General features: G+C 40.8%; 5 protein-coding genes across 6 annotated transcripts in view; 1 reads left to right on the forward strand and 4 right to left on the reverse strand.

The window, feature by feature from the left end:
• LOC115672305 (soluble inorganic pyrophosphatase 4) overlaps positions 1–118 on the reverse strand; it is a 4,379-nt gene extending 4,261 nt beyond the window's left edge. The window contains exon 1 of the mRNA XM_030594084.2: positions 1–118. This exon is cut by the window's left edge and continues 29 nt beyond it. The gene's annotated coding sequence lies outside the window, so the exon portion shown is untranslated.
• Positions 119–27,131: 27,013 nt separating this feature from the next.
• Positions 27,132–28,060, reverse strand: LOC115667127 (uncharacterized). Its single transcript, XM_030588742.2, has 2 exons — positions 27,393–28,060; positions 27,132–27,282 (listed from the first exon to the last, which is right to left on the reverse strand). Exons 1-2 carry the CDS (start codon positions 28,058–28,060, stop codon positions 27,132–27,134), a joined length of 819 nt encoding a protein of 272 aa, XP_030444602.2.
• A 2,811-nt stretch (positions 28,061–30,871) lies between these two features.
• On the forward strand, positions 30,872–34,987 carry LOC115672341 (ras-related protein RABE1c-like). Of its 2 annotated transcripts, none has more exons than XM_056316791.1 (9): positions 30,872–31,032; positions 31,183–31,308; positions 32,399–32,471; positions 32,557–32,657; positions 33,187–33,288; positions 33,431–33,528; positions 33,637–33,699; positions 33,784–33,876; positions 34,614–34,987. In XM_056316791.1, the coding sequence occupies exons 2-9, from the start codon at positions 31,236–31,238 to the stop codon at positions 34,698–34,700; spliced, it is 690 nt and encodes a 229-aa protein (XP_056172766.1). In that variant the 5' UTR covers positions 30,872–31,032; positions 31,183–31,235; the 3' UTR covers positions 34,701–34,987. The 2 variants fall into 2 exon arrangements, with proteins under 2 accessions (XP_056172766.1, XP_030449993.1); XM_030594133.2 differs by having other exon boundaries at positions 33,187–33,252.
• A 10,543-nt stretch (positions 34,988–45,530) lies between these two features.
• On the reverse strand, positions 45,531–51,107 carry LOC115672223 (type I inositol polyphosphate 5-phosphatase 8). The gene is made up of 6 exons (XM_030593998.2): positions 51,004–51,107; positions 48,712–49,156; positions 47,989–48,185; positions 47,789–47,897; positions 47,501–47,649; positions 45,531–46,630 (listed from the first exon to the last, which is right to left on the reverse strand). The coding sequence occupies exons 1-6, from the start codon at positions 51,105–51,107 to the stop codon at positions 46,366–46,368; spliced, it is 1,269 nt and encodes a 422-aa protein (XP_030449858.2). The 3' UTR covers positions 45,531–46,365.
• A 276-nt stretch (positions 51,108–51,383) lies between these two features.
• LOC130139428 (type I inositol polyphosphate 5-phosphatase 8-like) lies at positions 51,384–53,943 on the reverse strand. The gene is made up of 5 exons (XM_056316381.1): positions 53,619–53,943; positions 52,404–52,473; positions 52,216–52,300; positions 52,063–52,134; positions 51,384–51,487 (listed from the first exon to the last, which is right to left on the reverse strand). Exons 2-5 carry the CDS (start codon positions 52,431–52,433, stop codon positions 51,384–51,386), a joined length of 291 nt encoding a protein of 96 aa, XP_056172356.1. The 5' UTR covers positions 52,434–52,473; positions 53,619–53,943.
• Positions 53,944–71,109: the final 17,166 nt, after the last annotated feature.

Genomic DNA, 71,109 nt, shown 5'->3' on the forward strand with positions numbered 1-71,109 from the left:
CTCCCTCCGGAGAGCAGAAACCGCGCAGATCTCGGACGAAGGAGAAGGCGAAGGAGGGAAGGAGCGAGCGCACAACCCTAAGAAGCTCGGGACCTTGGTCGCGCAGAGCAGAAGAGCGGAACGAGACTCGGCGTGGTGTTCCCGCTCTCTCTCTCCTCTCCTCTCCTCCGCCACTTTAAGGGAAGCAGGGAGGACGAGGAGGAGCGGAAAACGTAAACGGACAAAAAAAAAAAAGAGGAAAAGAAAAAGTACGAAAAAAACAAAAAAAAATAAAAGAAGATGGTGGGGGAGAAAATTCTTGCGTTCGAGAAATGAAAGGAGGGGTGGAAAAAAGAAAAAGGGGAAAAGGAGAAAAAGGGGAGGAGGAAAAAATTTGCGTATATTCCGTGATGCGAATATTGAGATGGTGGCTCCCAGCCGGGCAAAAAGACTGCGGTCCGCGTCGGATTGCCGTTAAGGTGGGTCGGGAAGTGTGTACGTGAACGTGACTCCGTCCTCTTGGCTTGGACGTCGCTCCGTTTAAACTAGATCGAGTCAAATTGTACATCGACCGATGCTGATGTTAGGCGACGGTGCGAGCCGGGATCTCCGAACTTAGCGTCGCGAGCTCTGACTTGCTTGCCGAAGAAGTGCATGTATATATGTATATATATATCTGGTATATGCGTTTCGTGCTTTTAGCCCCCTCGCGATGGAATGACGATGGATCTCGCCTGCTTACTTTGAAATCGATGGGTCGTGAGCCGGTACTGAGTGAGGACGTGTCTACGGTTTTTTCGATTCTGGATGTTTCGTTGGAGGTTTTGAACGAAAATCGGGACATTGTTGACTCCTTCCTACCGGTTTTGATTGGCCGAGTTGGTTACGACTTTACTTCAAGGTGGTTAGGAAGTGATCTGGTCACAATTCGAATCCCATATATAATCGTTCGGTCAGAAGAAATGTTGACTCGTTTGGGAGGTTGGTCATGTGACACTTTTAGATTAACTCACTCGAGATGTTGTTCGCTTTGGCCCGTCGCATATCGAGCCTCCCGATTTTGTCTTTTGGCGTACAGGTGGGCATTAGCCTAAGAGGTTGCCTGGGCGATTATCTTGTTTTCTATCAAACATATGACCAATCTCAAATTACAATCTCTTCCTCTCACAACAATATAAATGTTTTTACGACATGAACATCTTGTCTTCGCTAATCGTATATCTGATTTTAGTCTATGCAACTTCGATAAGTCGATTAGCATTTCGAAAATTAAAAGTCAATACGAACGAGTGTAGATTATTTACCAACCGTCACATGTTTGGGCACTTGAACCGCGATTTGTTTTGGATCTTGTATCTGTAGAATGAGTTTACACAAAACTTGATTATTGTTTTATCATTATCATTGAGTATATCTCTAGAAAAATTATCTTTCCATTCCACGTTTTTGGCTTGCCGGTTACCTTTCTTTTGTCTTTTCCATTTCTCCATTTTCATCTATATATGCCTCTCTTTGTTTGGAAGGGATCTCGAGTTGACTATGTTTATTATTGTGTCGTGTGTAACTTTGTCCTCTAGAAATTCTAATTTTATGATATGAAAAAGAGGGCCTAATGCCCTAACTCAAGTCCCAATTTTACCCTAAACATTTTTTGTCTCGTAAAAAAGCCCAAAACTTTAGGTCCAGTCCCAATTCTACCCTAAAATTTTTCCGTCTCATAAAAAAATCTCCAGCTTTAGGGACGGTTCCAATTTTACCCTAAATTTTTCATTTCTCGGCTGCCAACAAGAAATTTTGGACGGAGGGTTAACGGGGCAGATCTGTGACTTGGGTAAAAGTTGGTAGTTTTTTTTTAAGACTAAAATAATTCGGGTTTATACCACAAAAAGTCATAAACTGACAAATTTACCCCGAACTAATTTTTTGACCACAAAAAACCCCAAACTGGTACACCTAAAGTTGGGGGTTTTTAACGGTCGTGCGGTGCGGGGTTGTGTCCCGGGGGGGAGGCGGGCGTAACTGTGGACGGCGAGGGGGTCAGTCTCGGCGGTCGGCTGCGGATTCCCTTTTCTCTTTTTGGGGACGGAGCGAATATCCCTATCCCCACCCCAAATGCCAATCTCGAACGACTCTCTCTCCAAAACCTATCCAAAGCAAAAAAGCAAAGGAGTTGCGAATCACGGAAGGTGGTCTGTTCGTTCGTCGAGAGCGGGTGACGTGCAGGGTCAATTCTCTCTTAGGGCGGTTACCCAAGAAGAAGTTGCGTGAACCTCCTCCCATGGAGGAGGAGGAGGATGATGATGATGAGCATTTCCCTTTTACCTCCAATTTCTGTCCTCCCTCCCCTCCCTCCCTCCCTTCCTGGTTCTCCTCGCGCTTTCTGGCGACGAGAGAAAGTGGGCGAGCCCCGGCTCCGTGAAATATCCCTACAACCTTCGCGGACCACATAATATGGAGTCCAGATCCGGATGGGCGATCCGAACACGGAATACGGGGTTTAGCGTTCGCCGGTGATGCCAGCTGTCAAGAGGGTTTCTTCGTGAAGGGTGCTCCGAGCTTTTTCGTGGGCGATGTGCTTTTTATTCCGAGATGAAAAATCGCAAATTGAGAGTTTTAGAAGTTTGATGATGCAAAGTGGCGAGCGAAATGTGAGTTTATATCTCTCTTATTTCCATCGCATTGGGAAGACCATACTTGGTCGATACGTTACCTTTATTAGATAGAAGTACTCCGTATTTACTTTTTTGTGAGTCTGTTGGCTTTCGAGCAATAAATTGAATTTGACTCTCTTATCCTATCAAAGATAGGCCATCCATCCATGTTGGAATTACTACTTTTACGTTTCTCGATCTCGGGAGACTAAATCGGGCCGTGAAGATCTATTCATCATCTCGACCCATAAGATCGAGAGCGGTAATATCACTAGGTAGCGAAACGGTAAAAAGTACATAGATCGCGAGACGTATCAACGGACTATGGCTAAACAAAAAAAAATCCTAGTCGAGCGATGCGTCCAAATCGCACGGGGATCGAAAATAAGCCGACCACATCGTACGCGGGTCCCGCGTTATGAACACCTCCATTAAAAAAAGGCTATTATTATTATTATTATTATACGGTATGGTGGGAGGGGGTCGATGCAGATACCCACGACGATGGAAATGGCTGGAGCTAGTCGCGGGGCATGGATGCTCTTGCTCTCCAATCTCATCCCACCTAAAAAGGAGGAGAGAAACACAAAAGAGAGTAAAGGACGAGATGGGATTTGAGGTCGAGATGAGACGCGTGTGGAATCTTGCGTGAAAGCAGGGTGGGCGGGGGGCGGGGCGGGTCGGGTCGGGTCCATCCGATGTGGACGCGCGGCGAGCACTCCCGCATTTTCCACTATGGAATTAAAATTCGCGTAATTCGAATTAGTTTAAACATCTCCTGTGCCATGCACATTATAGAAATGCTGGACCTTCTTGGACACTGCAAATTATATAAGGGGTCTGGTTGTCATGTCTATTTCGAGCACTGTAGTCACTTTCTCTTCGACCCTTCCCAATGACAAGTCTTTTTCTTTTTCTTTTTTTTTTTATTAAAGTTATGCAACGACCGTGACGAGGCCGCCGGAGAGGTGCAACCACCGCGCGGTGGTCGCGAGCGACACCAACAACCGGGGGTTCCCAGGGCATAAGGAATTCTTCGTCTGTTTCAATTTTTTTGTTGAAGTTTTTTTTTATTTTTGTCCAGGTGCTTATCGCATCCCTAGGGTCCGGATAAGTTATCTGGGATTATGTCCGGACTTATATGGGCTTAATTATCCCGACCTTGAAGGTGTCTCTAAATGCTATATACGACTATTTTTATCCTACTCGATATTTTATCGGGGCGATTATCCAATCGCTTAAATTAAATCTCGATGAGAAAAGAGGGCGACGCTCAAGAAGAAGAGGGCACGCACGTTTGGTGCACCTCATCTTGGGTAAGCAATGATGTGGAGGAGAGGGGATCGAGAAGGAATGGTCATCCATGACTTCATTTGTTTGATGAAACAATGTATTTTGACTTGGCCAACGACCAGTCTTCTGGACATCCTAAGCCGTCTTCGATGCTTTTTTTTTTTTTTTGCTTCAGAATGCTTGTTCCCAAAGAAACGAGCACCAAACGAACTCCAACTTTACTTCTCCTTCGATTTGTGCACGAGTGTCGGTCATATTAAAATCGTTTCGTGGACAAACATGTTTATATAGTATCCCGCTTCACGCGGAATTTATGCTTCATCGCTTATAACTTTCCTAGGAACAGCCTTGTGTATAGCAATCTTTAACGAGCATTAATTTAAATAAGCGAGTCATATTCAATATCGACGTTCTTCAAGTATTTATGGCACGCCATTTTTGTGTTTTTTTTTTTTTGGGTAATCTTTGGGGGGGGGGGGGGGGGGAGGGGGTTTTTCAAGGACTACAATCCTCGCATGTTGGAAGACTCTCGTTGGACAAAGGAAGAGCCACGACGTGTGCCAAGACGACTCGTTCAAATCCTTTGACTTTGCGATCGTCGAGAGTTTGACTTGGCCTCCCTCCTGAGCAGTTATTGGGTACAGTTAGGCCCAACGCACATCGCCCGTCGGATCGTGCGGGTCCCGCGCGGGGGTCGTAGTGGGATGCACGCGATCCGACGGATCGCGTGCGCCGAGCGCACGTGTTACTCGCGCAGCGAATGATTGTCCCCGCCTCCTCGTGGTTTGACCGTTCTGTTGGTGGGAATAAGACATCTCCGAGGTTTAGAAAAGCATCAAGTCTAAAGCCGGTTTCAAGAATCGCTTAATTGGTAGGATCCAATGTCTTTTTTAAAGTCCTTTCAAAGAGCATTTTTGGCCCAACACACTATCAAATTAAGTTGTGGAAAATTTTTTCACCCGGACAAACACACCCGAAGTGTTGCTTCTGCTTCGATACTAGGTAGCGTATCCATCAAGGTAGTGTATCCATCAAGACTCTGCTAAGATCACAAGTGCTTGGGAAAGTGCTTCGGATCAAGAGGCACGCTTTCGTTAGGACCGAGTTCGTCCGCTGTCGACCCCGCTCCGAGCGTAAATACATGTTTTCCTATTTTTGGGAACGGTTGAACTAGAGAAACGACATCAAGCTCCGGGGCTCAACCACGTCATTTGAATTGGGCAACATCTGCACCCGGCAAACTGCGCCGCGGATATAAACAAGGGCTGAGTTTGGACTGAAGTGATGCAAAAGTCTATTTGGGCATTGGGTTAGTAAATATGTCAAGGCAACGCATTGAGTAATCTTTCGCGGGAAAATTACCTAATCGATGTTAAACTTATTGCACGGGTACTGATTTGGTTGCAAACTTTTCAATTTTGTTAATTTAATCGTAAACCTTTGCACGGATTCTAATATAATTCTTTTAGTCAATTTTTGTTGGAAATCCTTGACGTGGCGGAGTGTCACGTAGGACGGTCGGCGTCGACTAGATTGTCATGTTAGTGATTTTGGACAAAAATTAGTTGAAGGAATTACGGTGGAATTTCGTGCAAAGTTTTAGGATTATATTTGTGAAATTGGAAAGTTTATAACTGAATTGGCATCTATACAACAAGTTTATGACTGATCGGAAAATTTCCTCCTTTTTCACGAACCTAATGATAATCTACTTCAACATGCTTAGTTCCAACATGAAACATGAGATCGAAGCTTAGTCTTGACATAGAAAAATTATGACAAAACAAAATTGGTGGCTTCTAAGGTGGCTACCAATAACCCACAAAATATAAGGTAGCCACACAATCTTGACTGTAGTGGATTGGAGCTCGAAATTCAGCTTCCGTACTAGACTATGCTACCGTATGTTTTCTTCTTGGCACTCCATGAAATGCAATTGTTACTGGTGGTCGAACACCAAGTAAGCAGACAGCCCGCCGAATTAGTATCGGTAAATCCATACAATTTCAATGGATAGAGGAAGAGAAAAGGAGATACTGCGGTCTAATGGGCCACCTATGTCAGGTAGGATTGTATTCAAAATCTGACAGAAATTTGGTAGGATTCTGCAGGAACTGAGATACACCCTCTTTCAGAAGCTGAAAGAGAAGTAGACAGCTCGCCGAGTCAACATGGGTAAATCCATACAATTTCAAAGGATAGACGAAGAGAATAAAGAGATACTACAGTCCAATGTCCCTCCTATATCATGCAGGATTGTCTTCAGAAGCTGAAAGAGAAATTTGGTAGGGTTTTGCGGGAATTGAGATACATCCTAGAAGAAGACAGCCCGCCGGATCAGTATCGGTAAATCCATACAATTTCAATGGATAGAGGAAGAGAATAAAGAGATACCGCAGTCCAATGTCCCACTTATGTCATGCGGGATTGTCTTCAGAAGCCGAAAGAGAAAATTTGGTAGGGCTCTGCAGGAACTGAGATACACCATATAGATAAATATCTGGACGTGTAAAAGTCAAGCATTGAAGGGTGAAGCCCACACCGACAAGCCGTGTGGTTTACGCACCATTGGAGTGCTCACCGGCTTAGAATTCGTCGTTTCTGCACGCTGGAGCAGATCGTATGCGTACTTGACTCGACTTAGAAAGAGCACATCAGAAAACCTCTTTGCCGACGATGACTGAGAAAAAAAAATGTGGGTGTTATGATTGTTGATCCATTTGATTAAGAATGCTCTAGACTGTGTAGACCTCCAAAAAGCACATGGTTCTTTGTCTGCTTAGCCAACAAAAAAATCACGGATAATGTCAAAAAGTCTACGGTTGAACTTGAGTACATGTATTCGACCAAAAAAATAAAATAAAATTGAGTACAAGTATCATTGTCAGGTGGTGTATGTCGGTTAAAATGAGCCTATAAATTGACAAAGGGCGTTCGGTCTTGAGAAGTGCAGACCAATTAGAGAAGCCCATCATGTACTCTACCATTTGTACAATACACAAATTACTTTATGAAAATATCTTTAACTTGTCCCATTGTTGCTAAAAGCCCACGCATACACACTTCCACATCAAAATCTAAACCAACTGCTAACGCCAAAATCTAATGGAAGTATCGGAACCTCGTCCGGTAGGTATTGGGCGTTTGTCCTATTCACCTGTTTCTAAAATCACATACCTCAATATCCGGCACCAAAGCTATGGCCAACTTCACCCCACACTCACCACCATTTACATTTTTCAGCTGACATAATTATGATTACTGGAGCATGAAAATGACTACCCTCTTGATAGCCAGGAGATTTATGGGACATAAGGATCCGTGATATGCGGCTCAAAAAGAAGGTGCAAGCGTTCCAATAGAGCAATTCCACAAGATGCAACAGCTCTGTGTGTCATCCATTTGGGCCTCATCAAGCCTAATAGGGCTTAGTCCCGACAGAAACGGGCTTTGCTAGATATATATATATATATATTTACTTTGAGGGCACTAAATCAGGGTTTCCACGTGAGCTCTTGAAACTTTGTTGATTTGTTCCCTAAGCGCACACTGGATTGATCGCGCTTTGTTGAATTTACGATTATTCTCGAGTGCATGAAAATGCGAAGGAATGCAATACTTAGAAAAAATTAGCTGCGAATTGAACCTTGCGAATTTCAATCACGATTTTCAAATGATAAGGTAGGAGATCCACATGTGACAATTTGGATGTCAACAAAGTTGGAGCGGTCACATATTTTTTGATTGCCACAAGGTCGTCACATATTCCTTTAAATATGCTGATGTATTCATTCATGGTGTAAGTACATTTCTCATGCATATCGAGGTCATCGAGGAGATAGTACTTTCAATCTTGAGATTATTTGGTGGGCAGAGTTAATCAAGGTATTCCACATGTTAGCGGTAGTCTCAAGCCCGACAACCATGTGAAGAACACCTTCAGATAAGGCTCCAGTGATCCATTCTCGTAGGAGACAATCAGTTCGCTTCCACGCGATATGATTTGGATTTATCGTAGAGGTTGCACTTGCCATTGCAAATTGCTTAAGACGAAAAAACGGTTTTCTTTTCTATAGCTCTGATACCGTAAAGTCCAATGAGAGCACTCTCCCATATGCAATGTAACATGAAGCTGCTGTCAAAATACAAGAAAAATACTGAAAGTTACAAAGATCAGATGCAACAATCACAACAATAAAAAACGGTCCAATTTAATGGAACCGATCACGTTTTTTTTCCCGCTACTTGATGCCATTTGTTCAGAGACTGGAATTTGTTGGTTATGTCTTAAGGACCATTTTCGGTCATTTTTTGTTCTGGTCTGTTAGCTGGTTGTTTTTTGGTTTTACTTAGTCAACAAGATAGTAGGAGTTTGTTGTTTTCAGTTCCTATTTTGTTGCTAGTTAGCGGTGTAGTGGTTTTTGTCAGTTACTAAGTTAGTGCAATTCAGTTTTCGTTGTTTTAAAAGAGCTATGTACTCTTCTCGTTTTTGAGAATGTAAAAGGTGCATTTCCAGATCAATCTTCTCTTGTTCTTCTACATTTGAGAGCACATTCTCTGTAACAACAGAGAGCACATTCTGTGCAACAAAACTGGTATCAGAGCACTATTGATCTTAAGGGACTTGTGAGAGAGTGCTAAATTCGAAGTAGAGCAAGAAAGATGGAACAAACTGGTGTACCTGCTGCCTCATTCTCAACCATCACAGCTCCAATCTTCGATGGAGACAACTACTAGACATGGGCAGTGAAGATGCAAGCTTTCATGGAGGGTGCAGACCTATGGGAAGCTGTGGAAGAGGACTACGAGGTTGCTGATCTACCCAACAACCCAACTATCAATCAAATCGGGTACCATAAAGAGAGGGTAACCCGAAAAGCAAAGGCAAAATCTTGCTTGTTTTCTCATTGTCTCCTCGACCATATTTACTAGAATCATGAAAAAGATTCAGCACATGATATATGGAATTATTTAAAGGAAGAATATGAAGGGGATGAGAGAGTGAAAGGAATGAAGGTGCTGAACTTGTTAAGAGAGTTTGAAAGGCAGCAAATGAAGGAGAATGAGTCTGTGAAAGAGTTTGTTGATAGGCTAGTTGATATAGCCAATAAGATAAGGGTGCTAGGGACGGATGTAGATGATAAAAGGCTGGTTCAGAAGGTTTTGGTTGCAATGCCTGAAAGGTTTGAAGCAACCATTGCTTCCCTTGAGAACACTAAGGACATTTCGGACATCAAACTTGTCAAGTCCTAAGTGCTCTACAGCTCGTGGAGCAAAGAAGGCTTATGAGGAAAAATGAGCCTATCGAAAGTGCTCTGCAAGCCAAGCTGAAGCTGCATAGTGCAGAAAAGGGAAGAGGATGGAACCAAAATAGAAGACATGTTGAGGCCAATCATAGTCATAGTCAGGGAGGTTCAGGCAGTGGTGGATATGACAGGAAGTGGAATGCAGTTCCATGCAAGCATTGCGGAAAGAAAAATCATCCTCATTTCAAGTGTTGGAAGAGACCAAATGTGAAGCACAGGAGGTGTCACAAGATGGGCCATGTTGAGGCCATTTGCAGGGAGAAGCATCAGCAACAGCAAGCTGAAGGTCAAACTGCAGTAGCCAGTGAAGTGAAGCACCTGTTTGTTGCCTCCTGCTTCATCTCAAATGCATCTAGAGATGGATGGCTCGTGGACAGTGGATGCACCAACCATATGACAGGTAATGAAGGATTATTTAGCAATTTAGACAAATATGTGAAGTCTAAAGTCAGGATTGGCAATGGAGAACGCATAGAAGTAGAAGGCAAAGGTGATGTAGTGCTTGAAGGTCCTGGTGGTGTTAAGCTTATCACAGAGGTTATGTTTGTGCCAAAGATAGATCAAAACCTGCTGAGTGTGGGTCAATTAGTAGAGAAGGGGTTGAAGGTCGTGTTTGAGAAGAGTGAGTGTGCCATAGGAGATGAGAATGGTCACATCCTTTTCAGGATTCCTATGAGAAATAAGTGTTTTACATTTGATCCAGTTGATGAGAATTTTGAAGCCATGAAAAGTATACAAGATGAGGAGGAGTTATGGCATAGAAGACTGGGTCATTTCCATAGCAAGGGGCTGCAATACTTGCGGCAAAATGAAATGGCAGTGGGGCTACCTATGTTGCGGAAGGAAGTAAGCGGTGTAGAGCATGTTTACAAGGCAAGCAAGTGAGGATTCCTTTCAAGAGGTCAAATTGGAGGGCCAGTGAAAAGCTGCAACTAATCCACACAGATGTGTGTGGTCCAATGCCAGAAGAATCACTGAACGGCAGCAAATACCTCATCACTTTCATAGATGACTGCACTAGAATGTGTTGGGTGTATTTCATGAAGAATAAGGCTGAAGTTAATGAGATTTTTTTGAGGTTCAAAAGAGAAGTAGAGAAGGAGAGTGGCTGTAATATCAAGACAATTAGGTCAGACAATGGAGGAGAATACACCTCAGGCAGTTTCAGGGCTATATGTGATGATGCAGGGATCAAACACCAGCTCACTGTGCCATACACTCCACAGCAAAATGGAGTGAGTGAAAGGAAGAACAGAAGTATCATGGAGATGGCCAGATGCATGCTACACGAGAAAGAACTCCCTAAGAAGTTCTGGGCTGAGGCTGCCAACACTGCAGTCTTCCTTCTGAACAGACTGCCCACTAAAGCTCTCAACAAACAGACACCATTTGAAGCATGGCATGGATATAAGCCTAAGGTGAGTAACCTGAAAGTGTTTGGCTGCATTTGCTATTCACTGGTTCCTTCTGTTAAGAGAGATAAGCTTGATCCAAGAGGAAAAGCATGTATCTTTGTGGGGTATAGTTTGCAATCTAAGGCTTATAGAGTTTATCATCCTGCTAGCAACCAGGTTGTGGTTGTTAGTGGTCTGCCCTAAGAATCAATCAAGGTTGATACTCTAATATTAGTTGTGGATTAGGTTGTGTCGGAAAACCGATCTTCACTATACTTAGGTAGTCATAATGTATTGCTAGAGACCGCTTATGACTTGTGGGCCAAAAGAGTTTTGGGCACACTTGCTAATGTTTAGTGAACCTACGGGGTCGCACACAATAGCGAACGGACTTAATATTGTCTATGCGCCTTGATCTACTTAAGAAGTAGATTTTAATTTATTCTCCTATTTAAATTATCTATGCGGTCGTGCGCGTTATGAGATAACGATTAAACGTACGATTGAAGGTGGACGGTTTGGCGGGCCCAAATAGCCCGGCCCACTTCTTTTAATTCCGCTAGATAATGAGGCTGTATAAATAGATAGAGAATCGTTCTCTGTCTAGGGTTTTTCGATAGAGTATCGAAAAGCGAAAGGCGTTCAAGAAAAAGGAACTTCAAGATCTTTCGCTAGCATGTGGATCGTTGGAGAATTCCGTTCGTGTGTATGGATACCGGTAGAGGCGCAACACTTGGGGCGCTCATCCGACACAATCGATTCTTGATTTATCTTTGATCCGCAAAGGTACGCATCGAAATTCCTTTTCGATTTCAATATACGCATGGATCCTGTCTAGGGTTCTATATTCCGCTGCGTTGTTTTTCGTTGATGAACCCTACAGTGGTGTGTAGAGATGTGAGTTTTATGGAAGATAAGAAGTGGGACTGGTCTGTGGAAGGTGGCAAGGCTGAAGAGGAGGTAGTGCCATTGCAGGTTGAACCAAATGAAGTGGAAGTCGAGGATCTAATTGATCATGTTCCCGCGAGAGGCACTGGATCTCTTGCTGAAATCTATGAGAGATGCAATACAGCTATGCTTGAACCAGCTAGCTATAAGGAAGCAAGTGAAGATGTGAAGTGGTGTGCTGCAATGGAAGAAGAAATCAGAATGATTGAAAAAAACCAGACATGGGATCTAGTTGAGAGGCCCAGAAGCAGAAAGGTGATTGGAATGAAGTGGGTATTCAGGACAAAGTTGAATCCTGATGGCTCAATACATAAGTACAAAGCAAGACTTATTGTCAAAGGCTATGCGCAAGTATGAGGGGTAGACTACTATGAAACCTTTGCTCCAGTGGCAAGGTTGGATACCATAAGAATGTTGCTAGCAGTTGCTGCACAAAAGGACTGGCAAGTATTTCAGCTGGATGTGAAGTCAGCCTTCCTGAATGGAGAGCTAGTGGAGGAGATATATGTTGAGCAGCCTGATGGCTTTGTAGTTAGAGGCAAGGAAGTTTACGTGTACAAGTTGAGGAAAGCCTTGTATGGCTTGAAGCAGGCTCCAAGAGCCTGGTATAGTAAAATTGATAAGCATCTGCAAGAACTTGGGTTTAAAAAAAGTTTGAGTGAAGTGACTCTATATGTGAAGAAGGGTGTGGAAGGTGTAACTATTGTCTCTCTTTATGTTGATGATCTTTTGGTTACTGGTGATTGTGAAGAGCAGATTGCAGAACTAAACAGAGGGCTGATGAAGCAGTTTGAAATGACTGATCTTGGACTAATGTCCTTCTTTTTGGGAATGGAGGTGCAGCAGAGGAAAGGCGAGGTATTCATCTGTCAAAGAAGATACCTAAGAGAGATCTTAAAGAGGTTTGAGATGGAGGAATGTAGAAGTGTGAACACTCCTATGAATCTAAAGGAGAAGCTGCAGAAGACCGAAGGAGCTGAGCCTGCTGATGAAGGTTTTTACAGAAGTTTAGTCGGTTGCTTGATGTATCTAACTGCAACAAGACCAGATATCCTGTATGCAGTAGGTGTGCTTTCAAGATTCCTAAGTTGTGCTGGTGAAGAACACTTGGTAGCTGCAAAAAGAGTGATTAGATACTTAAAAGGCACTCAGTCATTTGGTGTCAAGTTTACTAAAGTAGACAATTGCAGGTTGCAAGGCTTTGCTCACAGTGATTGGGCTGGTTCAGTCGAGGATATGAGGAGTACAAGTGGTTTTTGTTTTACTTTGGGATCTAGATGTTTCACTTGGAGCTCAAAGAAACAAGAAGTGGTTGCTCGATCCCTACTGAAGCTAAGTTTCTAGCAGCTCTTGCAGCTGACCAATCATGCAATATGGCCGAGAAAGGCGATGCGGGATCCGGAAATGGAAGTTGAAGGACCAACCGAGATACTTGTGGACAACCAAGCTGCACTAGCCATATCTCAAAACCCTGTCTTTCACGGGAGAACCAAGCATTTCAAGATCAAGTTCTCCTGAGGGAAGTGCAACAAGAAGGTGAAGTGAAGCTACTCTATTGCAAGACAAAAGATCAGGTGGCTGATGTGTTTACTAAGCCACTGCAAGCAAGCAGACTTGAGTTACTGAAGAAGAAGGCTGGAATGTGTTCTGCTCCTTAAGCCAAAGAGGAGTATGTTGGTTATGTCTTAAGGACCATTTTCGGTCATTTTTTGTTCTAGTCTGTTAGCTGGTTGTTTTTTGGTTTTACTTAGTCAACAAGATAGTAGGAGTTTGTTGTTTTCAGTTCCTATTTTGTTGCTAGTTAGTGGTGTAGTGGTTTTTGTCAGTTACTAAGTTAGTGCAATTCAGTTTTCGTTGTTTTAAAAGAGCTATGTACTCTTCTCATTTTTGAGAATGTAAAAGGTGCATTTCCAGATCAATCTTCTCTTGTTCTTCTACATTTGAGAGCACATTCTCTGTAACAACAGAGAGCACATTCTGTGCAACAGAATTGTCCGTTGCCTTTGAACTCTCATCATCATGAAGTAAGGGCTCCTCCAAATTACTGTTTGATCACAGTAAACTCACAGATTAATTTCATAGATCCCAAGTGTCAAAAGCTACCGTATTACGAAAAATAAAGAGCTGGAATAATCAAATGGCACTACACTGTACAACCATGCATTTGATCTATATATATTCACAACCCAACAGGAAATATACTCGATGAAATAGATTACTTCGAAATTGAAGAATTGTCAGGAGTGATATAATTACTCCCATTGTTGGCAGGTTTCAGGACATCTAGAGATGGGGAGAAGAACAGCATAAGTGTCAAAAGTTATGTACGGCGTTCACTTTAGTGCTAAAAATTTTGAAAAACGATCATTTCAATGCTAACTCCGATTTGTTTGGCCGAAAATCTAACGTGACCATTTTTTATTAGTTTCTTAAGCCGACGTGGCTCGCCGAAGAGTCCAGTCAGCAACTAATCCCTAAAATGACGCCATCTAGTACTCTTTTCCTTAAATAAGAACCCTAAATCCTCAAATTGAAAAAGAATCCCCCAATTTGCAACCCTAATCGGCTATTGAACCCCCAATTGAAACCCTATTTAGATTCGCCCCCAAAGTTACGAGCTCAATCTTGCAGATGGAGAGTAGGAGCTTCAGCAGTGACTCAAATTCATTTCAACAAAGCGAACAAGAGGGAGAATGTTACTGTTTTTGCTGGTTACCAAGTCCAATAAGAACATCTTGGACTCGGTTGAATCCCGGAAGAAGATTTAATGGTTGCGCCAAATAGAGAGAAAACTCGAAGTGCAAATATTTGAAATGGGTCGATGCAAAATTCTCCGATTGAGCGACAAAGGTGATCTTGGAGCTACTTGAAGGACACCATCAACCTCCACCTACATTAATGGATGAATTGGAGGATGTCGACTAAATGCAAGCTGAAATGAAAACTTTAGCATCTTGGGTCAACCATTTGAAGAAGGTAGTTTCAAGGCTGAAAATTGAAAGGAAATGTTATTGAGCATTGATTGTGTTGTTGTTTTGCTGTGTAGCCTATTTTATGGTCAAATGTAAAGCGAGTGATGAGAAGAAGTTTTTCAGTTTGCCATAGTTGAAGATGAGTGGATTATGTACTTATATTGGGTAATTTGCAAGTATAGTTGTATTATGCTATTTTTGTATGGAACAAAAGTTTATTGCAATTTATGGTGGAAATGGAAGGTTGAAATTAATTGGTTGTGAGCACTTACAAGTTCTCTTGCTTAGTTGTGTATTCTCAATGTTGATTTGCTTAGTTTTTCTTGAGATGTTTGGATTGCTTCAATGGTTTGCTGGTAAATGTTTGTTGTAGTGTTTGTTGGTAATGGGATGCTGGTTTGCTGCAATTGTTGCTGCAAACGCTTGTCAAATGAAGGAGTGATAACAAGTTCACAAGTCATTATTTCAGTGTCATATGCTGTAAATAGCAATTGTTTGAGTGTCAAGTTTTGTTGAAATTGATTACTTAAGTGTTAGTCGTGGTGAAAAGTGATCACCTAAGTGCCAATCGTTGTTAAAAAGTGATTACGTAAGTGCTAGTTGTTGATCTGTTCGTTTCACTTATACTGCACCAACAGCCAACACATAGCTAATGTGCTTGCTTGCACCAGCTATGTGTTGGTATAGAGTGTGCATCTTGTGCTTGCACCAATACATAGCTGGTGCAAGCATAAGATGGTGCAGCCTATGTGCTGCATTGACACATAATTGGTGGACTAGCACTAGCAGCTTGCACCTTGCACTAGCACATATAACTACTGGTGTAAGCCCTGTACCAGCATCAAGTACCACCAGAACCAAGCCTTACATTAGTCAAGCACGAGCAACACTAGCACCAGCACAACCACCAGTACCAGCACTAAGCCCTGCACAGCCATGCACTCTCAACACCTTCACCAAGCCTTACACCAGCCAAGCACCACCACCACCATTGCACCACTACACCACCACCATGACCTACACCAACTAAGCACCACCACCACCACGATCTACACCAACCAAGCACCACCACCACCACTACACCACCACCATGACCTACACTAGCGAAGCACCACCACCACCACTACACCATCGCCACCACCATGACCTACACCAGCCAAGCACCACCACCAGCAGTGCACCACCACTACCACGACCTACACCAGTCAAGCACCACTACCACCACTACACCACCGCCACCACCATGACCTACACCAGCCAAGGACCACCACCACCAGTGCACCACCACCACTACGACCTACACCAGCCAAGCATCACCACCACCACAGCACCACTACCACCACAACCACCTACACCAGCAAAACTAGCATATCAGCAGCACAACTAGCACAACCAATAGCAAAACATGGAAATTTCAAAAGTATAGACAATAAATATCGGTCCATTGACATTAAACTTAGTTTTTACATTTGGTCAATATGAATAACAAACTAAAATATCCACATCCAAGTAATGGCTTCCCACCAAACAAAACATTCTACTAACTCAACACCGTACAATGTCAATCTCATGAGTCAATATACACAACCTCCCAACAAAAACTAAAAACTACCATATTTAGCACTCTACCATCAGTCAATATGTATAACCCCCCAGTTCCTTTTCCTTTAAATGGATGTTTAGCTTGATTCATGATCCTTGCACTCTTTTTAATTGGATGTGCAAGTTTTTCAACTGGCCTTCCTGTCCCATATACCTTTTTCTTAGCAACAGTCATTTTCTTTATAGGCCGTGTCATTTGATGAGAGCTCTCCGTAAGGTCATTGTTGGTGCCAAGATCACTTGGCTGACATGCAACTGGTGTTGGGTTCCTTATTGATGATTGTTTTGGAGCTGCAACATTGTCCCTCATGCCCATGCTGCACCGAAAGAAAAAAAAAAGAAGCTTTTGGGACCATAACGCACAAAAGCCAACAACTTCACATGGAGGTCTCCACAAAAGCAACTAAATGATTAAACAAATTGCGATTGTCGAAATAAAATAACTTCAGTCGCTATCATTTAGTAGAAACGAAGCAACACAGCTAGCACCGGCGTCTCCACAATCACCATTTCGTGATTCCTTATCTACTACCGTCGTGCTCACGGCTACACCAATATTCCTAATTTTTCTCTCCCCTTGAGCCTTAGTTTTGCCCTCGGAGCCTTAATTTTTCTATCCAATTGAGCCATGGAGAGAATATGACAAACCTGAATAACTGAGGGTAAGAGACGACACGCGTGCGACGGTGAGCAACGATGGCGATGAAGTGAGCGGTGATGGCGATGGAGCGAGCAACTGCAAGCGACCATTACTGAACAACGACAACTTCCTTCGCCTGGACGTCGAGCAGACCAGCCCTAATTTGATCCTTCTTTGTGTGACGTCGTTTTGTTAACTAGGGGAAACGACGTCATGTTGGACGTCTGAGCCACGTAGGCGATGCGACGTCGTTTTTAAAGTCCACGTGGACTATATTTTTAAAAAAATTATCAAGTCATTTACAAGATTTAATTAAAAAAATCACGTATTAATTTTGGCCGGAATATCTCACCTTTGGCACTTAAGTGATCGTTTTTTCTCCGATTTAAAACTTAAGTGAGCCGGTGAAATCTTTTGACATTAAAGTGAACGCTGTACATAACTTTTGGCACTTCTGCTATTCTTCTCCCTCTAGAGATGAAAAATTTGAATATATGAGCACATCGCAATATCGCGTGATTGAAGGACGTGATAACTAAACTCCAAAGCATGATCAATAACAAATTTAGAGCTCGAGACAAATCCTATGCTTCCATCCGGATATCTTATTCTCCAATTATAGGCTCCTATTTCCTCATAAACAAGATGAATCGACCACATAAATTGCAGATCGAAAACAAAAAAAATAAACCCACCAATTATCAAGAGATAATAATTATTTTGCAATCATGAATGATCAAACATTAGTAATGATCCTCAAATTGAAAGACAAACCAAAATACGGGGATGAGTAGATCACGGATGACAGAACCCTGGGAAAGGAGAGACGGCGGATAGCGGACAGCAAATGACAGATGACGGATGAGCCAAAGGAGAGACAATGGCGCACGGCAGACTGACATTGGCGAGTGACGACTAGACGAGACTCGAGAAGTCGAGAGGATTGAAGCACTTCACTTAGGGTTTAGTTCACATTTTTCTAATTTTTTTGAAGAAATAAAATAATAAAAAAGTATATGCAGTCGGTCCGGTCCGATTAGTCTGGTTCGGTCCGGTTTCCCCTTGGAACGGGGAATCGAATCGCCCGGACATCAGTTCCACTTTTAGGAATCGAGAACCGAATCGCTTGAATATCTGTTCCACTTTTAGGACCCCGGAATCGGATCGACACTCTCGGAAAATGGACCGGTTCAGTCTGGTTCAAGCGGTCCGTTTTATACACCTTTAATGTAGTCCATCCGGCTAATTTTGGTCGGAAATCACCGACATGGACGCCGGCTGTCCTATGTGGCAAGGCTAGCATTGACGTGAACAGATTTTTTTTTTCTAAATTTTTTTTAATTTTTGTTTTATTTTTTTTTCATTTCTTCCTTTTCTTTCCTTTTTTTCCCAATTATGGACTGGCAAAGGTTGCTGGTTGATGTGAGAGCATTCAATTCTCTGGAACATTCTTTCAGTTTTGACTCGATTCCAGCGATGAGCCCAATGTAATAGATGAGAGAGAAGGACACTAGAAGTGCCAAAAGTTGTGTATGGCGCTCACTTTAGTGCCAAAAGTTTTCGCTGGATTATTTAAGTGCCAAACTGGCGAAAAATGATCACTTAAGTACTAATGGCGAGAAATTCCGGTTAAAATTAATACGTAACTTTTTTAATTAAAATTTTAATATGAATTGACATTTAAAAAAAAAACCTATCCACACATGGCATTTCCATGTGTACATTTCTCCTCCTTTCCCTCCGCATCATTTTTTTCTTTTCTTTTCTTTTCTCCTTCTGCGCCCTTGCTGCTTCTTCGTTTTCTTCCTGTCACGACCAACCCCAACTCGCCTTTGCCGTTGCCAATCACCAGACCACTGCCACCAAAACATCATGCCGATTACCATTTTTGCCGGCAAATAAGGATCTCACGACAATGTTTTGAATAGAGGGCATCGCCGGAAAATGGGTAGGGACTTCGGCATAGGTGTTCATCTGCGGTCGGCGCCGGGAATCGACGGAGATGCCATAAAATCACAGGGAATCATAGATTTAGGCATAGTTTTATCTATCAAGGAAGAAATCGTGAATCAATCCTAACTCTTAACATCGATTTCATGAGAACCGCTTTGTTAGCTCTTTTAGGCAAATCTTCGAACACATGCTAGGCGTTTTAAAAGGTAAGCTTCGGACTTGATTTCAATGTATTTCTTAGCCTAAACACAGTATGTAGAGTCTTAAATCATCTCTATTTGTCACAAATCCATCTCATTCTATCACGATTTGCTCACGATTTAACTTTGAATCCAATGATTGAGAAGCGCTCCGAGATCGAGCAAAAGCAAATCCAGAAGCTTCGCGAGCAAGAGAAGTGCGAGCTTGAGGCCAAATCCCACCGCCGATCCTCTTTCTCTGACGCTGCCTTCAAGCCCAATCCTTCCTCCTCCTTCATGTGATGTTGCAGAGCTTAAACGAAGAAATGGAGGAGAGACAGAGAGAGAGGGGGAAGAGAGAGAGAGAGAGAGAGAGAGAGAGAGAGAGAGAGAGAGAGAGAGAGAGAGAGAGGAAGATGAACGTCGTTTTGGATTGTACAGGTAGATGAAACTGGATAAACAATGTCGTTTTGGGATTTTCATGCTGATTCAAATGTTTGGCGAGCCATATCGGCTTAAGATATTAATAAAAAAAGGCCATGTCAGATTTCCGACCAAATTGATCGGAGTTAGCGCTAAAATGATCATTTTTCAAAAAATTTGACACTTAAGTAATCCAAAAAAAAACTTTTTGTATTAAAGTGAGTGTCGTACACAACTTTTGGCACTTCTAGTGTTCTTCTCTCCGATCGATGATCAACCATGCCAAAACTAACTTTGGTTATAACTTGTTTCATGGGGTCAAAGAATGAAGTTGTCAATGACTAGACTATTGACCAAGATACCGATTAAAGGAGTTGTCAATTCTTGACTTAGCCGATTCATTATCGTTTCACCAAGATTAGTTGTTGATTTCGATATGGATCAACAACATAATGATGTGAGGTTGTTTCGAGCAATTTCCTATGACATTTGCCTATTTATTGAGATAATTATTTTCTAGTCAAGGTTGGTGAACGAATTTTGGAAGATATATGGCAAGGCTGAATAGTCAATAATACAAGTCTCCATGTTATTAATACATTTTATAGTTACTAGGCCTTTAAATAGCTTCCTAGTTCTCCTGTCCTTAAATGTTCCATGTCCTTTAATGTTTGTCTATTTCCTAAATCTCATTCTCTCTTTAAAAAGAGGAATGTTCTCCATTGTAATGAATATTGAAAACATGAGATTTTCTTTTGTGTGAGCGGATATTTTTGGAGAGTGAATAACTTTTATTGTGGTTTCTTTATCCTTGGAGATTGGATTAATTCCTGGTGGTGAGCCAAGAAGTGCTTTATCTTCGGCCGGTGGTTTTTCCCTTTAGGCTTGGTGGTGGGCTTCATCGATCCCGATCTTCATCCTTGGTTGGTAGTGCATCCTTTATACCTCTGTGGTGATTGTATTCTATTATGCATTTGCAATTTACCCATCGACAACCATCCTATACACACATATCATCCAGAAATTCCCCATTTCGGAATCAGTCGCCCACGCACGCATCACCGGGTGACCCTTGCTGGCCACATGTGAAGGCATCGGGCCCTGGGACCGCTGGTGTTCATGTAATGATTTTCTGCCAAAATTGGCCGGAAAGACTACATTGACAAAATCGTCAAAAAGGTTTAGGATTCAATTGATAGAGGTTTATGACTGAATTGCCACATGTGCAATAGGATTATGACTTTTTTTGGACTCATTTGGCATAATTGAAAGGTTTATGATTGAATGGGAGTAACTAACATGGCTAGTCTCCATAGATGTTACCATAAAGGTCTTATGCTGGTGACAGAATGTTTAGATTTAGAACTACATGGCGCTCGTCACTCAAAACCATTCATGATCCATCGATCTTAGATAAGCGAGTTTGTCACAATAACTCCACTGAGATATTAGAATACCAATGTCTATTCACCATTGCGAGATAACACACTATTATAAACAGAGAGTTTGAACTTGTGACCATCGCATACTGGAAATATACGTCCATGCCACTAGACCACTAATGTGAAGAAAAAGGTCACACATTCAACAGTAATGATTTTTTTTTTGGTTGAAAAAACTTCAATATTATTTAAATTCAAGAGTTCTTAAACGAAAAGCCCGGCATAGGGGCATCCAAATATAGTAGTTCCCATAGAGGTTGCGGAGGACGGGCTAACCAACTAGAGGAAAGGGCATTCAAATGTTGGGCCTTTGCGATCCAATCGGCTACTTGATTTGCGGGACAGTAACAATGGGCTAAGGAAATATTTGCAAATTGGTCCATCAGGAGCCTGACCTCTTCCATTAAGATTTCCAGCTCCCATTGCACGTGTACTTTCCTCTGCAACGAATCTATTAACTCTACACAATCCGACTCTATCACTAGCTCGCTCTCTTCCCTCTACTGAAATTGCTTCAAAGGTTCATTCAGAGCCAAAGTCTCTGTCTGAAGCGTCGATAAAGCTGGAACTTTCATGGCAAATCTATACAGTAGAGCTCCCGTTTCATCTATGAGGATCTCTGAAATAGCTACTTCAGTTGCACCTTAAGGAAAGCTCCATCTATATTGATTTTGAAGGTAAGGGTTTTTGGTGGGATCCAATTCTTTATCAATTTAGTCGTTTCTATGTAAAGTTTCAAACTTTGATTGTTCCACTTGTTGAAATTTCCGAGCATCGTCTGCACGGAGTCAATTAGGGTTCTCAAATTTGGGGGTTTCCTTCGGAGTACAAAATTGTTCTTCACTTTCTAGATAAACCATAAAGATAGCTGCGACTGCATCGAAGGTAAGTGGGTTATCTGGCTGTAAAATCTGATCTTGGAACCATACCTCAATTCGTGTTAGATTTTGACGCGAAACTTGGATGTTTACTTCAGGATCTGTCCAAACCGATGATACCCCGGAGGAGTCAGGATGCCCTTGCTATGTGCTAGGGATGCCCCTACTAAGTTAGGGATGCCTCGAAGTCAGATACCCAAGGATAGTGAACCGACGTATAATGCAAGTTGAGAATAATAATAATAATAATAATACTGAAACAATTCAGGGATGGTGGCGTGTGAGTTGTGGGTATTGTCTTCGGTCTCATGCTGTCGTGCTCATTTTATTTTATATATATTTGATGTGTGCCATGACCATGAGGTAGATGGATCAATTAGTTTAGGAATTGGTTATTTCATTTGTTGAGCGTTAGCTCATTCTTGTTGATTTTTAAACTTTCAGATAATTAGTTAGCATGGTCGCAATTCCCGTCACCCCTAGTGTACGATATGGAGCCCCTGTTGACTTCAAGGGTTCCCCGGATGACTTTATAGACCTGTCTTTCCTAACGTCGTGTTTACCAAATACACGTCCACTTTATGGATCGATGTAGGCTTGGTGACAGGTTGGGTACCATACCGTTTGGTGGCGTTGTATGTGCATCGTGACGGGCGACTTCTAAATTTTAAAAAAGGTTTAAGACCGAATTGTATGTGCACGTTAGCGCTACGTAGGATGGCCGGCATCGACTAGACCGCCACGTCAGCAATTTCAGGCCAAAATTAGCCTAAAGGACTAAATTAGCAATTCGTTCAAAGTTTTAGGACTAAATTGGCACGATCGAAAGGTTTAGAACTGAATTGGCAATTTTTTAAAAAGTTTAGGATCGAATTGGCAAAATTGAAATGTTTAGAATTGAATTGACCGTCGTACAATAGGTTTAGGACTTTTTGGACAATTTTCCCCAAGTAGAGGTAGGAAATGGGTCAAGAGCCCGTTTATTAACATATATATAATGATTGTGGGTTATTAATGGATTGACTTTAATTTAAGAGCAGACTTAATTGGGTCATTAATGGGTCGGCCTATTAACTTAATGGGTATTAAATGGTCACAAATGGGTTACCCAACAAGCTTAAGTGAATAATAAAAATGTTATTTTTGTTGTAAAATATTGCGTTGCAAGTATATAATAGAGATTAAGTAGAGAATGCAGATAAACACCAAAGATATATATTTTCTCTTTTCATTATGTTCTCATTTCTTACCCAATGACCAAAACTAAATTCCTATTTATAAGAAAATAAGAATGCACATATCATTAATGTCAATGTATTGAATACATATATTGAATAGGGAGATGAACATTCATTGGAGATTGTACATAGAATGTAGGTTACAAATGTACCATAATAGGTACATTGAATATAATGAATATTCATTCATGTATTTTATAACACTCTCCCTTGAATATTCATTGTATTCATTATATTATGAATGTGCATTGAATGATATTGCCTCATTAAAAATCTTAAGCCGGAAAAACCCAGTGGGACAAAAACCGGACAAAAGGGAAAAAGAGTACACAACACAAATTTTAAGATCTCTCCCTTTTGTAGATGCATTAATTGCCTTGTTAAAACTTTAAGCCGGAAAAACCCTGTGGGAAAAAATCGGACAGAAAGAAAAAGAGTGCAATGCATAGTTTATAATATCTCCCCCTCAATTTGAGCTATATAGCCACTGCTGGGGCTAGTCAATCTTGCATCTTAAGAACTCGCCGCATACCAATGCCATATATAAATTTCTCAAAAGTTGACGTTGGCAATGATTTGGTAAAAAGATCTGCAAGATTATTTGTGGATTGAATCTGCTTAACATCAATTTGTCGACTTTCTTGGAGTTCGTGAGTATAGAAAAATTTTGGCGAGATATGCTTGGTCCTATCACCTTTGATATATCCTCTCCTAACTTGTGTAACACAAGCATCATTATCTTCACAAATTATAGTGGGAGAATTGGTAACCGGTGTTAAACAACAAGAATTGTAAATATGTGTTATAACGGATCTTAACCAAACACACTCTCTTCCAGCTTCATATAAAGCAATAATCTCAGAGTGGTTGGAAGATGTAGCTACTAGCGATTGCTTCGTAGAACGCCAAGAAATGACGGTGCCGTTATAACAAAATAAATAACCGGTTTGAGAGCGAGCTTTATGTGGATCGGATCTATATCCAGAATCAGTATATCCAACTAAACCAGAGGTAGTGGAATCCTTGGAATAATATAATCTCAAATCTATGGTTCCTCGGAGATAATGAAAAATGTGTTTAACTCCATTCCAGTGTCTTCGAGTTGGCTCAGAACTAAAACGTGCCAATAAATTTACCGCAAAAGCGATATCTGGTCTCGTACATTGTGCCAAGTACATCAAAGCTCCAATTGCATTGAGATATGGTACTTCAGGACCAAGTATCTTTTCATCAGATTCTCTAGGACGAAACGGATCCTTTTGGGGATCTAGAGACCTTACAACCATAGGAGTGCTCAATGGGTGACCCTTGTCCATGTTGAAGCGTTTAAGTAATCTTTCAATGTATGCTGATTGATGGACGATTATTCCATTTGCTTTATGCTCAAGCTCTAGACCAAGACAAAGTTTGGTTTTACCCAAACCTTTAACTTCAAATTCCCTTTTCAAATACTCAGCAGTTTTAGCTAACTCTTCTGGAGTTCCAATTAAATTTATATCGTCGACATAAACTGCTACAATAGCAAATCCGGTTTCTGATTTCTTAATAAACACGCATGGGCAGATAAGATCATTCTTGTTCATTTCCTTAATTAGGTACTCACTTAGGCGTTGATACCACATGCGACCGGATTGCTTTAACCTGTACAAAGATGTTTGCAATTTTATTGAGAATAAGTTGTGGGGAGTGCATGCATCAGGCATTTTGAATCCCTCGGGAATTTTCGTATAAATATCCGAGTCTAATGAGCCATATAGATATGCCGTCACAACGTCCATAAGACGCATTTCCAATCTTTCAGATAGTACCAGGCTAATGAGAAAACGAAATGTAATCATATCCATCACAGGTGAATATGTCTCATCATAATCAATCCCAGGTCTCTGGGAGAATCCTTAGGCAATGAGTCGGGCTTTATACTTGACAACCTCGTTTTTCTTATTTCGTTTCCGGACAAATACCCATTTATATCCAACGGGCTTTACATTATTAGGGATGCGAGTTATGAGTCCAAAAACCTCTCGTTTGGCTAGGGAAGCTAATTCAGCCTTAATTGCTTCCTCCCATTTAGACCAATCTTGCCTTTGACGACATTCAATAATAGATTGCGGCTTACAATCGTCATCCATAATTTTATGAGCAACTGAGAATGCAAAAGCATCATCAATGATGATTTCATTCCGATCCCAAATCTCATTACAATATGTAATGGGATTCTCAGCATTCCTAGGGTTGGTGATCTTTTCATGGGTTTGTGCCTCTTCAGGGGCAATAAGCTCTTTGGGAGCAAGCATAACACCAAGCTCTTCTGGAGCAGATTCCTAATTCTTTCCCCTTCGTTTTTGAGGAACAGTGTCTTTTGATCCTATCGGTCTACCGCGTTTCAAGTGTGGGGGATTTTGATCCATTTTAGCTTTTCCTTCGGGAACAGCTATCCTAGTTGGAGCATTTGCAGCTGGAATATGAGACTCCGTTACCTTAGTAGCATCATTAAATGCGTCAGGAAGTCTATTGGCCATAGCCTGTAAATGGATTATGAGCCACACCTCGTTTTCACACTCAGGAGTTCTTGGGTCTAATAGAGATAAATTTTTCTCATTCCAGGAGAAAACCTTAAGTGGTTTTTGCTTCGTAGCCATGTCAGTTTTAGGTATCCTAATTGATGGAAACATAGTCTCATTGAAATGACAATCTACGAATCTGGCAGTAAAAAGATCACCAGTAGTTGGTTCCAAGAACTTAATGATGGATGGTGAATTAAACCCAACATAAATGCCCAAATGGCGTTGGGGACCCATTTTCATTCTTTTTGGCGGTGCTACAGGCACCTGTACTGCATAACCAAAGGTGAGTAAATGTGAAATACCAGGTTCATAACCAAGAACCATTTGAAGGGGAGATTGTAAGAGACTAGCAGTGGGGCGCAATCTTATTAGGGCTGCCGCATGCAAAGCTGCATGACCCCATGCTATATCGTTGAGATTCGTTCTCAATAATAGAGTGCGGGCAATGATTTGGATATGTTTAATCAAGGATTCTGCTAATCCATTTTGAGTATGAACATATGCGACCGGGTGCTCAACCTCGATTTCGAGTGAAGCACAATAAGTATCAAAACTCTTTGATGTAAATTCACCAGCATTATCCATCCTTATGCTTTTAATTGGATAATCAGGGAATTGTGCCCGGAGCTTTATAATCTGCGCAAGTAAACGTGCAAAGGTGACATTGCGCATAGATAATAAACAAACATGGGACCATCTACAGGATGCGTCCACTAGTACCATAAAATATCGAAACGGTCCACTTGGTGGTTGTATTGGTCCACAAATATCACCCTAAATTCTTTGCAGGAATAAAGGGGATTCAAGATTAACCTTTGTTATAGAAGGTTTGGTAATGAGTTTTCCTTGTGAACAAGCTTCACAATTATAATCTTTGGACAACAATACCTTTGTATCCTTTAAAGGGTGCCCTTTTGTATTCTGAATTATTCTACGCATCATTGAAGCGCCAGGGTGACCAAGGCGATCATGCCATAATCTAAACTGATCAGGGTTTACCAATCTCCAGGATATGGTGGAGTCGGTTTCAACGGCCTTAACATAATACAAACCCATAGAAGAAGCTTGTAGCTTATTATGGATGGTTTTCAGGCCCATCTTATAAGAGGTAATGTCAATATATTCTTTATTTTGCTCATAAATAGTCTCAATATGGTACCCATTACGGCGTACATCTTTGAAGCTAAGCAGATTCCTTTTTGATCTACTGCTTAGAAACACATCCTCAATATGCAGGATGGTGCCTTTTGGCAAAACAATTGTGGCATTCCCGAAACCATCAATAATCGGAATAGGACTTGATATTGTATGGACATGTGTCTTATGCAATGTCATACTCGAGAAAAAGTGTCTACTATGAAATATGGTATGTGTTGATGCACTATCAAGCAAACAAACATCTTCCTTTTTCTCGGTATTTTCCATTTGCATTTATGTTGACAACTTCAGGTGTCAAGCATCATAAAATTTTCATATTAGTTATAGGGTCAAATAAAATTTCAAAATAATAAATATTATATCAGGTTCATAAGCATTTCATTGCATAACCATATTAAAGAACAATAAAATGTAATACATTTAAAGAAAAGCAACTAGAAAAGAAATTATTAGAATCATAAAATTCGAAGTCTAAGTTGTCATCCACCAGTTTGATTCTTCATCAAAGTAATCAGAGGTCCTCAAAGAAATCAGAGACATCCAGGGATGCATTTGCTACTTCAGGAGCAAGAGGAGTCCCACCAACAGAGATATTGTTGGCCTCAACAATGGTTATGGCAGTAGGATTAATTTCAATGGCGTGAGATTCACCACCCTTGCCCCTATTTTTTAAAGATGCCTGGTATAGATCAACAAAGTGCTTTGGCGTATGACAAGTACGTGACCAGTGCCCAGTCATGCCACATCGATGGCAAATACTTTCATTAGTCACCTCTTTTGCTTCTTTTCTTTGTCATGATTCGGGCCAAAGTTAGATTTCCTAGGACGGTTAAATTTCTTGCCACCCCTTCGAGGATTATGTTCTTGCCTGCGCTTATAGCCCTTAAAATGGCCAGTATTTTTCTCAGAGTTAGGATGTGCTTCAGGCAATGCTTTTGACCAAGCGGGTCTAAGATCATGATTTTTGAGCAGCAATTCATTAGTTTGCTCAGCAGTGAGGAGCCTAGAAATTAATTCAGAGTATGTGGCAAATTGACGCTGCCGGTATTGCTGTTGCAATACAATATTCGAAGCATGGAAGGTGGGGAAAGTTTTCTCTAACAGTTCCGCATCAGTGAGCTTGATACCGCATAACTCAAGCCGAGAAACAATATCAAATAAAGCGGAGTTATAGTCAGACACTGATTTAAAATCTTGCAGTCTGAGATTTTGCCAGTCATATTGTGCTTGAGGGAGGATAACAGTCTTGGTATGATCATACCTATCCTTCAACCTCTTCCACAGGCTCTGAGGGTCTCGAACGGATAAATATTGAGTCTGCAGGCTCTCATGCAAATGATGACGAATAAAAATCAGTGCATTTGCTTTATCTTTTGCATTTGAGGTTCCGTCTTTTGTAATTACATTAGCGAGACCTTGCCCTTGGAGGTGCATTTCCATGTCAAGGCACCAGGATAGATAATTATTTTCACTCACTTCCAGGATGTGGAATTTGGGCTTTTTCAATATTTGCCATAATTCTTGCAAAACAAATGAATCCTTAAATTAATTAGAACGATTTCCAAATATCCACCACCACTTCAGGAGTAAAAGGATACTTTTTAGATTGGAAATTGGCTTCAGGCCAAGAAAAATAAAAATGAAGAATTGATAGGAGAAGATGAAGTATAAGTTGATTAATGAAAACAAAGAGAACACTTACCTTGCAAAAATTATTTACTTAGTTGGTAGATCTTCGTGCAGATAACTTGTTGTAAAATATTGCATTGCAATTCCTTACCAAAAAAAAAAAATATTGCATTGCAAGTATATAATAGAGAGAATAGAGATTAAGTAGAGAATGCAGATAAACACCAAAGATATATATTTTTCTCTTTTCATTATGTTCTCATTTCTTATCCAATGACCAAAACTAAACTCCTATTTATAAGAAAACAAGAATGCACATATCATTAATGTCAATGTATTGAATACATACATTGAATAGGGAGATGAACATTCATTGGAGATTGTATGTAGAATGTAGGTTACAAATGTACCATAATAGGTACATTGAATATAATAAATATTCATTCATGTATTTCATAACAATTTTCATATTTTTAAATTTCTGACTTTTTAATTTTAATTTTAATTTTTTAAAATTATTTTTCTTTTCTTTTTTTTTCTTCTTCCTCTGCCGGTGGCCCGCCACAGCAATGGCCGGAGGCCGGCCACAGGTGGGGAAGAAGAAAAAAGAAAAAAAGAAAAGGAAAAAGGAAAAGAAAAAAAGAAAAAGAAAAGAAAATTAATTAAAATATTATTTGCAAAAATAAAAATAAAAAATTATTAAAAAAACATTTTCGTTTTCTTGAAAACATTTTCTAGAAATGTCATATTTTCCGAGAGACAAATAGAGCCTCAATTTTTTTTAAAAAAAAATATAAATTGTTCACTAGATTTGTATTGCATTAAAATATTTTAGCAATACAAATTTTTTTAAATAATTATCAGAATTAAGCTTTTCTAGATTTGATTAAATGGGTCGGGTCAAGTATGGGTCGAGAAATTTGCTTTGTGATAAATGGATCATAAACAGGTTAAATGAGTCAAGTTGGGTCGGACCATTTATGACCCGACCCAAACTCAACTCGACCCACCCATTTAACAGGTTTAATGTCAAGATAGCATAATAGTTGTTTAGAATCCTAGTTTTAAAAAGTACATCCTTATGCTGCCAGTTTGAATAGTCGAAAAAATGCATGTTCTAAGGCTACGATAATGCCGAGATGAAATCTCTAGTCTTAGAATATGTCGATATGCTGCCCAGTTGAATAGTCAAAAGAGGTATAATTTCTTAAGAGGTGTATGGTGCTATTCAAATTTCTTCCTTCTTTTGAGTAGTTATTTAATGGAGGAGGTATTTAAGTGATATAATTTTCTTCGATGTCATTTCGGTAATCCACTATTGCCTTCTCGTTTTGTCCACTTTGCACATTGATAGTTGTTTTCCTCACATGCTACTATGTTATGCATTAGAAGCTTTGCACGTTAGGTAAGTCTTATCAAAATATTATACGCTAGAAACTTTGCATAACGTAATTGTGTGTGAGCAATTTTTACAAAGAAGTTATTTCAATTCTGATTGTGCGTTGATAGTCTTTTAAAGAGTATCCAGGTAAAATAATAGGAAATATCCCATTAAAATAAGAGAAAATTATATACGACTTCTTAAATGTAATATCAATTGCGCGTTTGCCCTTTTAATACCATTTAGTAAACTCTAATGAGAGTATTTTGAAAAGAGAAAAGAGAAAATATTTCTGAAAATAAAAACCCCCTTCATGTCACATAATAAATGTGTACACTTAGGAAGGTCATTGACTCATTTCTTCTATAAACAGACTAGTCTTTATTGTCAAAAAGGATAGGGACAGGCGATCAACACTCATGACCCTTTATTAACGTTACTATAAAAAGTCCTACAACCACTATGAAAAATTCCAAATCGATCCATAGTGCGAAACCCAAAGGTACGAGGTTTTTTAATAAATATACTAGCAGTCAGGAAGTCTCTCCACACGAGATATGTCGCAGCTAGGCCACGCAACACGAGCCGTTTATAGATTATGTGACCCATTTATCGCTAAGTCAACCTCCTTGGTGATGATTTCATATATACCCCGTAGGCATCGGTAATATTATTTGTTTTCAAAAAATTATGAGAAACTTATAAGTGAACTTTCATTTGTATGTGTGTGCGCGGGGCAAAAGTTTCAAATATTTCAAATTCGATTGGATACATGTACTCCATGAGATTTAAATTTTAAAAAAAAAATGTAAGAACGAAAAGTTTATGGATAATGACAAAAATGGTCCCTGAAATTTGGCCTAATGTACAATGTGGTCCCCGAACTTTTGGTACAAGTTCAATTTAGTCATGAACTATAAGCTAATGTTCAATGTTATCCTACAATTAATTCGAGTTCATAGACAACATGGAGCATTTTAAAAATTTAGGGACTATATTATATATTGAGCTAAAGTTTATCAATCATATTGTATATTAAGCTAAAGTTTAATGAACATTTATGTCACTTTTCCAAAATTTATCGGTATGGTCAAAACCACTTCGATAATATCACGTGGGCCCGCCCGCCCTCCTTGGATGGTCGTCTCTGGAGAACACGTCTGATTCGAAAGCTCAATGTCAAATCCAACGGCTCCAAACCCCTCGACACCCCCCACGTTTGTTTAATCCAACATTGCCCTCGACCCCCTCCCCTTCTATATTCCCTCTTCTCTCTCTCTCTCTCTCTCTCCGCGCAACTTCTTCCTCCGCTTTCTCAACGGCTGTCCGGCGCCGACGTATCGGAGACGCCGCCGCCGCCGGCCAGATCTCTCCCCGCCTCGCCCCCTCGGCTCCCGATCTGGTATCCTCCGCGACAATTCCGCCCGGCGCGACGGCGAGATCTCCATCTCGCTGTCGCTCCGGTTCCCGATTTGGAACCCGGCTCGATGGGTGTGTTCGATTGGGCCTGGTTCGCTCACGTAGCATCTTGGTCGGTTTCTTTCCTTTATAGGTTCTTGTCTGCCTGAGGTCGGGCGCGTCGAGCGGTGTTGTTGAGTACGAGGAATGGCTGTCGCGCCGGCGCGGGCTCGGGCCGATTACGACTACCTCATAAAGCTCCTCCTGATCGGCGATAGCGGTATGCCCTGCCCTTCGATTTTTTCCCCCTTTCTCTTCTGGGGCTTTTGCGCTTGCGCGCGAGAAATGGATTCGGTGGTTCCCGTAACCAGAACCCGATCTCGTCGTTGTCTCTCAGTTGTAATCCGGCTCGAATTTGGAGTTCTCGTGGTCCGAACTGGGCATTGGGCTATGTTTGATTGGTTAGCTGGTGTTGTCGAATTCGAAGTTAGGGAAAAGAGTCGATGATAATCTCGTATCGTTGTTCTGTACGATCTTTCTTCATTGGGTTCGGGACCCGGAGCCGAACCCCTGCTAAGTTTGGGGATTTCGACTGAAATGCTGAGGAAGATAGTGGTAGGGTGAGCTCATCTTGTTTTTTGATGGCATAAAGACTGCACTGGCATATACTTTAGCGAGGTTTAAGTGGCTTGGTACCTTAGACTAATAGGGAGGCTTTGTAGATTGTCGTATGATCTCTTGGTGGATTGGAGACCATTTGGATTGTTGTTTTGGGACTACTTTGGTTATCTATACTGCTTGTTTTGCTAGTATGTTGAGTGAAAAGTTCTCTTTAATGGTCTTAACATTATATTTGTTAAAGACTGACATGTTAAGCTACCATACAAGGAATAATCGCAATATCTAATGTATTGTCTTATTTCGTCATTGCTTTGAAGATTAAAACTTTCCTTTCTAAATATGGTTAACCAGTTCTGATAGGCACTCGTTAATGTGATCATCTTCATATTATACATATTTTCAAGGTGGAAAGGAAGTTTTTAAGGAGTTGAATGTGGGAAAAAGTAATTTATGTAATACTCATACGACATTGTATGCGGACGTGACATCACCAACTAGCAAAGTGCTACTACGCTATCCTTCATAGCAAAACAACATTTATTACCGTCCCTTGTAAAGGAGAACGACATATGAATACAAACATTTGATTGATTAAGCGTGTGATATGTTATCCCCTTTGTACATGTACAAACTGTTTTTTTTCGAAATATTGTAATTTGTGAGTTAATGCTTCAATTACTTGTCAATTCTGAAATGGACTAGCAGTGATCATCTCATATCTCCTTCTCTTCTGGCATTACTTATGGCAGGTGTCGGTAAGAGTTGCCTCCTCTTGCGCTTTTCAGATGGTTCCTTTACTACCAGCTTTATAACAACTATTGGGTGGGTCTATCAGAAACAAATTTTGTTTCAGTTCTGATGTTGAGAAGCGCAACTAATCGTAGTAGCTTGTCTTTTTAATTCGCAGGATCGATTTCAAGATCAGGACTATAGAGCTAGATGGAAAACGAATTAAATTGCAAATTTGGGATACTGCTGGACAAGAGAGGTTCCGAACAATTACAACTGGTCAGTGTCTGGCTTCAAATACAGTTGGGCCATGGGGTGGCGAATGTTTAACTCATAAGTTGGATCAATGTTTATTTACCCAATAAAGTAAATGTTGGCCAGTAAAAGGAAAAGCTAATAATATGGATGGGTAATAGTTCCTTCACCAGTTTTTTTCCAATTGCTTTCTGTGGAAGTTTTAAAAATATCAGGATTTCTTTTTCTATTTGATTTTGAGAGTACATACATACTTACGTAGTGCTTCGTCCTTGGCATTTCACTTCATGTCATAACATAATAGTTGGTTATGTTTTGAATTGCTTTCAAGAGTTGCCTTCTCAATATTGAAGAGTGAGTTCATAAAATCTTAGCTTATACTTGAGAACTTTATATGCAGGAGTACAGCTTATGCCTTGTATGTAATTAGGTCCTTACTGATCGCGCTTTGATCAGAAAAATTTTGTGTAACAACTTCTCTCTTTATGGCTGTCCATATCTGCCAGCCTGAGTGATTGTTGAAGTTGGTAACCGGATTATCTTTGTGTTGCAGCTTACTACCGTGGGGCCATGGGTATACTCCTTGTGTATGATGTGACTGACGAATCATCTTTCAACAGTAATTGGTTCTCCCTCATCAGTTATCTCTTGCATAGTTGTTTCTTTCTCTTTCATGTTTGAAAATTAGGTTAACATAATTGTGTCAATTTGGAGTACAGTCCTGTTCTGATCCAGGATTTATTTGTCTTTTGCACACCCTATTCCTTTAGGTTGATTCAGTTTATCTCTTCCTTCAGATATCAGAAATTGGATCCGTAACATTGAACAGCATGCTTCTGATAATGTGAACAAGATACTTGTCGGTAACAAGGCTGATATGGATGAGAGCAAAAGGGTATGTCATATCCCTGCATCATGGATGCCTCCATGTTGTTATACATTCATCTGCTGGTCATTTTTGTTGATATTTGTTAGTACTTGATGGGTCCTTCTCCTTTTGCAGGCTGTTCCTACCTCAAAGGGCCAAGCACTGGCCGATGAATATGGTATCAAGTTCTTTGAGACTGTAAGTACAGTTGGCTTTCTCTTATTGAAATTTTTACTAGATTTTGTTACTTCCTGTCAGTGCTGAGTATGTCTTCTATTTCAGAGTGCCAAGACAAACTTGAATGTAGAGGAGGTTTTCTTTTCAATAGCGAGAGCTATCAAGCAAAGGCTTGCAGAAAACGACACAAGATCTGAGGTACGTGTTTTCTATATCACGATTAAAGCTTGTGATTTTCAGTGCTTATCAAGTTTTTTTGCTCATTAAAATAGATTGTGCCAGGGACCACAGTCATAGCTTTTCTTACGGAACATCTCATTCTTCATGCAGTGGGTAAATAAGTAGTACTGCATAATTAGTAAAGAGCTGACCAGATTAACCTGTTCTGCCGACAAGTATTATCACGGCTTTCCACAGATGTCTCTTGCCTCGCGAATAAATTTTTGTATTAACCTCTGGTGCACGGTCTTTGTATCGTGTTTTTTTAAACAAGCCACCTCCATCACCGTTGATATAGGTAGTTATTTTTTTAAGAACTAACTAACCATCCAAATCAATGGTGATAAAGTTGGCTTGTTTTAAAAAAGGTGACACAGCGTGTACCATAAAGAAGACCTAGATTTGAAGGCCAAATCTAGCTTTGTGTGCAAAACTGTCCTCTTCAATAGGTTTTTCAATACCTATACATGTGTTAACAAACTCTATTTTGCCAACAAGATACAGCTCAAATGCTTTTAAAATTTTTCTATCGGATATTCTGTGCGCGCGCGCTTTGTTGGGCTGGAGGGGCATTTTAGGTTGGCACTTGAAGTTTCTTGAAAATTTTCCTCTGAGAGTACCGGAAAAGGAGGAAAAAGAGTCTAATTTCTTTCTGCAGATATCAATTATCTGTTCCCGATTCTTGACCTCTTTGCTGTTTGGTCAAACTATTGCAGCCTCAAGCAGCAATTAGGATCAATCAGCCTGATCAGGCATCAGGGTCCTCTCAAGCGCCGCAGAGATCTGCTTGCTGCGGTTCTTAAGCAAGTTTTGCTCAAGTCACTGCAGTAGTGGGGAAAATTGATTTTGTTATATATCCGGTTGCTCCCATTGTTCTCGCTATACTACCTCACTAAATGCTGCTTTTTGTGTGGATGGTAGATCTGTCAACATCCAATAGAAGAATGAATTCTTGGGCAACTGTAATATGAGGAACTAATTATGTGCAGATTCCTGCTGGGATTTTATCTCATTAAGTTTGACATCACCTTATCAACTCTACTGTATTTTTTCCTGGAAAAGGTTGCTATGATATTCTGGTAAGTTTTAAGCCACAAATTAGTCTCATTTGCCCTTCAAAGTGAAGCTCTTTATAGATGCTGAAATTCCTTTTGAGGTGCTAATGCTCACGGCTCTGTTTTGCTTTGCTACGACTCTCACGGAGTTCCTTTTTTCTTTTGTATGCTCTATCGTCCTTGGTTTTTTTCTTTTAAAGTGCATTTACTAATTAATGATAAGTGTGCCGCTGACTGAAGGTGAGATATGATGTATTTGTTGAAAAGAAAAGGGGGGTAACTCCATTCTACTTGGTAAAGAGGGTTAGGATTCTATGGAGTACTGTACATCTGATTGGTGTGGATTATAGTATTTGGTATCATCGGATTGCAATCCCATTTCTTCCTTGACATTCCAAGATATGAAGCAGCTTTTTACTGCGAAAGTTGGGAAAGCACTTGCATTAAGTTTCGGTTTGATGCAGATGAAACTCTTCACGGCAGTTCCAATTGTGTACTCGGGCTCTTTAGCTAGTGCCTTACGCTGGGTGAACGGCTTCAAGTTCTTTTTGGGTCATCACTAGTGCTTTCTCCTATGTGTGGTGAAGATGCTAGATTAACAAAACATGAAATGCTCAGATTTTTTTCTATGAGCTTATTGTCTTAGTCATTGATTTGAATTTCGAAGTCGTATGATCGCAATTGATCGTCTTTGACTTTCGAACTGACCTACTGTCTGGTATGATGGCAAATGATTAAGGAGAACCCAGCTTCCTTTTTGATTCATTACATGTAACGTGGGGGTTTCTTTGCCATAACTTCTAATTAGGAAGAGCTCTCAGCTTCTTCATCACACTTTCCCTCACTTCCGTACGTGGTGAGCGATGTACTTTAGTGGTGGTTTATTGATGTAATTACATCGTCAACTGGAGTCCCCCATTCATTAGCTTAGTATACAGGGGAAATCTCTCAAAGTGCTACCTAGTGAAAGTGTCCCAATTAGATACATCTACACTGCAATGCAGGGGGACAAACTTCCTAGTTTTAGTGACAGTCGACTGTAGAAATGGACACGGGTCGGTGCCCCAATCCGGGGCAAATTTTATCCACAAGATAAAAAAATGGAAGGGAGAAAATCGGGGAGACGGGGATCCGCCCCACCAATAAATGTGTACAAAAAGTATGTTTCATATATGTTATATACAAAAATATTCTTTAAGCATTTTATTATGTATCTCACCTATTTTAGTTTTAATTTAACGGGTTAAGAATTACAAAATTACTACTTGCTTGCTTAAGAGTTGAAAATGAGAGGTTTTATCTTTTATAGAATATGCTAACTCATAATTTTAATTGTTCAACCAACGTGGGACAAGGCTTTTGAGTTTATGTGCAAGCACAATTCTTAATTACTATAATATGCAATGCAAACTAGGAAGGTTCTCTAGGTAAGTAGAGTGGGACAATTGTGTTTCATGTGTTCTATCTCAATTTGTTCCACATAGATTAGTTTGTGAAGTTTGGAGTTTACTTGACTCTATAAAACGAAAACAATACCAAAAAACCCTAGATTTATTATATGGATGTCAATTCAGTCATAAACCTTTCAATTTAGCCAATTTAATCATTAACATTTTAATGATTTGCCAATATAGCTCTTCCGGCTAATTTTGAATGGAAATTGTTGATGTGAATGTTGGCCGTTTTACGTGGCACGGCCGGTGCTAACGCAGACAATTTTTTCAATTTTTAATAGTTTTTTTCAATTTTTTTCCTTTTCTTTTCTTTTCTCTTTTTCTTTTTTTTTCCTTATTTCCCTTAGCCGGTCTGCAGCCATGGTAGTGGCCGATGAAGGTCACCAGATCAGGGCGAGGGCCGCAACGCCCTTGCCTAGGCCCTTCTCGACATAAGCAAAGGCCCACGAGCCCTCGCCCAATGGCCGACCAGGGCTGTGACGCCCTGGTTGTGGCCAGCAAGGGCCGCAATGCTCTCGCCGACCATCGTACTAAAAAGAAAAAAAAAAGAAAAGGAAAAAAAGAAAAAATTCAAAAAATTGATTAAAAATTGCAAAAATTGCTTGCCTTAGCTCTGCCCATGCCACGTAAGATGACTAGCGTCCACATAAGCGATTTCCAGCCAAAATTAGCTAGAAGCACTACATTGGCAAATTGTCAAAAGATTTATGATTAAATTGACCAAATTAAATTGAGGAATACGGTGAGTTCACGTGGTAGTGGAAGCAGTTATTTGACTTCTTCAAGTTTTGGAAGTTCTCATTCCCGAATCTAGATTTAGATCTAGGAGCTCTTCTCTCCTAATCTAGATTTAGATTTGAGAGTTCCTTAAATGTGTTTCTATGCTCGTTCAATCTCTCCTGATTTAGATCTAAGTTTGGGAGCCTGTTCATCATTTTTTTGTTGTCTCTGCACGGTGACGGCGTTGAAGATGTTGAAACTAAGCATGCACCGACCACTGGGCAAACCACAACTATTGGAGGAGATTATGGTGTGTGTTCATCACTTATGATGATGTGATATTCTGTGATCGATCGTCATTCGTTTTGCTTTAATGCTCAGACAGATTTATTCTTGTGGGATGATGATGCGGAATCTATTAGTGGTGCGTTTCTGGACCAATTGGACAGGCAGAAGTCCAAAAGAAAGGCGAAACGGTGATGCGACTAGAACCGGCGGACCCGGTCAACGACATCGGATTGAGCTCAAATTCGGTCTGTTAAAGCGAAACGGCGTTCTGAACACAACTCACTGCCTTTGGCTGTGATCTACGATGGATTTTGGCGATTCGAGATCGTTTAGATGGGTTTTTCTATTATTTTAATATTTTTTATGAGTTAATTTAAAAAGGCAGTTTCCTAATTTTGATGTTTTACGCTTTCCAATTTTAGTAGGGTTATAATTAAAAAAAAAGGCAATTTCCTAATTTTGATGTTTTACGCTTTCCAATTTTAGTAAGGTTATGTTATAGGTACATAAGCTTGTTTAAGGGTTTGTTTTGACATTCAGAACATTATCATTAATATTGAATTTCGAGATTTCTTTCTCTAAGCAAGGTTTTGCTTGAATTAGTTGCTGAACGCTGCGTCAGGTAGTATCAGAGCCAATGGCGACTGGTGGTGGTCTTCGTGACGATGCTCAGGAGACTGGAGCCCCAACCCTTGGGGACGACGCGCTGCAACGTTTGGAGCAGCGTTTAATGGAACGCTTGGATCAACGACTCGATCAAAGTCTTCGTCGTTTCGAAGAACGATTTGACGAGTTAACAGATCGGTTCGAAGGTCTCGGCGTTGATGTGAACCGGAATCGGCGGAACGACAGAAGGCCGGGTGCAGATCTTGCTCGCGGTGATCCTGTTGATAGGCCTGTTCCTGTCCGCAGGTTGCATAACCCTCTGTTTTCAGAGAGTTTGGAAGAAGAAGAAAACGATTATTTTGATGCGGAACGCGCTGATTATGGCGGCAGACGTCGTCATGGAGGATTTCAAAGAGGATATGATCAGAGAGATGGAAGACGACGTTACGACGATCGTGAAGGTAATGACTTTAAATTGAAAGTCGATATTCCTTATTTTAATGGAAGTCTGGGCGTAGAAGAATTTCTGGATTGGCTTGCTGATATAGATAGATTTTTCGATTATATGGAGACCCCTGGTGAGAAAAGGGTGCGATTAGTAGCCTGTAGATTAAAGGGGGGTGCGTCTGCATGGTGGGAGAGATTGCAGAATAAGAGGGAGCGAGAAGGGAAAGATAGAGTTCGAACTTGGACTAGAATGAGGAGGCTGTTGAAGCAGGAATTCCTTCCACTCGATTATAAACAGATTATGTTCCAACAGTACCAACATTGCCAGCGGGGCAATCGGACTGTGCATGAGTATACAGCCGAATTTATGAGATTGGCGGAGCGAAATAATTTATCAGAGACGGAGGGACAGCAGGTGGCCAGATATCTTGATGGTTTGAAACCCTTCATTAGAGATAAAATAGGAGTACAGTTTCTGCAAAATTTAACTGAAGCCAAGAATATGGCGATGAAGACAGAATTGATGTAGCAAGACAGGGGAAGAAGAGGCTACAAAAATTATCGAGGTAGCAGTTCGAGCAGTTCAGTAGAGAAGAGCAGTTTCAATAATCGCTTTAACGCAGGGCGAAATCAGGAATATAAGGCGGTAGAAAAGCGCCCTATGAACAATGCGAGGGATAAGGGAACGCAAGCACAGAAAACTGCGAACCCTAACCCTTATGCTAAACCAGCAGCGATAAAGTGTTACAGGTGTAATCAGCCTGGGCACCGATCTAATGAATGCCCTCAGAGAAAGACCGTAAACGTAGCAGCGAGAGAAGAGGAGGAGGATGGATATTGCTGTGCGCTGGATGGTGAGGACGATGATTTTGAAGATGAAGAAGAGGAGCAAGTAAACTGTGTGGTGCGTAGAATGATATTAGCTCCAAAACAGGAAGATGATTCGCAACGCCATCAGTTATTCCGAACCAGGTGCACCATTCTGGGAAAGATCTTTGCTGTGGTTATTGATAGTGGAAGCATGGAGAATATCATTGGGAAGGAGGCAGTGAAGAAGTTGGGAATACCCGTGGAGAAGCATCCTAGTCCCTATACGTTATGATGGATTAAATCTGGAGCGGAAAGCATTCAGGTGATTGAACGATGCAAAATTCCATTCTCCATTGGAAAATATCATGATGAGCTGTATTGTGATGTAGTAGATATGGATATATGTCATGTGTTATTTGGGAGACCGTGGCAATTTGATGTAGATGCTCAGCATTCGGGAATGAGCAATCAGTATAACCTCGTGAAGGATGGAGTGAAGTATACGTTACTGCCACTGAAGAACAAAGGAAAACAATCTGCTGAAAGTAATTTCCTTACCCTTACGAGGAAATTTGAAGCTGAGGTTAAGGAGACCCGACAGATTCACGTGCTAGTCGTGAAACAAGCAATTGAGACTGAGGCTGAATTATAAGTGGAGGAGCAGCCTGAAGCAATCAGGCCTTTATTGAAGGAATTTAGCGAACTGATGCCTGAAGAGATTCCAGATGGGTTGCCGCCTATGCGTGATATTCAGCACCATATAGACTTAATTCCTGGTGCTAGTCTGCCTAATTTACCGCACTACAGGATTAGTCCTAAAGAAAGCGAGATTCTAAAAGAGAAGGTGGATGAGTTGTTGCGAAAGGGGCACATTCAGAATAGCATGAGCTCATGTGCTGTTCCGGCCTTGTTGACTCCTAAGAAAGATGGGAGTTGGCGGATGTGTGTAGATAGCAGGGCCATTAATAAGATAACCGTGGGTTACAAGTTTCCAATTCCGAGATTGGATGACATGCTGGATAAGTTGCACGGTGCTAAGTGGTTCTCGAAGCTGGATTTGAAGAATGGATACCATCAGATTCGGATTCGGCCCGGAGATGAGTGGAAGACAGCTTTCAAAACAAAGGAGGGGTTGTACGAATGGTTAGTGATGCCTTTCGGACTTTCCAATACTCCAAGCACTTTCATGAGACTTATGAATCAGGTTCTGAAATATTTTATTGGCAAATTTGTTGTAGTTTATTTTGATGATATCCTGATTTATAGTAAGACCGAGGAGGATCATCTATTACACTTAAGGGAGGTATTGACAGCTTTGCAGATTAATAAGCTGTATATTAATCTTAAGAAGTGCAGTTTTTTAACTAATAAGCTGTTATTTCTGGGGTTTATTATTACTGCTGAAGGAATAGAGGTAGATGAGGCGAAGGTAAGAGCAATCAGAGAGTGGTCGACACCTAAAACAGTTTCTGACGTTAGGAGTTTTCATGGGTTGGCTACTTTCTATCGGCGATTTATTAAGAATTTCAGTACTATCGCAGCCCCGATTACTGAATGTATGAAGAAAGACAAATTTCTATGGGGAGAGGAAGCAGAGAATAGTTTTGCTATTCTGAAGGAAAAGTTATGTACTGCACCTGTTCTTGCCTTACCTGATTTTGATAAACTTTTTGAAGTGGACTGTGATGCTAGTGGAGTTGGTATAGGAGCTGTTTTATCTCAAGAGCGCAGACCAATTTGCTATGTCAGTGAGAAGCTTAGCGAGGCAAGACAAAAGTGGAGCACTTATGACAAAAAAATTTATTCTATTGTAAGGGCTTTGAAGACCTCGGAGCATTATTTAATTGGGAAAGAATTCGTCCTTTATTCTAATCATGAAGCTTTGAAGTATCTAAATAGTCAGAAGAGGATTAGCAAAGATATGCATGCGCGATGGTGTCAATTTTTGCAAAAATTTCCTTTCAGATTACAGCACAAGTCAGGTGTGCATAATGTCGTAGCAGATGCATTGAGTAGGAGAGCTGGCTTGTTGATTACAGTAAGCCAAGACATCTTGGGGTTTGAGCAGTTGAAAGATTGTTATGCAGATGATGATGACTTTGGGCAAATTTGGAAGTCATGTGCTTCTGGTCAACCTGTGCAAGAATTTTATGTGCAGGATGACTATTTGATGTGTAGCAACCAGCTTTGCCTTCCTTGAACATCATTACCAGAGAAGGTAATTCGTGATTTACATGATGGAGGATTAGCTGCACACCTGGATCGTGATAAAACTATTGCTGCAGTCCGGGAGCGATTTTACTGGCCCCAGTTGCGTAGAGATGTCAGCAGGTACGTACAAAAGTGTTATGTTTGCCAGACTGCTAAGGGGAAATCTAATAATACAGGTTTATATATGCCATTACCTGTTCCTGACAATATATGGGAAGATCTGTCCATGGATTTTGTGCTTGGTTTACCACGGACACAAAGAGGCGTGAATTCTGTTTTCGTTGTGGTTGACAGATTTTCCAAGATGGCGCACTTCATTCCTTGTAGGAAAACTTCTGATACAGTAAGTGTGGCCAGATTATTCTTTAAGGAAGTGGTTTGTTTGCATGGTGTGCCCAAGTCTATTACCTCAGATAGGGATAGTAAATTTCTAGGGCATTTTTGGCGGACTTTATGGAAGCTGTTTGATTCATCTTTGAATTTCAGTAGCACTGCTCACCCGCAGACTAATGGGCAAACAAAGGTGGTTAATAGAACTCTGGGAAACTTGATTCGAAGCATTTGTGGAGATAAGCCGAAGCAATGGGATGTTGCTTTATCACAAGCAGAGTTTGCTTATAATAATGCAGTTCATAGTTCTATTGGCAAGTCGCATTTTTTTGTTGTTTATACAAAGGCGCCTTAGCATGCTCTGGATTTGGTACAGTTGCCTAAGCAAGCGGATAAAAGTATAACAGTGGATCATATGGCTAAACAGATTGTGGAGGTGCATCATGAAGTCAAACAGAAGCTGGAGGAAGCTAATCAGAAGTATAAAGCTGCAGTAGATAAGCACAAGCGGAAGCAGGTATTTGCGGTAGGTGATCAGGTCATGGTTTTTCTTCGTAAAGAGCGATTATCAGTTGGATCTTATAGTAAATTGCAGCAAAAGAAGTATGGGCCTTACACTGTCAACAAGAAGATCAACGATAATGCTTATGTTATAGACCTTCCACATAGCATAGGCATATCCAACACTTTTAATGTTGCTGATTTGTCACCGTTTCATGAGTCCACAGAGCCGTTATATCCAGATTCTGATTTTAACTCGAGAACGAGTTCTTTTCAAGTGGAGGAGAATGATGCGGAATCTATTAGTGGTGCGTTTCTGGACCGATTGGACAGGCAGAAGTCCAAACGGAAGGCGAAACGGTGATGCGATTAGAACCGGCGGACCCGATCAAAGACATCGGATCGAGCTCAAATTCGGTCTGTTGAAGCGAAACGACGTTCTGAACACAACTCACTGCCTTTGGCTGTGACCTACGATGGATTTTGGCGATTCGAGATCGTTTAGATAGGTTTTTTTATTATTTTAATATTTTTTATGAGTTAATTTAAAAAGGCAGTTTCCTAATTTTGATGTTTTACGCTTTCCAATTTTAGTAGGGTTATAATTTAAAAAAAGGCAATTTCCTAATTTTGATGTTTTACGCTTTCCAATTTTAGTAAGGTTATGTTATAGGTATATAAGCTTGTTTAAGGGTTTGTTTTGACATTCAGAACATTATCATCAATATTGAATTTCAAGATTTCTTTCTCTAAGCAAGGTTTTGCTTGAATTACTCGCTGAACGCTACGTCAGATGAGAATATGCTTATCACAACAGTTTGTGCTTTATTAGTTTACTTTGTTGTTTGTGATTTGTTTTGTTTTGAATTTCTCATGTATCATCTTGAAATCTCGAGATATGAAAGAAACATTTCCTTTCGACCAAAAGAAACATTGAAAACTTTAATTTATGCATACTAATAAACAAAATGCACGCGAGCGTTTATAAGAAAATAGATTGAAAGATTAAGGGAAAATTTCAAATTAGTACCCAAAGTGGGGTCATTTTCTCAAAAAAAAGTCCAAAGTGGATATAGTGCCAAATAAGGGCAGGAAGTGCCCAATTAGTCTCAAGTAAGGGCCTGAGTTCACCGGCCGATCAAATGATCACCGGCCGGCAAACACATCACTGTTCCGATGATCGGAATAATGGTAATTTCGTCTTTTACTTTTTAAATTTTTCTGTTCCTTTATCTTTTCTTTTTCTGTTTTTTTTTTCCTCTTTTCCCTCCGCCGGCCATAGCCGGGGCCGGCGAAGGTTGCCGGCCTTGGGCGGAGGCTGCCCTCGCCGGCGTCGGGCGAGGGCTGCCCTTGCCGGCGTTGGGTCGCCCTCGCCCGGGCTGGGCGGGCGAGAGCAACCCTTGCTCTCGCCGAATCTGGCGAGGGTTGCCCTCGCCCGCCCAGCCCAGGCGAGGGCGGCCCTCGCCCAACACCGATGAGGGTGACCCGGGGTTGGGCTGCCCTTGCCGGCGTCGGGCGAGGCGCCTCGCCTCTGGGCCGGGCGGGCGAGGCGACCCTCGCCTGGATCCAGCCGAGAGTAAACGACCCTTGCTCTCGCCCAGCCCAGGCGAGGGCGGCCCTCGCCCGACCCTGGGTCGCCCTTGCCGGCGTTGGGAGAGGGCTGCCCTCGCCTGGGCTGGGCGGGCGAGGGTTGTTTACCCTCGCCCGATGCCAGCGAGGGCAACCTCCGCCCGAGGCCGGTAACCTTCGCCGGCAACCTCCGCCGGCCCTACCTATGGCCGGTGAAGGGAAAAGAGGAAAAAAAAAGAAGAAGAAAAGGGAAAGGAAAAGAAAAAAACAGAAAAAGGAAAAAAGAAACAAAAAAAAATTTAAAAAGTAAAAGACGAAATTACTCTTATTCCAGTCACCGAAACAGTGACATGTTTGCCGTTCGGTGAGCATTTGACCGGCTGGTGAACTCAGGCCCTTACTTGAGATTAATTGGGCATTTCGAGCCCCTATTTGAGATTGATTGGGTACTTCAGGCCCTTATTTGATACTATGTCCACTTTGAATTTTTTTTTTATAAAAATGAACCAACTTTGGATACTGATTTGAAATTTTCCCAAAGATTAATGAAGGAAGAAAAACTATGATCCAAGTTACTAGTTAACTTTAAATTGTTATTGGACAAGGAAGATACAATTTTAACTTTAGATTATATAATAGCGATTATTAATCTATAGCAGACATTGCATTGGTCAAGATACTCGGCGCCTAACTTTAGTTCCTAGTGGCTGGGTCCGACAAACAAACGGCTCCTACAACCATGACCTTGGCGGTCGGGCCCAAGTCACCGAGGCCGGGGCTTAGTCCCGAACGCTCGAGCTGGGGTCTTCATCACTCGAAAAATAATTTGACGATAGAATGTGTATCCATTCTCTATATAATATATATATATATATATATATATATATATATATATATATATATATATAATTTGACAATGGAAAAACTTTTTTGTCATTTGGTAAGGGAAACCTGCTCATATATATATAGGAAAGTATTGTCATTTCCAGAAAACTGACTTTTAAAAAAATATTTTTCAGAAATGTTACATTTTCTGTGAAACAAACTCACTTTTATATAAACACTCAACAACGCCTCAAAGAGGCATCACACAAAAACCAAGAACACTTTTAGAGTTAATACTACAAAAAAACTCCAAACTGATACATTTATAACAAATTTACCCTAGACTGACCACCAAAAATCCCAAACTAGTACACCGATGACAAATTTATCTTATATTAGTTTCCGTTCAATTTTACTGTTAAATTGTTGAGTTGGATGACATGTGGCAGATGACAGGTATAGCAGTTTAGGATTTTGACCTTGTGTTTGTCACAAATTTACTAATTTATGATTTTTCATGGTATTAATCCAATTTAACGGAGGGTAAATTTGTCACAAATATATCAGTTTTGGATTTTTGGCGGTAAAAAAATTAGTTTTGAGTAAATTTATCACATGTGTATAAGTTTGGAGTTTTTGATGGTCAATAAATTAATCAAGGGCAAATTTATCACGAATGTATCAGTTTGAAGTTTTTCGTGATATTAATCATTAATTTTAATGGAGCATTTTTTCAATGCATTGACCTTTATGATTCTAGTGCTTTAGAAAGGGGAAACCAATACATGGATACAAACACATCTTTACCTTATCGAAGTAGTGCTAATCATTATCATTCATTATCCTTAGAAGGATCACCAGATCTGGCATTAAGTCTTGCTGCATTGATCATATGCAGGCAGCTGTATGAACTTCCTCTTCCTATACACAAACTCTTAAAAAAACTCAAGAAAGAAAGCTGCCCACAATCCTTTACATTGAGATGTATATGAGAAAAGGGGATTAGAAAAACACAATAACTAGCCTTCGCTGCTTCCTAACAAATTGAGGAGGACATATTTCAAAATTGAAGTCCTTGTCTTAGCGTCAAGGAAAAGAAGTTCCTTTCTTGCTTGTTCTTCAGTAAAAACAAATGAATCATCATCTTGCACACTTGTATATACAGTCTGAATCCAAAATATTCCTCTCGAAAATCCGAGTCTTCAATAACCACTTCACCCAAAACTGTTCTTCCTGGTTCCATCACCAAATGAAAAAAGATGGAAACGCATGACCATTTTTGTAATTCCTCATCAAGCAAGTCTGCTAGGGTGGTAAGACACTTCCAATCTGCCGATGATATGGTAGATTGAATCAATGCCTTGCTATGTATTGGAACTATGTACCTTATCACACACCCGCCACATGGTTTTCCGATAGTGTCCATCACTCCAACTTGCAACGAAAGTTACTTGATTTAGTCCACTGACCTGCACTAATCCTGGCCTTGAATATAGTGAGTCTCACCCGATCTGAAGGTCGTGAAAATAAACAAGTAATCCGATTCCCAGATAACAGACTACAATTCATTCAAGAGCCTGTTGACACGGTTGGAATGGACTAGAACCTTCGGTCTCCCAAGATTTTCAAAGGGAGTTTTAGAAGGAGGGTTTTCAAAATCTGGGAGCAGAAGAGATGCAGCTCTGAGCTCTGGTGATGAGGAGCATCTCTTCCGCTTGTACTTTGGCCACGCACGAAGCAGGCAGGGGCCGAAGCAGGCCGGCCGTGGGGGCGACAGTGGGCCGGTTGGGCCGGTTCGGGACGTCCACTTGGACCGAGAAGAGCGAGTAAACAGGCCTGTGGTCCGAGAATCTGGACTCTCCTCTCAAATACCATATCTGCTTCAGCCCATCGCCTCTCCACAATATTCTGTCACACCTGCCATTTTTCAATTCAAACAAGGTCCACAGAGTCGGTGAATCGTCCCACCAAAAAGAAAGAATCACATGCAAATTAATGAACCACGAGTGCTTCCACATCTTGTATTAAGGTATGTAAACAACTTCCTCGAAGGTATACAGAATCAACTTTTCTTTACTGCTTCACGAAAAACTAAAGCAACAGTAGCAATAAAAGAATTATCAGATAAGGATTCTCAGTAGTGGACCATAAAGTAGAAATATAATAACAGATGGTCGGCAGGAATATATTTTATCCTCAATTAATATTTTGCTTAAACTAAAGTGAAGATATGACTGTTGCTGGCCGACCCTTTTGAATAAATCTAGTAAAATTGCAGCTGAAGTAAGACCCGCTAAAATTACTAGAATAAACCTAGAAACATCGGCTTGCTATAATGACAGCAACCACGTGTGTTTTCTGCGTCGGCTACAACAACCTGCGCGCCGATTTTTCTTCTATTCCACGTTAATGCCGTGTCAGATTATATTAAAAATCTCTCTCTCTCTCTCTCTCGGTCCAAAAGTTGTTTGCTATGGAATATTCATGGTTGACCAATTCATGCAGTGGTCGAAGAAACGAACTCTCTTTCAGCAACGAAAGGGGGAGCGAAGGAGTCGTATGTCTGTTTACCACGCTTAAAAAATGATTTAAGAAAAAGGCGCGTGCCATTAAGTATTCAACTAGTTCCACATGTAAAACGGATTGATATCACAGTGTTCTATAGTTATCAGGAAGGAGAGAGCTTGTACATAACGTCACGCCGCTCAAAGACGGTGAGAGGGACCTTGATATACCGAAAAAAAAAAAAAAAAAAACAAGACTCGATTAGAAGAAAGATTCAATTACCAGGCCGGTGTGCGACGCTTTTCTTTAGATTTGGAGTTCTGAACGGCATAATGGTCGGAGTTGACGAGGTACTTGTACGTCGGAGCGAAATATATATTCCCTTCTTCCCACCCTTTGAATACTCTACCTGCCCTTTGTTCTATTTTTAGCTGCCAAAACACATTGAACATGAACCAGCCATTGAGACCAGAGGATTTTTCACCATAAAGAAGTGAAAAAGAAAATCGATTTCGATTATGTTGAGTTTGGAAGACTATGTTTAAAACTGATTTGAGCTTAGTGTAGTACCTGGTCTTTCTCCAAAAGTGCTTGCCAATCGTTCCTCCAGAGAAGTTCGTGCATGTCGCTGCAGCTTGAAGCTAGCCGATAGTTCAAATCGCCTAGCCAAATGATTTTGCTACATGAAACAACGAAAATTTCCATTAAATACCATTAGCTACGTCCTAAATATGTTCCGAGAGAGGCGCGAAGACAAGTACAGAACTTACTCGTGATCAAGAATGCTATCAGGCGAAAAAGATGGCCCTAGTAGTCGAGAGGAATTAGAGAACTTCGTCTTCCTTAGTATCTCCATCACGTCCGAGTTCCTCTTCACTTCGTCGCCTTCTTTCTCCCCGGAGGTCAAGTGTGTACACACAAAGCAGAAGGTGGTCTGGTGCAAGGTCATACTTATGGAGATTGAACCCTAGATCAATGAAACAAAGAAGGGGCAAGAAAATCTAGATTATTCCCGAAATCTCAAGATCATTAACCTAAGGATCGCGACTATCAAACAAAATCGCTACTTTTGTCCCCAAACTCGCATCTAGTCGAACAAATTACTATTCCCCATCAAAGAAATAAATCTTCTTAAACTGCGTGTGATATTCTAAATAGCATGCATGCATCTATTTTGAGCTATTAGCGCAGATTTCACATGATGAAAAATAAAATAAAATAAATAAGTTTTTCTAGTGTGGATGACACGCGACAATTACTTGACCACATAAAACTGGTCTGATGATCAAAGGGCCAATTAAATCATGACTAATTAGGGCAATCATCTCAAACAAATTAGACTAAGCAAATTCAGAAATGGTAAAACCCACTAAAAGAATGCATCAACATCTTCAAGTTCTCCACGTTACAATCATGTGAAATTCAATTAAAATGCCTGTAAAGAAAAGGGTTTAGCAGATGAAATTAATCAACTATTAGCTGATAATGCTGACCTTATTTCCAAGATAACCCATGATTCCTCGCCCCACGCACGACACCTTCAAATTGCTAACGTGGCTCCTTAGATCTTCCCTAACCCACACGCACAAAAATATCCCCACCATCTGCTTGCTCGCGGCGAGGCAATAACGCCGGCGAACCGGGCTCATGTGCCTCCCGGACGTGCTTGGCGGGCTAGGTGAGCCTTCTTCGCTGCCACTCAGTAGCCTATCGAAGTTCTCTTGGTCAAGCTCATCTTCAAGAGACAGCAAGTCCGAGAAGCTGAGCCTCGGTTTGAGACTCTGCAGGAGCTCCCTCTGCGGAGAATCCGAAAACTCCGCTTGGGATGACCTGTTGCCGTTCAATGCCTGGCGAATCAGGGACAGCCACTTGGCAGCCGGCCCGTTGTCCTCCGCTCCTAGCACATTCCCCGCGTTTAGCGGCACAATTTCTTGGAACCTGATCCGATGAACACATCAAGTACCCAAGTCAATACAAGTCGGAAGGATGACCATCATCTCGATCAGTTTCGAGTATTACGTCATCGTTCTTTTACGGTCCCTTACGTGCAAACTCGAGATGCATGAGGCGGACAACACATAGCTCGATGATTCGATGATTAAGAAAAGGATAAGGCCGGGAACCCGACATATTTTCTCTGCAATTAATAGTAGGTTAGTCCGTCTGTATCACGTCGCTAACGATGGACCAGTTAATAATGTTCCTGATCATGGTGGTCGCAAGTCCAATTCAATTCCATCACCATCTCATGTCATCCGATCAGGTGGGCAAGATGGTAAATTACTTAAGTTCGAGCACGTTGATGATGAGCTGGTGGAACATGTCGAAGTCGCGTCAAATGTGGCCCAGCCCAACCCACTAGTGAAGAATATGCAACCGGAGACCCCATTAGACTATGACAAACGCGTTTAAAGCTGCCTTTTTTTATAAAAAAAAATTAGGGAAAATGACACAAACAGTCCCTGAACTTTGGCCCAATATGCATTTTGATCCCTGAACTTTTAATTTGTTCAATGTAGTTCCTAAACTTTAATATAATGTGCAATGTGGTCCCTGAATTTTTAATTTGTTCAATGTCATCCTTGAACTTTTGGTACATGTTTAATTCAGTCTTTGAACTATATGAAAATGTTCAATATAGTCCTTTCCATTAATTCAAGTTTAGGGACTACATTGAACATTTTCACATAGTTCAGGGACTGAATTGAATATGTACCAAAAGTTCAGGGATGACATTGAACAAATTAAAAGTTCAGGGACCATATTGAACATTAGCTTAAAGTTCAAGGACTACATTGAACAAATTAAAAGTTCATGGACCAAATTGCACATTGGACCAAAGTTCGGGGACTATTTGTGTCATTATCCCAAAAAATTACAATCATCGAGCAAAATTTACTCAAATTTAATTTTACTTTACCGATGCATATTGTATTGATTAAACTTCTAGTGGACTAAGTTAAAAAAAAGGAAAAAAGAAACTGCCTTTCGAAAAATTAAAAAATGTGATTTACCCGGTATTTCTAAACTTACTACACTTTACTCGATTTTAACATAATGACAAAAGCATTGTGGTACAAAATGTCATCAAAAACATATTTTTAATTTAAATTTTTTTAATCAGTATTTTTAAAAAAAATATTTGTTAGTAAAATTCTTTTATTTGCTGATGGGGGTTGGTGACAGGTGAGAAATTCAACAAGAAAAGAAAAAGATAAAAAGAGTTTAGAAAAAGGATGAGTTAGGGTTTGTACCAAATCTGGAAGGGGACTGAGTACACCTACCAAGTACAATGATTAAAAGCACGGCAATGTACAAAGTTGTTGAAAAGCAAGAACTCAAATTGCAGCTTTTATATACACACAGATGAAAAGCTGCAAGCTTTTGGAGGCAAAGCAAACAGAACTAGCAAAGAGATGTCTAGTTCAGTGAATGGCTCCCCAAGCAGAAGTTTCTGTTGGACACACATGTTGTGCTAGCCACAACAGCTTAATAACAGTCTTTCAGTAATTGGGCCTGATTTAAATGCTGCTAACTCTAAAGTATATGTCAATAAAAACACAATTACAGGTGCGGTGGAAGCTACTGCCCGAAATTGCAGCAAGTTAAGCTCAAGTTACGACATTTGGCTTTTGAATTTTCATCATTTTCGTGAATTTCACGCGTATTAGTTCCATTATCGAACACCTAGCACTTGAAATCTCTCAAATTTTATACGTCGAGGTGTAAAAGGACATCTAATTTTCGAAAAGAAAAAGAGAAGGAGAGGACAGAGAGGAGCATACCCAAGAACATAGATGTCAGCAGGAGCAGGTGACTTGAGCCAATCCTTCAAGTTCAAGCCATCATGCGGCGACTTCCCTCCAACATTCCATGTCCCCACAAACATCCTATGCATATGTCCAATGAAAACCCAATCATTACCTCAAACACCATTTCCATGACCCTATCGACCCTACTCCATTCATAATTTCTCCAAATTGGTTCTCATCTTCTGTCACCCCACCAAAATAAACCCAATGATTTTGGTGACCTGAATATCGTCTAATCGTTCTTTTTAATTTGAATATCTAACTAATATATGCAAGACCTTCGCATAATTAGTTGTCACAGGCCACTCTTTAATAGATAAATAGACATAGAAATAAAGATTAGTGAGTATGATTTATGTAAAGACTTGCCTTAGGTTGAGTGTATCGGCGACCCAGGGTGATTTGCAGCCGAAGCTAGACTCTTTAAGGCCATCGCTCGCTTCCACGAGCCACCCTTCTGTCGCAATTACAAAGTTCAAAGACTCGGTCACGCAAGAACGACCCATCAAATCATAGGGCAAGAAAAGTTATTAAACAACCGTTTGCTAATTAGAGTTTGGTCAATGAGCATAAAAACCATGGAAGAGTCGTAGTTTAACCGTCGGCATCCACCTCAATCTAATCCAATCCAATCCAATTCGAGATCGAATATCTCAACGCTTAGATATAGCATGCGAAGATCGCATTCTATCTCGAGTAATTTTTAATAATCATGAAAAAAAATCAGATCTACTAACTATATTTGCAAAAAATATATATCTGGCAAAATAACTCAAGCAATAATCACCCGCAAAAATTGAATCTGACAGAAAAAGGAATAATTCAAGCAAAAAGGAAAGCAGACAATCAAATCAACCTCTGGACTTATTATTATCGTCGTTTTTGTTTCTCCGATGTCCAATCAACAAACATAAAAAAACTTGCAAATCTGACGGCTTGGAGGAAGAGGCCCGCCATTAAAGAAGCTTGAAAAGTGCCAAGAAAGGTACAAGCAATCGAAAGAGATGGGCACTGCCATTTCAGCAAATTTACCTGAAAATCCTTGGGGCACGACCACATAGCAGCCTTGGTCTGAGCAGCTCTTCCTTCTCTCTGCTCTCTTCTCTGAGTTCCACAAATGGCTATCAACACGTGAAACATTGACGAATAAAGAAGAAAATAAGATGATCAACTCCCGATTGCTACCTCTTGCGGCGTAATCGGAGTGGAATTCGTCGGCCCCGCTCCTGATGTTCAGCCATTTCCTGACCACCACTTTCGGCCACGAATTCTGCCCGAAAAGGAAGAGAAAATCGAATCAAGATTTGAGTTCCCGAAATTTCAGCAAACCCGACACGTCGTGGGAGGAGGGAAAACGAAGATGACCCGCTGACCTTGGAGATCTCGCGAGCCTCTTCTCTCATTGCTCTTCCCCCGTCTCTGTTCGGCTATGTGCCAAGACAACTGAGAATTTTACACGGATAAGGATCAGATGTGGGAATTAGATTTAAGCAGAAAACAGTGGGAATCGAGGACCGTCATCACTTGTTCAACTTGTCCAAAGATGTACGTAACGATTGCGATCGGGGATATCTTGTGCATAAAAGAATGAAAAGATCTTCCATTTTCTACTGCATTTAAATCAATGCGAGGAACCGTCGAATGAGAACAAAGTAGGGTAGGGGCTGATCGAAGAGTGATCAATTTGGTCCGCTTCTGTCTTGTTTTCTCCTCATTTTTAAACTTCAGTTGTGAACAGAAGACGTGTATACAAATGGAGTGAGGATATAGAAGTGTCGAATGCAGAGTTCAACGGGGAGTTTAATAAAAGGGCAAGTTGCAGGGGAAATGGAGACAGCTTCTGAGCGTAGACCGTAGCCTGTAAGCAAGAAAAGATGAATAACCCACATGACCCTTTTTAATTTAAACGAATAGTCCTCAGAGAGAGAGAGAGAGAGAGAGAGAGAGAGAGAGAAGAGGCCAGGTTCAACCTTTTCTCTAAGCAAGCAATTGTTTAAAACCCTTTACAGAGAGGAGAGAAACAGAGTGGCAGGATCGAAATCGAATCGTCAAGACAACGAAAGAAAAAGTTTGAGCTTTTATTTAATTTTAACTAAATTACATCGAAGCGCGCTCTCTCTCTCTCTCTCTCTCCCTCTGTCTCTCTCGATCGGGCATCTCCAGAACGAAAATGAAAAGAGTTCTGAAAAGGGAGAAGAGGAGTACATCCGAAACTTCAATCTTTGATCAGATCAACGTCCCCCGCGCGCGAATGATTTCCCCGTTCGATCATCGCCGGAGAGATTGCCCAGATTTGGCAGATTCGAAGCGACCCGAGCGTGATTACACAAAAAAACAAAGAACAGATGAAGACTTGCGGGATTCGCAGCGAAACAGGGGAACCGGGAAGCAACAGAAGAGATGGGGAAGTCAAAAGAGGAGATGGGTCGTCGACATTCCAACATGTTCATACTCAAGAGGAAACAAACCAACCAATGCGTGTAGGAGAGAATCAATCAACGACAGAAAAAGAGAGAAAGAAAGAAATCTAGAGAGAGAGAGAGAGAGAGAGAGAGAGAGAGAGAGAGAGAGAGAGAGGGGTCACTTACATGCCCTGAACCGGAGAGGCCCGAGATTTTCCAGGGGGGAGGAATGAACGAACAGTCAGGCGCGAGAGCGAGAGGATCTGCTACGACTAGTCCAGAAAGCTTCTCTCTTTCATCTCCGTTTCTCCGAGACAGGGAGAGAGAAAATGATTGCTTGGGGTTGCTCTGTGTTGGTTGGTGGAGGGGCAGGGAAGAAGGAGATGAAGATGAGGAAGAAGGAGAAGGAAGGAGAAGAAAAAGAAGTGGCAATGCTTTTTGAAAGCAGAAGGAGAGGGTCGGTTCTCAAATTTATAGGCGTCGTCGCGTCTCTCCGAGTCTTGAGCTTTTCAGACTGCGTGCGCGAGAGCGGAGGGAATGGGAAGGAGGAGCAGTGGCCCGGGGGAAGGGGACATGTTTCGGTGCGGAAGGATGTAGCGGCTCTATTAGGAGCCTGTTTTGACTCCTTTTAAGGATAAATCCCTGTCGATTTCCAAATTGATTACATGAAAATTGAAGGAGGTAGTAGCTGAGCGTGGAAGGGAAATTAGGAATTTAGACGGAGAGAGAGAGAGAAAGAAAGAGAGAATTATCGCACGATGTGCCGTCGATGCGGTTACATATGATTACGTATCAAAAGAAATATCGGGTTGAAGGAAAAGCGAGCTATACTCACAAAATGGATGGTCACGAAAGCGACATCGATTATGTTTGGAACCATGTTCATTCGCTCGAGTAATAATAAAAAGTATAAGAAGTGACAAACACAAAGCAACTTTGGGGTCATTATACTAGAGAGACCACAAATTGGAGACTAGAGATAACAAATCAAAAGGTAACACGTTGGGGCATGTTAAAATTCAGAATTAATTATATCGAAGAAAAAACTCGCAATTTTGAATTGCTTGATTGTTATCACAAGTCGTCTCTCATCGAGTCATGGTAATTTAATTGAGATGTAAAATGGGCCTATTCAATGGAACAGTGGAAAAGGGCGATGCAACGACGATTACTTTTAGCATTGTTATATCGTCGAGTTTAGATTATTCAGTGACCTTTTGTGATTTTATTTGATGGAAGTGACCGTTGTATTTCATGAATTTGCATATTTAACTATTCAGGTGGACTTCCCCTTCAGAAAAGAGAAATTCGAAGTATACAAATTCTTAAGTCATAAATCAGTCAATTACTTCGCCAATTCTCAAGTGGGCCAAAAAAAAAAGTAGGGGGCATATCATTAAATGAATTAAATGAATATTCAATGGATATGTCGCAAAAGTAATTAGTTTTAGTGTACGCACTACGCATGAGCGCGATTACTTCAACAAAATGAATTAATAATAAATTCATAACTTTCGTTGGTTGGAGAAAAAAATTCTTTACATTGTTTTATTTTTTTTTATTTTTGTACAAATCTCTCATGCCAGAAAGCAGATATTAGATGAACATTCTTCTATTCTTTCAATAACTTAAAAAATATTTGCTAGAAATTTAAAGAGAATGAGAGGAAAATTTGAAATTTCCTCGCATAATGTAAGGATGATACTTGTTGCCTGATGACGATAATAAAGGAATTTCATGGTGTGCAGTTTCGTAGTGAAAGCGAATAGGTAACCTCTTGCTTTTACAGTTTTACATGCTTATCCTTTCTCATATGGATGGATAGGGTCGCAAGAGGACCAATGAGTGGTTCCATTTGTCTCGCAAATTACTTGGGTCGCTTACAAAAGTGAATAAACGGAAAATATTTTTATTGTTCACAAAAATGTGTAAACATATATATAAATGGCTGTCGATAATGAAAATATTTTTTATTGACTAATTATTTTAAGCGATACAAGTGATCATTTTTTGGAAAAATATTTTCCAAACAAGTTATTTTTCGCGAAATAAATGGAGTCGTAGGATTTGGGAATTTGAAAATTAAGAGTTTAGCATATGATTTTTCATGATATGAAAGGTGTTTTTGGTAAAATCGGTGGCATGGTTCAATTTGAAGGTAAATAGAGAGCATCCTACTATCTAAAATTATTTGCTTATGAGCTCTTGACACATTCTTCTTTGTTTCTCCCCAGTTTTTGAAAGGTCATTTATACTTAAATGTTAATCATAAAACTTAGGCAATTAGATTAGCACATAATTTATGCTGACATGTATTCTTAGTGCTCTCTCCCACCCCTCATTTGTCAAATATCATTTTCTTGAACTAAATTTTACTTCTCAAATTTATAAGTCAAACTTTAGTATAATTAATTTGACTTGATTTTATACGAATTCTCTGTTTCAATTAAACGTCACAGTCAGATTGCAATGCTTTGGCATAAACATTTGGTGTAATATTAGGTTATTGATAATTCTTCGGAATTTCTAACCCTTTAGGAAGAAAATACAGATACTCACAATCTGTACTATTTACATGATTAGATAAAGCAAAGGAAGGCTCCTACTTTGGAGGGATCTCAATCGTTCTTTTATTTCCCTAATGTCCTTAATTACTTATAATATCATCCTTTGAAAATTAGTGTCTATGAAGTAACTTTATAATTTTATTCTATCTCTCTCGTTTTTTAATAGAGAAACTCTGATATTTCTATCCTACAACAACCTTCTTAAAAGGATTTTAAATCTTGAAATATTTCTCTTTCTGTAATTATTTATACAACTTCTTTGTAATGTTTACTTTTGTCGATAATTTCTCCACATTATTGATTGATTCAAAAATTTCGTAACAAAGTGATTTTGTTTATTCTTTCAAATGTCAATCTATTGTACACGAGCAACTGGTGCGCTTACACATTTGCTAGTCTTATATAAAACAAAGGGAGTCTTCTTCTTTTAAGTAATCTCAATCTCTTTTTCTTCACCTAATATCCTCAATTACGTATTTTGTGAATAGTGTACGTATGGCCTTGCATATATTAGTAGTTCAACATAGGCTATACAATGTATTTGAAAATATCTTTTATCTAATTTTTAATTCGGGTCTCTTTAAATAGTGCATATTTAATAGGAAACTGCTTGGATTTTTATTGTATCGATTGAGTATAATACAAGAAAGATGGTGTTTCAAAAACAGTTTAGAGTCTTTAATTTAACTACTTAAGAAGTGCCATAGGGAATTCCTTAGCAGAGTCTTTTTAATTTAAACTCAGTAAGAGATTAAATTGTGGAGTAATAAATCGACAAATTAAATAAGGTTAATCCCATGCAACTTATTTTTCAAGTTTAATTATGTATTTAATTAGGTGAATTGGTAGTGTAAAAATTTTTCTATACATTCACTTGCGGATGGATGATACCCGGATGAATTTGATTACATAATTAATTCTAAGTACATTTCTCATCTATTTAACAATGAGTTTGTTGAAAAACATTTTACTGTCAGTGAGCTTAATAATAATCATTTAATTAGTTATAATAGTTTAATGCTACATAGAAGTGTACAGAATGTTCGAAATCATTGTAACAACTTTAGGAAAGAAATTGGAGTGACTAGGATGAGAATGATGAGTAGATAATCTTGAAAACTAATTTTAGAAAATATATATTTTGAGAATCACATTTTAGAAGGATCTATTTGGAAATAAAATCACATACTTAATATATATATATATAACGTGTTATAAATGATAAGGCTATCGACTTGTTGTAATTAAGCAGAGATCTGCGTGGCCTCGGTGTCTTTAGCGTTTTCATTTGCACCAATCATTGATTGAGCTTTTAGTAGCTGTCTAATAGTAATAATTCTCCCTGCCAAAAAAAATATGACAAGCGATGTGATCTGAGATGTGCGTCTGTCATGTCAAACTTCAAATGCTCAAAGTGTGATTGGCAGGGTTTAGGGTTAGAGTTTTTGGGTGTAGCATCTCAGGAAGTTTACGTCAAGTCTTCCATTTAGGAACACCTACAAGAATTTTGTAATTCAATTAGAAGGGTAATACAAAAGGCCTGCTCTCAATATTTTTTCTTTAATAATTTGAGGGTTCCGTCGTACGGGTTTGTTCACAATTATTCGGAGACCGATGAAAAATTTTATAAGTCTCATGAATCTTGATTGATTAAGACTTTTGACTTGTGTAGGTGATTTGATCCAAAGTTATTGGCACACAATTAATCTGTTTCGAGCGAGCAAGCTCTAATTTTTAAATTATCAATCTCCCAATACCATAACCAATTATGCCAACCTTGAATTTAGCCTACTCTATTTTGCCATCTTCGGTTATTCATAATTTGCATATATGAATAGATCAACGAAATGTACCTCTACTCTCGATGTAAATCTAGGTAATTTTTGTTTGCTCAATTTTTGCTTAGTATTTATTGACCTAACTTTTATTTTGATTGATTAACGGCCTATCTAAATATGTTACGGCATTGATGTGAAAAAAAAAATTTGCAACTAATCACTGAAAATCAACCGTGTCGTGGTCTGCTAAAAGAAAATACTCTCCATTTCACCAACCTAACTTTTATCCATATATGTTCAATACCAAGAATAGAAACTTATTTTTTCATAAGCTTTAAAATGAGAGGAAATTTTTTCCACTAAATATCCTCACGAAATAAAATTTGTTCCGAGTTTGGTCGTAAGTTGAATATCATAACCCCTATCCACCCCTAAATTACCATCAAACGCTCACATCTAAATTTTGGTCTGACTAATTACCAAAATAGTTGAGAGCCAATGGCGAGGCAAATTTCGCAATTTTACCGTTGCAATCTCATAATTTTTCGGCAACTAAGGTTGAGAAAGAATAAAAGATGGAGGAAACAATTTTCTTCCACATATACCTCTTAAAAAGTGTTAAAGAGGAGAATAGTTGATCATGGTAGGAAAAATGACACAAATGTTCATTGAACTTGGATCCAATGTGTAATGTTGTCTTTGAACTTTTAATTTGTATAATATGGTCTTTGAATTTTGGCTCAATATGTAATGTAATTTCTGAACTTTTAATTTATTTAATGTAGTCATTGGACAATTTGTAAATGTTTAATTTAGTCTCTAGACTATGTAAAAATGTAACGAATGGAAGGAATACAGTTAACATTTATTAATAGTTCATAAATTTCATTAAACTAATTAAAATTTCAGGGACGATATTACACATTGAGTCAAAATTCAGGGACCACATTGTATAAATTCAAATTTCAGGGACGATATTGTATATTGGATCAAAATTCAGTAACTACCGATACTAATAGCCCATCGTATTAATTCAAATTCCATACACGCGGATCAAGACTAGTAGAGCTAAAGACAACCTTGAGCTAGTCTTGGGTGGTTGATTAACTCATAAAATCCAAAACATAACCAATCAAAGCACCAGAAAATCAGTGTTGCCGCCCAAAGGAGCAAAAGCAGGCCAGCAGGAAAATTCTTTTTTCATATTGTTTTTGGCTAGACAGTTGTCTGAGATGATTACATGTCTGTCCCTAATAGGCTGTACTAAGAGGGGCCTAACGAAGCCAATACGATATCGTCACGCTTTTACAGGGCCACCGGATGCCGACAGATTGTGAATGTGTCAGTCAAGTGTTCAGGCCAATGAGAGAACGTGCATGCAGGAATGGGTATCAGTCAGAATTCAATTTTGTGCTTTTTTTTTTTTTGCTAGAACAATTTTGTGCTTTTTTGTTTGCTTTCTATGAAGAGAATGAATTAGAATTTAAGTTAAAGAGACGAGACATGACAAGTTGTTGGCCGATCATTCTCCAATGAAATTTTGTCTGGTCGATGTACTATAGATGGGATAAATCCTCCGATGTAATTTGTGGCCGCACATTTGGCACGGTTCTTGTTTCGCCAAGTGCTTCTCTTCCTATTTCCTTTTTCCCAACATATGTTTCCATGAAAAATGATGTTTGTAAATTGTTTTACCAACCAATAGAATTCGTGATTACTCCTTATGTACATGCTTGGATCGCGCGAGTGAACGATTTTGAGGTGGGTCGGTTCCCGGCCTAATTTGCAAACCGGTCTTGTGATCTTCGATTTCAAAGATTGAAATCGGGAACGGAACTAATTAGTTTTGGAACTGCCAATTCTGAAATCGAGAACCGGCACATTTTATATTTTGGCAAAATACTTATAATGAAAAACAAAAGTTGCACCATTTTATTATAAATCACATTGGTTGGTTAAATAGTTATGCTGTTGTTTGTTCATATTGAAGATCATTATTTAATTCTCGATGGGTGAAAAATCTGTTTGTATATATATATATATTCTAATAAAGATTTCAAAACCGATTTAGAATGTGTTAGATTTGGGAATTGACGGTTCTGGCCTTGGAATCGGCAATCAAACTAGTCCTGGCTTAGTTCTTGGTTCGTGGAAACGGGAATAGTTGGCAACCGAACTGGTTTTTCTAGAATCGTACTTGAACTGATTTTTCCGGACCGGTTCGATTCGGTTTTCTAATCGAACCAAACTCAATGCTTAACCCTTCTTTTACCTTTTTGTTTTGTTTTTCTAGTTTTGTTGGTTATAGTTGTCCCTTCCTAGATTTCAGAGATTATATAACTCACAAAAGTTATCTTAGATTATGTAGTTCGTGCTGAATTAATGAATGTAATTGTGACATATATTCTCACTCAATTTTTCTCTTTTGTCATTTAGATGATTTTTTTTGTTTTAATTTTAATTTACTTAACGTAACCCCAAAAAGGACCATAATTAATCCGTTTAAGATCGTTATATCTCGTTTCTCTGATCAAATATTACTATGAAGTTATGCTGAAAAAGGAAAAAGAGGACGTATGAGCTGGAAAGAAAGGAGACAAATAAGTTTATTTCTCTATAACGTACCATTTTTCTATTCCCTAATGGAGCTAATTCTCCTTCTCATGGAAATTTTTAAAAAAATATAATGTATGTTTAATTAGTCACAGGAATAAAAAAGTCTCTTTTTTTATGCTCGGGTATTCAGAACATTTTTTTATTTACATAATTGCATTTCTAATAATTCATTTTACCCAGCTAAAAACCTTGTCGGATATTTTATGACGTGTATTATTGCATATCAAGAAAATTCTTCCTCCTCATTGTCAATATCAATAACCAAGAACATTAGGACAATATATATCATTTATTCATCAATTCGACGTAAATATATGTTTATAGCTGCACGACATCATTGCTGACTAGATCAATACATTGTATACATGACGATCGGACTAGTGGTCACTTATTCCTCAAATAACCAGCAATTTCCAAATGATTTTTTGTTGCTAATCCAGCATGTCATGGCTTCAAAACATGCCTATGCCATGTGCAAGCATCTAGGTGTACGGTCAAAAAATTAGCTAGGGAGCGGTTGACTTGGCTATGTACGCCAGATCCGTATCAATCCGGTAATGTCCATGAGTAGAATCGTATTAGTTAGGTGATTAGCAAGAAGTGGCCTCGACATGTGCCCCATCAATTAAACAAAGAAGCAAGATAAGCTTCCCAATATTCAATAATTTAACTCTTTCCAACGTTGAAAGTTGAAGCTTGGAGAGACAGCGATGGACTGCCGGGAAAGAAGGCGGCACAAGATAGTGCGGTAAGAGCTAGCGTGCATGGCCTTATCTCACTGGTGCACGAGATCGAACCAAATCATGCCAATAACCTAACTCCATATCTATGTGGTATGTAAACCTACGTGTATGAAGATTTTTGACCAAGTAAAAAGTAAAAAAAGAGAGAATATCTTATCTTGAATCTTGATCTACGTGAAAAAGGCCACCTCGAGGGGGGGCATAGCTTTCGTCACCCGCTTCTCGATGTGTATATTTAAATGGGGCGAAGAGATCACAGCATGTCATATCGAGATGGGAGTGTGCAAATGGTGATGGAGAATTTGGGATGGAGAGCAGAACTCGAGATGGAAATTGTTATCATGTTCGTGAAGAAACACTGTTCTTAGAGTGTTTTAATTCCCCCTACTATGATTGCTGTGGTGTTTTGAGGGAAAGTACCCAAAAAGTCCTAAATCTATTGCACTTGTATCAATTTAGTCCTAAAAATTTCAATTGTACTAATTCTTTTTTTTTTGTCACAATTATATCAATTGAGTCTTATATCTTTTAACAATTTGCCATTGTAGTCCATCCGGCCAATTTTGGTCGGAAATCGTTAACATGGACGCCGGCTGTCCTATGTGGCACAACCGGTACTGATGTGGACAAAATTTACAAAATTTAATATTTTTTTTGGTTTTTTATTTATTATTTTATTTTTATTTTTATTGTGGCTGGCGAGGGTAACTGCTCTCACCCACGCCATCGCTGGTTGCACGCGACGGCCACCAAACCCTCGCCAGATCTAGCGAGGGTCGAGCCCTCACTAGATACAACGAGGGCTCAACCCTCACGACCCCAAGTGAGGGCGGTCATCGCTTGGGTGAGGGTTGCCCTCGCCGTATCTTGTGAGGGCTCGCTCGGGCAAGGGCTGCAACCCTCCCCAGTGGCCAACGATGGCGCGTGGGCCCTCGCCTAGTAACCGACAAAGGTTGCCGACCACAATGAAAAAAAAGAAAAAATAATAATAATTCAGAAAAATATTGAAAAATTATGAATTTTATCCACGTTAGCGTCAATCATGCCACGTGGATGGCTGACATTTATGTTAGTAATTTCCGGTCAAATTTGGCTAGATGGACTATATTAGCAAATCATCAAAATGTTTAAAACTCAATTAGTATAATGAAAATGTTTATGACTTAATTGACATAACTGCAATAAGTTTAAAACTTTTGTTGGTACTTTTCCCAGTATTTCGGGGGATACACTTTTGGGATTAACAAAACCTTCCGAAATTTCTTGTGATGGCTTCTATTAGAAGGTGGCGCAAAAAGAAGAAAGAACAGTTAAGAGCAAAAAGAAAAGTACATTCAGACGGCAAGTTAAACATACTAGATAGTACTTCTGAAGAGGAGAAACGTGACCATAAAACTCCCTTTTTTCCACGCCATAAAAAATCACAAATCAATACTTTTTGGAAATTAAAAGATAAATTTGAAAAATAAAATGAATTTTTGGAAAAATTTTCACATAATATGACACTATTCTTTTTCCCTCCACCCTCTTTCCACCAAATTCAAATATTTAGGTGTGATTCAATCTCATAAACTCAAGGGAACTCTTGTGTTCTTCTAATGTGGGATTCCAAAGCTCACTTAATATCATCACAGAAATGGTGACACGATCTCCATCAATGTCGGGGAGGGAGGGAGGAAGGGAGGAGGAGGAATTCGAGTAGGAAAAACGAAATTATTGGAGCAGCCTTATATAACAACATCATGAACCCTAGCATGCACCTTAATGTTTTTCCTCGACGTGAAGTAATACTAGTCTTAGATTCCATTTGTTTCGCAAAAAATGAATAATTTTGAAAATATTTTCACAATAATGATGGCTTATATTGCTTACAAAAATGAACGAACGAACAATATTTTCATCGTATATGAAAATATTTAAATATATATTATTGTCGATAATGAAAGAATTTTTCATTGGTGTCGCGACCGAACTCCCGAGCCCTTTTTAAACAACATGCAAAAAGAAGGGGGGGCTCGCCTGGTACGTGCTAAGTCTAGGTTCGGGACTTAACTCGGGCTCTCCCAAGCCCATACCATATCGCGACTTAGGGTTTAAGTTTTTAACATGCAAGTGGTTTATATCAAGGAGTCGCCACTAATCGATTTGGGGTGGGTCGATTAGAAACCCAAATAGGGTGATGGGAGAATCACCCTATTCCTGCGAACCAGAGATTAACTGAATTCGGGGACTTGGTTACGCTAGTTAGATAACTAATGCCCTTTCGGTACCATTTTACCCTGTTCATTTTTGAAAACATTTGTCAGGTAATTTGGATTGATTTTAGGACTTTTCTCCTAACATGTGAGGTGATCGAGCGAGTGCATAATCAGAAACGATCAGTAGTCAGAAACACAAAAATTCATGCAGCCTAAGGTTCTAACCTTAATTAAGTCAGACGACATTCAAAACACAACTCATGCGATTGCATTAAAAACATGCATAATAATACAGCGATAATAAAAATAACATGCAAAATATTACCGCGCAATCTCAGGCTTGTCTAATTTAAACAAGACAAAAATATGCATAATAACACTACAATAAATTAAACATTTAGAATATATCACACAAATTTTTTTTTAATTTTTTTTTTTTTGAAATTTTAAAAAAAAAAATAAATACGGAAGAAAAAAACAGAAAAAAAATATAAAATAAAATAATATAATAATAATAACCGCGTCGGGTCGCGGATCCGGGTCGGAACCAACCCGGGTCAACGGATTCGACCCGGGAGTTGACCGGTCAATCCGGATCGGGTCGGAACCGACCCGGGTCAACGGATCCGACCCGGGCGTTGACCCGGGTCGGATCGGTCAATCCGGATCGGGTCGGAACCGACCCGGGTCAACGGATCCGACCCGGGCGTTGACCCGGGTCGGATCGGTCAATCCGGATCGGGTCGGAACCGACCCGGGTCAACGGATCCGACCCGGGCGTTGACCCGGGTCGGATCGGTCAATCCGGATCGGGTCGGAACCGACCCGGGTCAACAGATCCGACCCGGGCGTTGACCCGGGTCGGATCTGTCAATCCGGGTCGGAACCGACCCGAGTCAACGGATCCGACCCGGGCGTTGACCCGGGTCGGATCTGTTGATTCGGGTCGAATCCGACCCGAACATCTGCACCGCGGGAGGGGGCCGGAGAGGCCAAAATTGGCCGTCCGCCGGTTGACCCAGGCGCCGCCGCCCCAAATCGCCCGACTAGGACCGCCTGTGGGCCGTGCCACTCACCTGAGCCGCCGTCGAACCACCGTTCGCCGGCCGGCGATGAAACAAAAACCGGCCTGGTTGAGGCATTTCGTCGAACGCCTGGCGGGTGCGTGGAAAAATGAAGGATTCCGACCTCCTCCGGCGATCCGGTCGACTCCGGCGGCTTGGGTTCACCTCCGACAGCGACTAGGGATCGGGACCGATGACGGTATGGGCCGAGATTCGCGCGAAACGGCCGGCGCGAGTCCCGGCCTAACCACGCTAAAAAAACAGGGGAAAACAGAGGGGCTTCTCGGCCGGGGGCTCACCGGTCGACGGCGCGTCTGGGTGGCCTTCCGGCTGCTCCGTGGGCGACGGCGACGCTGCTGGTTGTCTTTCTCGCTCCGGCGTGGCCTCGGTTTGCTCTCTCTCTCTCTCTCTCTCTCTCTCTCTCTCTCTCTATTCTCTCTCTCCTCTCTCGGTTCTGTCTTTCTCTGTTTCTTTTTTTCAAACGACCCGACCCACTCTCTCTCTCTGTGTCGCCGCCGTCGGCTCGGCGACGGGGATGGATGGCTGAGGCGCGGTGGCTGCCGGAGGCTTCCTGTCTCTCCCGGCTCACGCTTTCACGCTCCCTCTGTATTTTTCTCAAAAATGGCCGACGGGGACTCTCTCTCTCTCTGTGTCGCCGCCGTCGGCTCGGCGGCGGGGATGGATGGCTGAGGCGCGATGGTCGCCTGAAGAGCTCTCAGTTTCTTCTGTTTCGCTCCGTCTCCCCCTAGAATTTGCTCAATTTCTCTGGGTCTCTCTCACGGCTTCTCTGTTCTCTCTCTGCTCAAAACCGACCGAGAAAAATCGCCCCTCTCTCTCCTCTCTCTGGTCTGTATATCCGACGACGACGATGCCATTCTCTGCTCCATTCAATGCTCTGCACCGGCCTCTGCTCCTACCATGACTTTCGTGGCCATTAGGCCGGTGCAGAGGGGGGGCCGATTCTGTGGAGTGTGCAGAGAGACAGGAAAGAGAGGAAGAGAGCTCGGGAAATCGGGGAAGACGGGACTGGCCATCAATGCCAGTCCCGGTGGTGTGCTGCCCTGGCCTTGCTCTGGCCAGATAGGGACGGGGCGAGGCTGCTCCGCCGCTCGCCGATCTGCATCAGCAACAGGGCAGAACAGGGGAAGGAGAGCGACGGGGGGGAGAAGGAAGGAGGAGAAGAGCTGGGCCGGGCCAAGCCTAGTCGCGCGAGGGGAAGAAAAAGGAAGAAGAAAGAAGCGGGCTGGGCCCGCGGGGAGGGGAAAGAGAAAGAAAAGAAAAGGAAAGGGAGCGGGCCGGGGGCCCGTGCGGGGGGGGGGGGGGGGAAAGAGAAACGGGCCGGGTCGGCCCGGCCCCGACCCGGCCCGACTCGATTTCTTCTCCTTTTTTTTATAAAAAAATTTAAGAAAATATGCTCTAATAGGCCCTATTAATGCACATATGCCTAATGTCTATATGCAATGCATTTAAATAATAATATTTTTTTGTTTTAGGAATTAAAGAAAATTAATTCCTAAATTTTGTGTAATTAATTTTGGGCAAATTAAAAATAGGTGTCAACAGCTGCCCCTCTTTGAAGGTGAGCTCGCAGAGATTGAGCTCGCAGAGGTTACGTTCAAAGATAAAATGGCACCTAAATTTGGCCCATGCATGCTCAATGAATGTTATTTTTGGCGAGACCGGAGTCCCATTTTTATGATGCGATATAAGATGATGCATGCTAAAGCAAATGAAAACATACCTGGGGCTACTTACCTTGCCGAAGGGTAGAGTAATTCCAGATAGTTGATATTGTGTGTCGAGGACCCGAACCTATCTTCGGTCGCCTTGACGAAAAAAATGGTTTGTCTAGGACCCGAACCTATCTTCGGTCTCCTTGACGGGGATTGCTTTTGTCTAGGACCCGAACCTTTCTTCGGTCGTCTTGACTGGAATTGCTTTTGTCTAGGACACAAACCTTTCTTCGGTCACCTTGACTGACTGGATTTTGTCTGTCTAGGACTCGAACCTTTCTTCGGTCGCCTTGACTGACTGGATTTTGTCTGTCTAGGACCCGAACCTTTCTTCGGTCGCCTTGACTGACTGGATTTTGTTTTGACAAAGTACCTGGGGGTCCTCGCCCGAGGATTTGATGGTTTGCTTGGTGGGTCCTCGCCAGCAGGTCTTGAAAAGGCTCAAACGATGAGCACCTGGGGGTCCTCGCCCGAGGATTTGTTGGTTTGCCTGGTGGGTCCTCGCCAGCAGGTCTTGAAAAAGCTCAAACGATGAGCACCTGGGGGTCCTCGCCCGAGGATTTGATTGTTTGCCTGGTGGGTCCTCGCCAGCAGGTCTTGAAAAAGCTCAAACGATGAGCACCTGGGGGTCCTCGCCCGAGGATTTGTTGGTTTGCCTGGTGGGTCCTCACCAGCAGGTCTTGAAAAGGCTCAAACGATGAGCACCTGGGGGTCCTCGCCCGAGGATTTGATTGTTTGCCTGGTGGGTCTTCGCCAGCAGGTCTTGAAAAGGCTTAAACGATGAGCACCTGGGGGTCCTCGCCCGAGGATTTGATGGTTTGCCTGGTAGGTCCTCGCCAGCAGGTCTTGAAAAGCTCAAACGATGAGCACCTGGGGGTCCTCGCCCGAGGATTTGATGTGAACATGGGGGTCAGTCCCATGCTCAGGAGGGTGAACAACGGGGTCAATCCGATGTTCAGAGGGGGCTACCATAACAATCATAGGCACCTGGATTTTTGGAACCGGCACGGGTAAAATGTACTTACCTGGGCACGTTCCTGCCTTTTAAGGGTGTGTCTCCTGTCAGACAAGTTTTTTTTGTGCAAACACATACGTATTCATCGGAGAAATAGACAACTGAGGCTATTCTTGAATATCGTATGAAATATCTTGACCAGCTAGTCAAGATGCTTTTCTTTTTCAAAGAAACACCTCGTTTACCTTCTGGGTAGTTTGAAAAGAAATCTGATGAAATACCTGGGATTTCTTACCCGGAGGTTTGATGTATCATCTGCTGAATACCCGACCTTTTCGGGGTATCTCTTACGTGATGATAATGAGGGCTTCTCCAGGCGCCCGAATTTTCGTGTTCTATCCTTTGGGGATTAGAACTCGAGCAGCAAAAAGCATCTTTGTGTCAATTCCACTTGGGGAGCGGAAGAAATTTTTTGTGACATCTTTGGAGACGCTCCAAAGGTCATATGTTCTTTGAGTCTTTGAGGATATTTTACCTGTCAAAGAGGGTTAGCGCAAACATGCATGCATTCATCAGGGATAGACAAGCTAGGCTATCCCAGAATGTGTATTTGAAAGTTCATGCATAATGATTTTACCATGTTTGCATCACCAAACATCCACCGAAGGTCAATCAAGACAATTCTTGCTTGGGAGGTGGATTTCTCGAGATGCTGAACGAGGGATTCTCAGTCAGAAAGGACTTTCCACTCGCTCTCATTGAAAAAGGGCTATTTGTCCCGTCCATTAATGCGGGAACATCGAAAACACTCAATCTGACCGTTATCACATCCGCAAGGGTCTGAGTTTTCTCGCAAGCGGTACGACGCTGCCAATCTGAGAGGTCTTCTTCAGGGTCGTAATGTAAGCTTGGTCAATGGCTTAATGAAGGTGACTGTCCAAGTCAAGGCCATGAAAGAAAATATTCTGCAATCATCTCCGGGTTTACAAGTCAAGAACCCTGCAAAACGAGATAGAAATAATCTTACTCGCACTCTCTCGAGCGTTGTTTATAAACATTTGAAATTTCACGTTAATTCAAGTGTCCTAGTCAGAAGAGACTTCATTAGGGACGTAACGTAGGCTCGGTTCACAGGTTGAGAAACGAAAGGATCGTTAGGCTCAAAAATGTGTGTAAGGGTGAGAGTTGGTGATCATCTTGGCATTGTCACCTGTCTTTTTCTTCATCATCAGGATCCTCTTGGACAACTCCCTGGGTAATCCCATGTTTTAGCATCTTTGACAACATTTTCTTGAGGAGCTTATGCATCAAGCATTTTCCTGGATACCATTCTATCTCTGTTCCAATTGCTTTCTCAAGAATAGTTTCGTCTTCATCTATCATGTGACAGATCTTTGTCAAGACAGAGTTCCTAAAGTAGGAATTTGTATCGAAGAAGAACTCAAGTTTAACCCTTTGGGGTCGTCTTTTCATCGTTTTTCTTCTTCTCCTTTTTCTTTTTCTTTGTTTTTTATTCATGGGCATTGGCCTTGCTTTTACCAGGCACACTGCTTTTTCATGCCCTTAGTTTTCAGCATTTTATTGCTGCTCTTTTGGTATTGTCAGGACTAGCCTAAACAAGCTTGAGCAGAACAATGTTATTAGGCTCTTGGAGTCTTCATCTTGATTCGGTACTTCGGACCCTGATGCTCAAGCTGTGGTGACTTTTGCCTTGCCCCGGTGTAGGGGATGATCACCAACTGGGTTGGTACGAAATGAAATTGCCGGCTCAATTGGGCTAGCTAGGGATATAAGTGTATGGGATAGAAAAAGAATTGCTCTTCGTCATCCTAGGGCACTCAAATTATCGTGAGAGTTCATCTGCAATAAAAGCACTCGAAGATTAATGCAAGTAAGAGCAAGAAAATTTCTATACATCTTTTCATCTTGTGCGAGCTGTTGCAGCTGATGATCATAGAAAATTTTAGATATTACAAACTCCTCATCCTTCTTGTCTTGCTCAGTGACAACATCACTGTTATCAATAAGATATTGGTATTTTGGACAGGCTTTAGTTTGCTGCTCCTCTCTTGACAAAGCCCTCTTAGCCTCGACTGTTCAGCCGTCGATGGTGTGCTTGTCTTGGAAGACTCTGTCGAGGACCTCTGATCCGTAAAGACGACGAGGCCAAAACCACGGGAGTGGTGATCGAAAGGGAGGGACGCTCTTCTTGCTCCCTCTGAATTTGAATCCTTCCTATAATGCTGGTTTACCTCAAGCTGCCCCAATGTGGGGTGATTCTTGACAGGGGTGATTTAAATAGAATCTCCAAGTGTATGGGCTCAAATGGTCAAGCAAAGGATTAATGGTAGTGTATGGGGCAGAGAAATGAACCGCCTCTCGTCATTTTGGCTACCGTACCTTATGCGAGAAACCCCTTTACCTTGTAAAAGTGGAACCTTTTCGCTCATCTTACATGGGTTTGGTATTTGAGAATGTGTATAGGCTAAGGATTGCCTCTCATCATCCTGACACACCTCGTTCAATACATCGGAGTAGTTCGACACCATTCGTCGAATTGTCAAAATTTTTACAGGGAATTGGTGAATTAAACAGGTAAAATTACCATGCAAAATTCTTTCCAAAAGGCATGCGATGCACTTGGGGGAAGGTTAAACATTTGTTTGCTTTAACATGTTTCCTCCTCCTTTGTTTCTTTGTACTCGTATGAGAGAATTTTTTTAGAGAAAGAGATACTTACCTATGCTGCAACAGTAGGGCAAACCTGCAAGGTAATGAGAAAGACCGTGTTAATGAACGGCTCTTTGAGGGATAGGAATTGGGAACGATACAACATTACCCTTCGTGATTCCCCTCATTTGAAATTAAATTGATAACTCCTTGAGTTTTCTCGGATGTTGATAATTCCCTTCTGACAAAAACAGGAGCTTATGTTAGAAATGAGATGATTGAGGGTAAATTAAGAACGATACAAATTACCCTTCTTCCATTTTGCCTTCAAAGCTAGCAGAGTCTTTTTCCTCTTTACTTTGCTCAGCCTTCTCTGTCTCAGTCTGCTCCTCCATATTCTCGGTCTCGAAGCTCGAATGAAATCCTCTATAATTAGGGGTGCTCCCGAATAGAGGGTTCTATTGTCAGCGGATGCTGTGTCAATGCGGCTCTGGTACGTCGGGGAGTTTCTCGGGAATCATATGATTCCTGACATGCACAGGGTATGTGCAATTGCTTGCATGGGGATCTTCGCAGCAAAGCTAATCTCTACTTTAAAGGTCTTTGACGAACATGGGCATGACTACCATCGAGACTTCTGTGGTTGTCAGGATCTGCCTTGACGCCATTTTGTCATATGCAAAGTCCTTTCCAGCTGCTTGTACCATGAGTGTTCTTTACTCAATTTTGTCCTATGTAAAAGGAAAAGATATGTCATTTCTATGCTAAAGTGGATGAACTTTAGGAACGAAATACACCCTTTTTGATGGACTGGGAGATCGCATGCCCCCTAGTCTACTCTTCCAATTAAGCACTTCTTCGTCATGCTTCATTCGAGAGGTCCCGACATTGGTGCTCTATCCGGCTCGCTAGTACGTCAGAGTCATGTTCCCGAGTTCATTATCTGCAAAAGAAAAGGGAAGGAATGTCATTTCCAAAATTTGTTAAGGAATAAGACATACCTTTTTCTTTCAAAAAGGGTAATCTTTTCTTAATCTGCCCCCGACTTTTGTACGAAATGATGTTTCGCTCATCATGGGGTTAAGAAATGGTCAGCATTCTCTTTGACTTTCTGGGGTTGATATCACCCACTGGTAGTAGTGAGATTTGCCCCATGTTTCATTTGAAGGTTGGATGATCTTCGCTCAGACTACCCCTATCAGATAAGTTGGTCCGCTAACAACATCAGGATCTGGTGTGCTCTTCAGCTTGTGTCATTTTCAAATGACCCCTTCGTAATAACAAATCAAAAAGGAGTATGCTCTGAGACACGAAGTAAGCGAGTTAGAAAAACAAACAGGGCTAAGAGCATGC

Source organism: Syzygium oleosum, unplaced genomic scaffold (genome assembly GCF_021117445.2).
Source record: "Syzygium oleosum isolate NSW1041296 unplaced genomic scaffold, Sole_v2.1 Sole_v2.12, whole genome shotgun sequence".
Classification (NCBI taxonomy): Eukaryota; Viridiplantae; Streptophyta; class Magnoliopsida; order Myrtales; family Myrtaceae; genus Syzygium; species Syzygium oleosum.

What these genes read in the sequence shown, in the direction of transcription:
- LOC115672341 (XM_056316791.1), top strand. Translation starts at nt 31,236, where the DNA reads ATGGCTGTCGCGCCGGCGCGGGCTCGGGCCGATTACGACTACCTCATA. An exon ending in GTTCCGAACAATTACAACTG is followed by an intron (nt 32,658 to 33,186) that starts GTCAGTGTCTGG and finishes TTTGTGTTGCAG; the next exon opens with CTTACTACCGTGGGGCCATG. An exon ending in ATATGGATGAGAGCAAAAGG is followed by an intron (nt 33,529 to 33,636) that starts GTATGTCATATC and finishes CTCCTTTTGCAG; the next exon opens with GCTGTTCCTACCTCAAAGGG.
- LOC130139428 (XM_056316381.1), bottom strand. Translation starts at nt 52,433, where the DNA reads ATGAGAGAAGAGGCTCGCGAGATCTCCAAG. An exon ending in AGGCTCGCGAGATCTCCAAG is followed by an intron (nt 52,301 to 52,403) that starts GTCAGCGGGTCA and finishes CTTTTCGGGCAG; the next exon opens with AATTCGTGGCCGAAAGTGGT. An exon ending in CTCCGATTACGCCGCAAGAG is followed by an intron (nt 52,135 to 52,215) that starts GTAGCAATCGGG and finishes TGTGGAACTCAG; the next exon opens with AGAAGAGAGCAGAGAGAAGG.
- LOC115667127 (XM_030588742.2), bottom strand. Translation starts at nt 28,060, where the DNA reads ATGGAAATGCACCTCCAAGGGCAAGGTCTCGCTAATGTAATTACAAAA. An exon ending in AAAGAAAAGAAGCAAAAGAG is followed by an intron (nt 27,283 to 27,392) that starts GTGACTAATGAA and finishes TTTAAAAAATAG; the next exon opens with GGGCAAGGGTGGTGAATCTC.
- LOC115672223 (XM_030593998.2), bottom strand. Translation starts at nt 51,107, where the DNA reads ATGTTTGTGGGGACATGGAATGTTGGAGGGAAGTCGCCGCATGATGGC. An exon ending in GATAGCATTCTTGATCACGA is followed by an intron (nt 47,898 to 47,988) that starts GTAAGTTCTGTA and finishes TGTTTCATGTAG; the next exon opens with CAAAATCATTTGGCTAGGCG. An exon ending in CACTTTTGGAGAAAGACCAG is followed by an intron (nt 47,650 to 47,788) that starts GTACTACACTAA and finishes GTGTTTTGGCAG; the next exon opens with CTAAAAATAGAACAAAGGGC.